At 36.8% G+C, this 72,089-nt stretch overlaps 2 protein-coding genes and 2 long non-coding RNA genes across 5 annotated transcripts; 3 read left to right on the forward strand and 1 right to left on the reverse strand.

Annotated features, from left to right (window-relative positions):
- Positions 1 to 16,046: 16,046 nt before the first annotated feature.
- Positions 16,047 to 16,573, forward strand: LOC121990013. Its single transcript, XR_006114404.1, has 3 exons — positions 16,047 to 16,078; positions 16,256 to 16,403; positions 16,493 to 16,573. It is a non-coding gene; the product is annotated as an uncharacterized LOC121990013 (long non-coding RNA).
- Positions 16,574 to 35,961: 19,388 nt separating this feature from the next.
- Positions 35,962 to 40,917, reverse strand: LOC121992261 (probable monogalactosyldiacylglycerol synthase 1, chloroplastic). The gene is made up of 8 exons (XM_042546500.1): positions 40,323 to 40,917; positions 40,054 to 40,226; positions 38,659 to 38,820; positions 38,395 to 38,536; positions 37,984 to 38,208; positions 37,750 to 37,812; positions 37,590 to 37,664; positions 35,962 to 36,373 (listed from the first exon to the last, which is right to left on the reverse strand). Exons 1-8 carry the CDS (start codon positions 40,800 to 40,802, stop codon positions 36,137 to 36,139), a joined length of 1,557 nt encoding a protein of 518 aa, XP_042402434.1. The 5' UTR covers positions 40,803 to 40,917; the 3' UTR covers positions 35,962 to 36,136.
- A 542-nt stretch (positions 40,918 to 41,459) lies between these two features.
- Positions 41,460 to 43,055, forward strand: LOC121992262 (tetraspanin-8-like). Of its 2 annotated transcripts, none has more exons than XM_042546503.1 (2): positions 41,460 to 42,292; positions 42,541 to 43,055. In XM_042546503.1, the coding sequence occupies exons 1-2, from the start codon at positions 41,754 to 41,756 to the stop codon at positions 42,773 to 42,775; spliced, it is 774 nt and encodes a 257-aa protein (XP_042402437.1). In that variant the 5' UTR covers positions 41,460 to 41,753; the 3' UTR covers positions 42,776 to 43,055. The 2 variants fall into 2 exon arrangements, with proteins under 2 accessions (XP_042402437.1, XP_042402436.1); XM_042546502.1 differs by having other exon boundaries at positions 41,460 to 42,257.
- A 13,911-nt stretch (positions 43,056 to 56,966) lies between these two features.
- Positions 56,967 to 57,883, forward strand: LOC121990014. The gene is made up of 3 exons (XR_006114405.1): positions 56,967 to 56,997; positions 57,670 to 57,786; positions 57,852 to 57,883. It is a non-coding gene; the product is annotated as an uncharacterized LOC121990014 (long non-coding RNA).
- Positions 57,884 to 72,089: the final 14,206 nt, after the last annotated feature.

Here is a 72,089-nt window from a genome sequence, read left to right on the forward strand (position 1 = left end):
AAGAAGTGTGATTGGCGACGTCGTGGACGGTTGCAGGTTTTGCAGAGATCCGTTACAGAGCAGAGAGGCATATGAAGGTGGAGAGGAGAGGCTCTCGTAACAAGGATTTTGTGTGCTCTTGCTGTGAAAAACTGTGGAGAAAAACTCTCTGGAAGATTGAAGCAGTGTGCTTGTTCTTCGCTGATTGTGGCTGTGAGCTTCCTTTGATCATTTCATTTGAGCCACTACTGTAAGTCTTGTGCTTAATTTCTTACTGCTGTTAAAGACTTTGTGGAGAGGTTACTCCACCGAGGAGAATCCTTAGCCGATAGCTTCCGGGTGTGATCTACCGAAAGATCAAGAGGATTCGTCCACCTTACGGACACGCCGAGGAGTAGGGGCAAGTTATCCCCGAACCTCGTAAATCTCTGAGTTAGTGTGCTGTGCTTTCTTGTTTTAGTTTTCTATTTCCGCTGTGCTAACAAAGTTCTTGAAGAAATTTGTGTTTAGTGTTTTTCAAAGAGGCTATTCACCCCCCTCTAGCCATCTAAGGTCCCAACAAGTGGTATCAGAGCCTGGTGCTCTTCATTTCGGCTTAACAACCCGAAGAGCAAAACAATGGCCATGAAGGAGGGATTTAGCACCAACCGTCCACCTTACTTCGAAGGAGCAGATTTTCAATATTGGAAGGGCCGCATGGAGTACTACCTCAAAACCGACATAGCCATGTGGTTCTCAGTCAAGGAAGGTTTCACACCACCAAAGGATGAAGAAGGTAAGGAACTCGAGTCGTCAAAGTGGTCTACCGAACAACTCCGCAAAGCACAAGCCGATGCCAAGGCTATGGTCACCTTGCAATGTGGAATCGCCAAGGATCAACTCGTCAAGGTAGGTCCGTTCTCAAGTGCAAGAGACCTATGGAACAAACTCATCGAGCTCCAAGAGGGAACTCGAGATTCTCGGATTGCCAAGAGGGACCTATTCTTGAATCAGCTCCAAAATCTAACCATGAAGGACAATGAAACGGTGAGTGAACTTCATGGGAGATTCAAGGAGATCATCAATGGTCTCCACTCCGTGGATGAACGGGTAGAAAACCGTGACCTAGTAAGGTACGCTCTTAAATCTTTTCCTAGGAATGCCTTGTGGTCATCCATGGTAGATGCCTACAAGGTATCCAAGGATCTTTCCATTGTTAAACTAGATGAATTTTTCTGTGAAATGGAACTTCATGAGCTTGCTAACAAAGGTCAAAAAGAGAAGGGTATTGCTTTATTTGCAGGACCAAAGAGCAAGGATGGAAGAAGGAAGAAGGAAAAGGAGATTTCCTCATCCACCTCTTCTTCTGAATCTGATGATGAAAGTGGGTCATCGTCAAGTGAGATGGCGAACTTCGTAAGAAGGATTATGAGAAGAAGCCGAAGATACAAAGGAAAAGGTAAAACTAATGATCAAAATTTTGATAAATCTAATATTACATGTTATGAGTGTAGCAAGAAAGGACACATTCGGAGCGAGTGTCCGAAACTAAAGAGGAAGGAGGAACGAGCCAAAAGGAAGGAGGAAAGAGCCAAGAAGAAGAAGGCTCTCAAGGCCACTTGGGATGAGTCCTCATCAAGCTCATCGGAGGAAGAAGAGAAGATGGAAAAGAGCACTCGGCAATTGGCACTCATGGCAAGGGAAGAGTCAGAATCCGAGAGTGATGACTCAAGCGCTTCAACCACGGCTTCATCATCTTCGGATGATGAAGAGGTAACCTCTTCTCATATAGAAAAGTGTTATAAAACTATCACTCACTTATCTACATTGCTTAAAAAGTCAAAAACAGAAAATAAATTGTTGAAAGAAGAAGTAAAACCTTAAGGACCCTTAGGGAAGATGAGGTCGATGACCTACATCTAGAAGTCCTTGAGGATGAGAACAAGGCCTTAAAGGGTGAGGTTGAGAAACTCAAGAAAATGCTTGAGAAATTCTCAACTAGCTCTAAGACTCTAGACATGATTCTAAATGCCCAAAGGGCGGTTTACAACAAAGCCGGGTTAGGGTATCAACCCAAGGAGTCGAGTTTCATTTCTCTAATGTCTAGAACTCAAAATAGTAGATCACATGTTTCTAGAGTTCATGGAACTAGGAAAGGTATGACCAAGGCATGGGTTCCTAGGTCTTTCGTTGTAGAAGCATTAGGTCCCAAGATTTGGGTACCTAAAACCTCTATTTTTCGTGTATTGTAGGCATTGGTCGAGGGGGAGCATCTATCAACTTGGTTTGTTGATAGTGGATGCTCCAAGCACATGACTGGGAACAAATCACTGTTTACTACCATTCAAAACAAAAGTAGAGGTAATGTGTCTTTTGGTAATAATGGTAGCCTTAAGGTTGTAGGAATTGGAGACATTCAAATATCCGAATGTCTTCATATCAAGAATGTCCTTCTAGTCAAGGGGATGACTTTTAATCTCCTAAGTGTCAGTCAATTGTGTGATACGGTTACACAATTGAATTTCATTCAAGTCAATGTTTGGTTAAACACATTGACACACTTGACACGGTACTAGTAGGCACAAGGGTTGACAATATTTATCAAGTATCATTTAAAAGTGCTACTAATGCTTTGATTAAGTGTTTTATGTCGAAAGAAGAAGAGTCTTGGTTATGGCATAGAAGATTGGCACATGTAAACATGAAGAACATCTGGAAGTTGGCCAACCAAGGATTAGTGCGAGGCTTACCAAGCATCAAGTTCCACAAGACCAAACTATGTGATGCATGTCAAAAGGGTAAGCAAACAAAAGTTGTCCATAAAGGTAAAAGCAATGTAAGTACATCTACTGCTTTAGATTTATTGCACATGGACCTTTTTGATTGCAGTAGTGTAATATCATTGAATGGAAGTAGATATTGTTTGGTAATCGTTGATGATTTTACTAGATACACATGGACTTTCTTCTTGAAACATAAAGACCAAACTATAGATATTTTTATTTCCTTTTGTAGAAGAACTGAAAATGAAAAATCGACAACAATTAAAACCATTAGAAGTGATCATGGTGGGGAATTTCAAAATCATAGGTTTTTAGAGTTTTGTCAAGAAAAGGGATATAGGCATGAGTTCTCTACTCCAAGGACCCCACAGCAAAATGGGGTTGTGGAGAGAAAGAACCGAGTCTTACAAGAGGCTGCACGAAGCATGCTTCATGAGTACTCCCTACCGAGCTACTTATGGGCTGAAGCTGTGAATACAGCTTGCTATGTGCAAAACCGAATTCTGATACATAGGTTTTTAGGAAAGACTCCCCATGAACTTTGGTTTGGGAAACCGCCTACAATTAAACATCTTAGGGTGTTTGGTTGTAAGGTGTTCATTTTAAATACCAAGGACCATCTTGGAAAATTTTCGGCCAAGGCTGATGAGGGGATACTGGTTGGGTACTCGCTCACCAGCAAAGCCTATCGAGTCTACAACAATAGGACTAAATTGATTGAAGAGTCCTCTGATGTAGCTTTTGAAGAAATCCCTAACTCAAATGATCAATCAAGGGCTATAGGAGAAATTCAATTTGAACTTAGAAATCTAAGTTTGAATGATCAAAATGAAGAACGAGTCGAAGTTGACTCTGATGTTGATGAGCAAAGGCAACAAAGAACTCAATCTGATCCTTTGCCAGATATTGAGTCCTTGCCTGTGCCTAGTGAGACCACTCATGAGGCACCATCAACACCAAGACAATCTAGGATAGCCTCTAGTCATCCCCAAGACCAAATTGTGGGAGACATTCAACAAGGGGTTAGGACTAGGTCATTCTTCAGAAATGAGTCTAATGAAGTCGCTTTGATTTCAGAGATTGAACCAAAATTAATTGATGAGGCATTGCACGATCCTGATTGGATCATAGCTATGCAAGACGAGTTAGGTCAATTTGAAAGAAGCCAAGTGTGGGACTTGGTTCCTAGACCTAAGAAGACCACCATTATTGGAACTAAATGGGTCTTCAAAAATAAGTTAAACCAAAAGGGAGAGGTAGTAAGAAACAAGGCAAGACTAGTAGCCAAGGGCTATAGTCAAGTTGAAGGCCTCGATTATGATGAGACCTATGCTCCCGCGGCACGATTGGAGTCCATTCGTTCAATGCTAGCTTTTGCTGCACATAGAGGTTTCAAGCTCTATCAAATGGACGTTAAATCGGCCTTCTTAAATGGTTTCATTAAAGAAGAAGTCTACGTTGAACAACCACCGGGGTTTGTGAATACCGAAGCTCCAAACCACGTGTTCAAGCTCAAGAAAGCTCTTTATGGGCTAAAACAAGCACCTCGAGCTTGGTACGAAAGGTTGTCGACTTATCTATTAGAAAAGGGTTTTGTAAGGGGTCAAATAGACCCAACACTATTTCTTCGTCGAGATGGTGAAAATATTTTTGTAGCCCAAGTATATGTCGATGACATAATTTGTGGCTCAAATAACAAGGGCTATTTAAATGAATTTATCACTCACATGGAAAGTGAGTTTGAAATGAGTCTTGTGGGAGAATTGACATTCTTCCTTGGACTAGAAATCAAACAAACTAGAGATGGCATTTATGTCCATCAAGCAAAATACACTCAAGAGATGCTTAAGAAATTCAAAATGAGTGATTCTAAGGAAGTATCCACTCCTATGGCGACGAGCACTCGTCTTGACAATGATGAGAGTGAAAAATCAGTTGATCTAACGCAATATAGAAGCATGATCGGTAGTCTTCTATATCTCACAGCTAGTCGACCGGACATACTCTTTGCTGTGGGCATGTGCGCTAGGTATCAAGTCTGTGCCAAGGAATCTCACTTAATTGCAGTTAAGAGAATTCTGAGATACCTTAAAGGCACAATTAGAGTAGGTCTTTGGTACCCTCGTACTGAATCATTTGACTTGATAGGTTATACCGACTCCGATTATGCTGGGTGCAAATTGGATCGGAAAAGTACGAGTGGGGGTTGCCAATTTTTAGGTTCATGTTTAGTTAGTTGGTCAAGTCGGAAGCAACATTGTGTTGCTCTCTCCACGACCGAGGCTGAATATATTGCCATGGGAGAGAGTGTATCACAGTTGTTGTGGATGATACACACCCTAGAGGATTATGGACTTTCTTATAAGGGTGTACAAGTGCTATGTGACAACATTAGCACGATCAACCTAACTAAAAATCCAGTCCATCATTCTAGGACCAAGCACATTGAAGTGCGTCATCACTTCATTAGAGATCACGTAGCTAGGGGTGACATTGTGCTCACATATGTGGAGTCAAAGTCAAACCTAGCCGATATCTTCACAAAACCCCTTCCGGAGAATGAATTTAGTCATTTAAGGAGGGAGTTGGGAATGTGTTTGGCTCCTTAGGTCATTAGAACTTCACCATGATCAATGAGGACTATTAAAATGACAAGAGTAATTGGGAAACTGATTTGGGCAATTTGGGGACATCTCACACAAACGATAAGGTTTAACAAATTGTTTTTGTTTGCTAGAAATGGGGTGAGATGCTAGGAACAACCAATTTATTCAAAATGTACTATGCATCCCTTGAATAAGTAGGTTGGAGAGACATAAATTGAGTATGGGGAAGGTCATTACATAATTCATGTGTATTTGACTCCTAGATCTTACTCATATATTCCAACCAAGGAATCTTGGTTGGACTTTTGTCTAGAAATTATCTAATCATGATTGATATGTTGATTGATACTTTGGATTGGTATCTTTAATGATAAGATGAGTTGATAATGTAAGAATAGTAATTTAGGATATATTTTGACAAATTTGAAACTAAACATGACAGGGTTGGATATTTCAGGTTTTGAAACTCTGAAATGTCTGAAACTAACTTGTAACTTAATAAAAAAAACTAGAATGTTAGGACTTTCAGAGCTTGCAATTAGGAAATGTTCTTGTTCGTAGATGTTTAGGTTCTGTATTCTGAATTTGAGAAGTTCTGAATTTTCAGAATTCTCGAGAGAAACGACTGCGAAATCAGTTGCTCGAATTCAGATATCAGAAATCTAAATTATCAGACACTGATCGGTCTCACGACCGATCAGGAGACTCTCTGATCGGTCCAGGGACCGATCAGGAGGATCTCACGCGACGATTCACCTCTCTGTTCGATCTCTGATCGGTCCAAGGACCGATCAGCTCTCTATGGTTCGCAGGAAGGCCCCTGATCGATCCGAGCACCGATCAGAGGGTTTCCTGATCGGTCAAGGGGACCGATCAGACCCTTCTTGTGTGCGTTAAAATCGATCCTGATCGGACAGCCGTCCGATCAGATTACACTGTGCGCTACCCCTCATTAAATCCTCCTGATCTCCTCTCTTCCCGATCTACTTCTTTCTCACAACCCTAGCCGACCGACGCCCCGACGCCCCCTTCTTCCTCCCGTATTCTCGACCCATCGTCTTCTAAAAGCCGAAGGTCAAAATGGCACCGAGGTAATCTCTCGATCTCTACTTGTCTTTGGCAGTTCACGTTATCATGTTTCTTACGGTGACTGTGGTTTGTGTTTGGTGGTTTGCCCATGGCCGGTGCTCTCTCTTTGTTTCTCATTGTCCAAATGGTTAGGAAGAAACCCACTAGTGGTGAGGGTACCTCTAAGGAACCAACCGAGAAATCTAAATCCAAGTCCAAAGCTCCTGCTACCTCCCGACCTCAACCAGCTAGTTCGGGGAGATTCCCCAACCAACAATTTGAAAAATCATTTAAGGAGAGGACTTTCAAATTACTCCCTTGTCGATCTGTTGATAAGAAGTTCATGCAGGAATCTTGTCCCTCTATTTTAGAAACCATTGCCTACTACAAGCTCGATTCTTTGGTTTTTCTAGAAAGGGACATCAACTTTGATCTAGTATCTGAATTCTATAACAACCTTCATCAGACTCCTGATGGTAGTCATAGAACAAGAGTGGCTAAGCAAAACATTGATCTCGACATAATTGCCTTCTTTGGGTATTTAGGTTGTCGTTTGTGTTCGGGGACGGTGTTCTCCATCTATCCTGTTTTGCCTGAACCCGTACCTCATCCTCTTAATGTCTCTTCTGACTCAATCTATGAGTACTTCTTTGGTCATCCGAGACTGGATGGTTTAGATGAGTTAGATGACGACTTTCCTACATTTGCAGCCCTTAGACTCTCTGCTCCTGACTACATTCTTTTCAAAATTGTCACACAATGTCTTCTACCTATCACCTCTAAACCGTTGGCAGAAATTCGACCATATCACTGTCTGATGCTTTATGGGTTACGTCGACGTCTAGATTTTGATATTATGTCGAGTGTCTATATGTCTATCATTTCCCATAGCGAACCGAGCGGCGACAACATCTATATGCCTTTTGGGCATATAATTATTGATTGGCTCGAGTCCATGGGTATTGACGTCTCTAGGGGGAGGATAGTGAAGATGGTCAGGCAGGATTGTCGACTTGGGAAACGTGCGTTTTCCAAGTCCGGAATCCTAAGTCAGGATGGGCCGGTTAGGTGGAAGGATGGGAGGGCACTGGGTGAGCTACCACTTCCACGACAGGTTGCTCGTCCTCCTGCTGCTGCTGCATATGGCGAGGAGGATCCAGATCTGCGCTGGCAGATCGCTGAGCTGGAGAGCCGGTTTGACCGCCACGAGGAGATGGTGGCTGCAGAGTTCGATGGCCTGCGCCTCCAGATTGATCAGCGCTTCGATACTCTACAGAGACAGCAGTTGGCGACACATCAGGCATTTCTAGGATGGATGGCCGGCCATCCACCTCCTCAGCACTCCGCGGGCGAGCTACCCTCAGGCAGCAGCATGCCTCTTCAGGATTCCACTCTTCCAGCTGATGCTGCGGATGATCCTCTTGATGAGGATGTTGGCTGACATTCTCTATGTTTTGATTGTTTTGTTGATACTATGTCTTTGATACATTTATCTGAACTAGATGTTAGCTGTGTTTCTTATATTCATGCTATTTATGATGCTTCACTATTCATGATACACTTATGATGTTTCATATGCCATTGTTTTTCATATACCATGTTTTTTTTGTGAGGCGTTATTGGTTAAAAGGGGGGTGCTTGTCAGTCTTATTCATTATTTTACACCTTTTCGGTGTTTGACAAAGGGGGAGAAAATAATTAAGTTTAGAGACGATTTGACCTCTTTGAATCAATAAAGAAAAAAAGAGAAAGTAACTGAGTTATATCCATCTTAGGGGGAGATCTTAATTTCCCTGAAATTATGGATATGAGAATTTTTCTGATCTAAACTTAAATTGTGTTGTCAAACAACAAAAAGGGGAGATTGTTGATACAATCTGACCTGGATGTTGTTTTGATGTTGACACCGATTTAAGTTTGAATCAGATATTAAATTAACTCAGACTAATTACTAATCAAGGTTGACTTGGTTAACCTGATTGACTGATTGGGAAAAGTCCAAGCGAGGAGCTTGGCACGGGAAAGTCCTGGAGTGAGGCGTGACTGGGAAAGTCCTAACGGGATGTTAGGCATTTGGAAAGTCGTGAGTGAAACCAGGCAATTGGGAAGTCAAGTGTGGAAGCTTGGCATGTATGGTCGGAGAGGGTTCGGTAGCACGCTCTCGGCGTCAGGGGTGAGGGCAGCAAGCTTGGAAGCTTGACTCGAGACTCACAGATTTGGATCGATCTGCAGACCGATCCGGTGCAATGGCGGTGATCGGTGCGCCGATCGGTTCTGATCGATGCGGGGACCGATCAGCAACACTCGATAACATCAGTGTATCTTGTCGATCGGGGACCGATCGGATAACACTCGAGCACATCAGTGTATCTTGTCGATCGGGGACCGATCAGATGATCTCGATCGCAGTGGATACCGATCGGTCTTACGGACCGATCCAGTGAGTCTGATCGGTCCCTAGACCGATCAGCTACCAGATTTGCGTGAAGGGGTGGATCGGTCTTGGGACCGATCAGACCTGAGGTCCCCAGACCGATCAGTGATGATAAATAGAAGCGTGGATCGGTCTGCTGACCGATCCACAGTATGGCTTGTTTTGCATGCGCTTTCTCTTATTGTTTCTGATTCGCAATTGCTTTTACCTATTTCGTTTCTAACCATCTGCTGCAAGTTTTCTCGAAGTTTCAGGTTACAGATTACGATGTTGGGTGAATTCAAATTAAGGATCATTAGTAGAAGGCAACAAAAGGCTTTTGCTGTGTCTCGTTGCGGACAAACCAGTTTTGGTAGCAACGTCTCGTTTGCGATCTGCTGGCAGCCGTTTGGTCGAAATCAGCTTGACTTGTGCTGATAGGTTCAAGCTCAGAGGTACCAGTGGAAACGAGGATGCCATTGGTGGGAGCTGAGACAATCAGACAAGGAAGAAGTGTGATTGGCGACGTCGTGGACGGTTGCAGGGATTTGCTGCAGGTTTGGCAGAGATCCGTTACAGAGCAGAGAGGCATATGAAGGTGGAGAGGAGAGGCTCTCGTGACAAGGATTTTGTGTGCTCTTGCTGTGAAAAACTGTGGAGAAAAACTCTCTGGAAGATTGAAGCAGTGTGCTTGTTCTTCGCTGATTGTGGCTGTGAGCTTCCTTTGATCATTTCATTTGAGCCACTACTGTAAGTCTTGTGCTTAATTTCTTACTGCTGTTAAAGACTTTGTGGAGAGGTTACTCCACCGAGAAGGAGAATCCTTTAGCCGGATAGCTTCCGGGGTGTGATCTACCGAAAGATCAAGAGGATTCGTCCACCTTACGGACACGCCGAGGAGTAGGGGCAAGTTATCCCCGAACCTCGTAAATCTCTGAGTTAGTGTGCTGTGCTTTCTTGTTTTAGTTTTCTATTTCCGCTGTGCTAACAAAGTTCTTGAAGAAATTTGTGTTTAGTGTTTTTCAAAGAGGCTATTCACCCCCCTCTAGCCATCTAAGGTCCCAACAGTGTCATGGTAACATTTGAGTGTTTTTTATAGTTGTCAAACTTAATTATCAGCTGACAAAGCTTACTGAGACTTACTCCACTGTACTTCTCCCTAAGGGTTGCCTAGACAGCATGAGCTAATAGTAATGGTTTATACTCAAATATCAAGTCATCTACCATTGAAGTAATCAATACCCCCTTATCAATGGAGTCTTTTTTTCTACCATGCCTTATAGGCAACAAGATCACGTCTATGCTGTGATGTCGAACCATCAGCAAGTTTATCCATAAATTGATTTACAACCTCTAGAACTTCTTGCTCCTCAAGAACATATTATATCTTGAGGTGTCAAATTTTATAGTTATCCCCATATAATTTCTCTCTCTTATTGAGTTCAGCTATGATGTTCTTAGTTGCCATAATCTACAATCAATAAATACATTATTTATTATTTCAGTATAATTCATATGTATGTAATTAATTATTGACTCAGTGTAAATTAGAATTAGTTTATAAAATCAAATGGTAATTATATTTTCACTCATCATTTGTATGTTTCAATCCAATCAACATTGATTAGTTATATACACATATCCCATCAAATGAACTAATCATGCAAAGAACGTATCATTAAATAAACTAATCATTCTGTTAAAACTGTTAACGCATAATATTCTTTTTTTTTCAAGTTTGTTAACGCATAACATGACTTTTTATTAAAATATCACTGTTTGTACATAATAACAATCTCTATTACATGATTTTATTAATATGAGCTTAATGTTATCCACACATAGTGATAGTGATAACAACTGAACTCTATTTTGTTAGATAAGCCAATACCAATCCCATTAGAAAAAAATACTAGTGTAGTGAGTAATAATATCCCATTCATCCCAGACTCGATGAAGGCATGATCAACCTCAATATTATCCATCAGATCCATATTCAGATCCATTTCTGGATCTTTCACACACTCTTTCAGATCCTCCTCTGATTCTTTAGGATCTTCCTCCTCAGATTCTTTGGGATCCATTTTTAGATACTCCTCAGATTTTGCGAGATCCATTTCTAGATCCTTCTCACATTCTAAGGGACCCATTTCTTTGCAATCTAGATCCTCTTCTGATTCTTCAAAATCCCATGCTAAATGAAGTAAATTCTTGCACATCTCTGAATATGAGATGCACCCTTCAGAATGGTCTATTAGTTTGTGTCTTATATCTCTAAGATGTTCCGTCAATAATTGAACCAGAGCCCATCTTCTATGTTTGTCCAGGACTGGAAACTCTTTTCGTTCGAGATTCCATAATATCTGATTGGGCCAACTAATAAGCTATCCAACTCCATGAATAGGGTCATAATCAAGCTCCTTGATCTCCTCCTAAAGCTTATGTTGTTGTACATTGTGACTAGTCATTGTGTATATTGTTCGTGGTATCTGGAATTGAAAATAATATGTTAGTACAAAACTGACAAACTAGTAACAAAACCGGTCAAATTCAATTCTCACACATACATGGAGCAATATACATAATCCATAAACAAATAAGAAAAACATATTTTCTTTATTTAAGGAGTTCGAGTTGACTGACACATTGGATCGATCGATAAGGAAACTGAATCCTAAGTCTCTTGTCTTCATTAGAACTAATCTAATTGGGATATTCAGTTATTTTTATTTAATATAAGCTCATTTAATTAAATCATCCTAATTTATCTGGTTAAACCAACTAATAATTTTAACCAGATTAGGATATTTTTGGATCAACCCAATTTGATATGGTCTAGTCCAAATGAACAAAATCAGTTCAGATTGGACTGATATGCGTAGATTATATATACTTTTATGCATGTTTTATGCATCTACTTATATTTATTAGCATAATTTATGTTTATTGCACCATATTTCATTATAATATCATACTTTCATTATATTCTATTCGGAGATCTACTCTTTGCTTGTTTTATTGACAGGACACTATTTGTTTTTATTATCATGCTTTGGTCGTGCCAATGTTCTAGAGACAAGGAAGGCCACAGCCGTGTGACCCACACGGTCATGCTCCCCCATCATAGGCAAATCAAGCCATGCCCGTGTGAGGCACACAACTATGCCATTATCCCCTTGGGTCAGGCAGCACACGGCCATGCCAACTTTCCAGAGGCGAAGAAAGTCACGGTCATGTAAACCTACATGGTCGTGTGTCTTTGGCAGAGAAGAAGAAGGCCACAACCGTGTAAGTCACACGACCATGTGAATCAACCCGAGAGGAAGCCGTGTAGATTCAACACGGTCGTGTGACGAAGAACACAGGTCGTGCCACGCCAAAACAGAGCTGTGCTGAATTCTGGGCAGATTGCAGACAGATCGTAATTCGACCATAATTTTGCGCTCCGTTGGAGTTTCGGGATGTTCTTTATACCAAAACGTAGCTGACTTCAAGATCTACAACTTTTCTTCAGATCCAACAGAGTGATAGTGCTTCAATCCCGTGCTAAATGGCATGGCCGTGCCTCCCAATTGTGGGTTCAATTGGACCTCCGCCCAGACTGCAGACCAAACTTTGAACCGCCATAACTTTCGGTTCGGTTGGAGCCATGGCTCGATCCAAATATCAGATTGAAGATAATCGCAAGAGATACAACTTTAGTTCAGGGTGAATCACAATAAAACCTTGTTTAATGGGTGAAAAATCTAGTTTACTGGACCCCTGTAATCCTAGTTTTCCTGGGCAGTTTGGAGGAGGTATAAAAGGGTCAAGATCCTCATTCTTTGACTCATCTTGGGTTTGAGACTTCGTCCCTCTCCTTGGGGAAGGGTTCTCCCCTTAGGAAGAAACCCTAGAGCTTCATTCTCCTCCATTCCTTCACGATCCATCCATCTCCGGAGCAAGGAGGCATCCCCACGACATCGGAAATATTGGCAAGCATCTCTTCTTCCCCTTCTTCTCACATCTAGGGTTGAGTATATCTCCAGATTTAGGATGTAGGAAGCATTTTTGATGTGATGGAGATGTAAAACTATGTAGATTTGTCATGTTTCTATTCAATGACTTGTTGACGCCTTGTTCATGTTTGATGATGTGTGTGTATGAATGCTTATATATATCTTTTACATATTTTATCAAATGGTTGTATAGAATTGTTAATCCCATAGGGAGAATATCTTAGATCATATGATCGAGGGGTGTCGTGATAGGGCTACCCCGCTAATGGACATCTAAGGTATCACCTTGAAAGGAGAAGCAAATCTCCACAAGGAAGTAGGGGATCAAACATAATCACTATTTCTATCTCTATGTTATTATGTGTTAGTGTGTTTCTATGTTGTATGGCAGAGGGGTGTTGTGATAGGGCTACCCCGCTAATGGACTTCATAGGAATCATTTCTATTTAGTAGCATAGGACATGGAGTAGGAGATCATGCTGGCTTATCCACTGTAGGGGAGAGTCGGTAATGCATCTAACTTCCTACAAGAGCATGAACATAGAGGATAGAAACTAAGCAATCTATGTAACATCACCTAGCATTACAAGAGAACCAAAATCCTAGAATCTATCATCCTCCATCCTCTAGCTCAATTCCTTTTAAGATCCATTCTCTCTCTTTTCTCTTCTCTTTCTCTTTAGAGTTTGTTAACAACTTTAGATTGTCTAGATAATCACTACAAGAAAAACCCTCATAGACATCGGTGGAACAACATCGGTTTTGAGCAAAACCCGATGTCTTTGAGTATTTTACACTGATTTTTCCAAAAATCGGTGTCTATGAGCGCAGATTTTCACTCATAGACATCGATTTTTTAGGCGATGTCTATGAGCGCCTTTTTTTCATTAATAGACACCGATTTTAACAGCGGTTTTTAAAACCCGGTGTTAATGAACCAAAATAAAATAATTTAATTTTTCCACCAATACTTAGCCAAAATTTGCAACACTTCACTCCTCCCTCTAAACCTAAACCTAGAGCGCCGTCCACCGTATACACTTCACTCTTCCCTCCAACACTTCACTCTTCACTCAGCCTCACCTCCCTCTTCTCCTCTCCAAGCTCTCTGCGGAGACAGATCTGAGAGTTCCCGAGATCCAGTCGTTGTCGGATCTTCCTGTCGATGAGGTAAACTTCCTTCCTCGACCCGGGATCTAGGCGATTTCTTCGCCGCAATGTACCTCTCTTGCGTTTTCCGTCGAGATCCAAGGACCTACGATTCTAGATCTGCTATTTTTATCTTCAGATTCTTGCTTAAAGTTACTATGTTTGAGTTTTTTTTTTTCATTATCTTGTTGGTCCAATGGTGCCTCAGATCGAGCTGCCTTTCCGATCTTGTTGTTCCATCTGGTAATTTCTGTTTTCTACTTCCAGATATGTACGATTTCTCTGCTGCATTTAGTTTAATTTCTCCTCGGATCCATCTTGTATTAGCTTTACAGGTTGTGACCTATTGTTTTCACATGCGGAAGGAAGGACTTGCTTTTTCCATTTAGGGTTTACTACTTATTTCGTCTTGGTGTTTATTAAATTATTACTTGGTTATAATGTTGAAAAAGCTTAAAATTAGAGTTTTTTTTTACTTTCTAGATTCAATTGTTTGGGCATTGATTTTCATTTGTTTCTGAAGTAGCTTTTGTTGCGTTTATTATCTAGAAGATTTCTCTGTTGAAGGGAGAAAAAGGGATTCTAAGGGTTGAATGACACGTTGCTTTGTTTTTGACTCTGACTTCTTCAGTCATCTTGTGAATTGTGAAGGAAGTTGGTGTTGGATCTTAGGCCTGAGTTGTAAGAAGAAAGAGCATAGAAGAAACAGTTCCAAATGGGGCCTTTTTCATTCTCCAAGAAATTATCCTCATTGTCTACATTGGCTTTACAGGCCGTGTTTCTGTTTTGCGTCTCTAGTAATGCATTTTATCTCCCTGGTAGTTATATGCACACCTACATACCTGGTGAGAGCATATATGCCAAAGTTAATTCCCTCACCTCCATTGAGACTGAGCTCCCATATAGCTAACATTTTAAAAATAAACCAGTCTAAAATGTTAAGAGTTTAACTAAATTTTCTCATAAAGATAAAGCAACATAGTAGCAGGTTTCAACATATAAATCATATGCAATGGTGTTAGCTGACTTGGAAAGGAAGAGCAAGAAGAGCAGGAGAACAAAAGAGGAAGAAGAAGAGAAGAGGGGGGTTTTATATTACCTAAGGCCTTGGATTCCTTCAGTTTGTCAGCCGTTATAGACTGCCGAAGCTTATCTCCAGTCCCTAACAAGTTCATCAATTGCTACTGGAGCCTACCTTCTATTTGGTGCTGGCGTTTCTGTTCTGTCGTCTCTATGCTGCTAGCATAGATGAATCATAATTTTGATTTAGAGCATAAATTACAAGTTTGCACTGGACCATATTTGGATATTTAAAAAATGAGGTGACTGTATTAAGAAGCTTAAACATTATTTGCTAGTCTGTTATGGTAAATAAAGAGCCTTAATTGCTGTGTTCTATGAATAGATACTGATTATTAGATTCACGGGTGCCAAGCTGTTCTAAAAATAATTGACCATCAGTTGCTGTTATTCATTTATTTGATTCTGCCAGGTCAACTTCCATGCAAGGAAAATTGCTTAAGCACAATTTAGAACCAGAAATAGTTCATGCTCTAAAAGATCTAAAAAGAAAGCTTTTAGAGAAAGAGTCGATTTGACCATCTCTTTCTATTTGGTTCAATCAATGGAGTTGTACACTCAATTTGGGTAATTACTTCAGCACAATTTTGCCTTTATTGTTGTAGGAGCTATAACTTTGAGCATAATCTTTGCTATCAGGGCAAGCCCTTCAGAGTTTGTCATCCCTCTAGATAAGTATGTCAAAGCAGTATATCAGACCCGTGTTTCCATCGGCATGTGTTTTAGAATGTTATTTGAAACTGAGGAGTCTAGTGTGCGCAGGTTGGTACTGTAGCCTTTCTCATTCCTGAGTTGCATTTTTCTTTTTGCTGTTGGAACATCCATTAGCTATCTGATGTGAAATTGAGTATTGCTTTCCCCTATTTATATTAAAAGCATCTATATTAGTTTGTCACAGGCTTTTTAATGCACAGTAGCTTCTAATTGCCTTGTCCTTTTATTATTAGATATATGGGCACTGTCACAAGGATAAGTGATCTAGATCCTATTTGATGGCCAAATTCATATTGGCGCTCTGTGAAGGTATATATACTAAAGTTTTCTGACTTTCCTCTTCAGCAAACCTGCCATGTGATAACCGTTTTCTGACTTTTATAGTAACATGTAAAAGTGTTGCAATCCATTAATGTTTCTTGAATGCCACCGCTAAGTTCTTAATTTGCCACTTCCTCTTGAAACTTAATCTGGCTTTTCTTGTAGGTTGGCTGGGATGAGTCAACTTCTGGAGAGAGGCAGCCAAGAGTCTCTCTTTGGGAGATTGAGCCTTTAACAACGTTTCCAATGTATCCATCTTCCTTTCCACTTAGGCTCAAGCGCCCTTGGCCTTCTGACTTGCCCTCACTACATGGTACTTATCATGTTTGCTTGCTGAATCTTAACTAAATAGGTATGAACTCCTTGCTACTGCCATCTCACTTCTGTCACCTATATGTTTAGGTGGGAGAGATGATCTTATGTGGCTTCGAGATGGAGACAGAGCAATCCAGTCTTTGAATTTCCAGGGATTCTGTAATTAGACGTTTACTGAGTGTTATTTTAAAAGCTGGAAATGTGAGTGGCTGAAGGGGAAGAGAACACTAGGGAAGATTTAGTTAAATCTCTACACAAAGCAAGAAGGATAACGGTGGCACCAGTAAGAAGAATATTTGTGTACTATCTATTACCTTTTGATGTTGTAAGAAAAATAGTTATGTGTAATTTGTGGATACTGACTTGATGTGCACAATTAGGGCTGTAAACAAGCCGAGCCGAGCCGAGCCGAGCTTTGGGGTGTTCAAGCTTGTTTGATAAGATAATCGAGCCAAGCCGAGCCGAGCTTAAAATGAACCAAGCTTTTGAAATGAGTGTTCAAGCTTGGCTTGGTTTATTTTTTATGAGCTTGAGCTTGTTTGAAGCTTGGCTTGAGCTTGGTTCGTTTAGATGTTATCAAGCTCTCAATTCAAGCTTGGCTTGAGCTTGGTTTGAGCTTGGTTCGTTTAGATGTTATCAAGCTCTCAATTCAAGCTTGGCTTGAGCTTGGTTCGAGCTTGGCTTGAGCTTGGTTTGAGCTTGGTTCATTTAGATGTTATCAAGCTCTCAATTCAAGCTTGTTTGATTGTTTGAAACTTTTAATTGTTTGATTGGTCATTAAGCTTGATAATTTAAATTTAGTTATTTTATTTTATTTTATTATTTATTTAGCATATTGGAAAGAATTTTATTAATAAATATTGTTCGTGAACATTGTTCGCGAATGTTGTTCACGAACATTATTCACGAATGTTAACGAGCTGAACACATATGTGTTCAAGCTTGTTTGTTTAGCATAACGAGCTGTTCAAGCTTGTTTGTTTAATTAATATAATGTATATTGAACGAACATAAACAAGCTCTTACCAAGCCGAACACCAAGCTTGTTCACGAACGCTTGGTTCATTTACAGCCCTATGCACAATATTATTATCTTTTTATGTTGTAAGAAGAATATTTATGTGTTGGTTATATGGATATTGACTTGGTGTGTTTAGATACATCGGTGCATTTTTATTTGTGATTTTCTTAGTGAATTAATAATATTAACTTAATTTTATGATTTGCTTGGTGATAATATTGGTTTTCCACTATTTCGGAAATCGAATTTGTGTCGTTAAACAATACTAATATTACATCGGTTTTCCACCGCTGCAAAACCGGTGTCATTACTAATATTACATCGGTTGTATACCGCTGTCAAAACTGGTGTTATTAACATATAATATTACATCGGTTTTACACCCGATGTCGTTAAGTGATACTACATCGGTTATAACCCGATGTCTAAAATGGCACACTTTTTACATCGCCTTCATAGACATCGGTCGAAAATGTAATAGACATTGGTGGAAAACCGATGTCTATGAGGGTTTTTGTTGTAGTGAATTCGCCGTGCGAAGTTAACTAGTTCTTAATCAACAGTCCCTATGGATTCGATATCTTTTTATTACTGATGACATAATCGTACACTTGCGGTGCATAACATGGATCATTAGATAGTGATGTAAATCCAAACCCAAGCATAATTAATTAAAAATAAATAAAACACAAGATCTAATTTCCAATTAATTTTATCAAAAAAACTTTCTATTTCTTTTTTTTCCCTCATGACAAAGCTTCTCACGTAGAGATGGCAATGGGGCGGGGCAGGGCGGGGGCAGGTTTGTCATCCCCATCCCCGCCCCGTCTTCATTTTTTCGGATTCGGGGATTCCTAGAATCCGAACCCACGGGGATCAAATCCCCATCCCCGCCCCATCCCCAAATTTAATTTATATTATTATTATTATTATTTTATTATTATTAATGATAATATTAATATTAATATCAATATTAATAATAATATTATTATTATTAATATTTTCAAAAAATTTAATACTTTTTAAAAAATCTTATTATTATTATTTATTAATAATAATAATATTCGGGGCGGGTTCGGGGATGGGGATAGTATTCCCATACCCACCTCAAACCCTCCCCATCTCCGAAAAAATCGAAGATCTCCATCCTCATTTCAGATTTTCCCCGCGAGAAAAATTGTCATCCCTATTCTCACACTTTCTTGATTTTGTTTTCACATGTGAGACCGTGCTCACATTTTTATTTTTTTATTTGATTTATAAAAATCAAACATTTTCTTAAATTACTGAACTTTGTCAAAATGGACTGTAGCATGCCTCTCCTCACCGACAGCGATGAACACGCTAGTCACCGTTTGTCGGCCTTTCAACGTAGTAACGGGCCCTCGCTGGCCACGGACACCGGTTTCCAACCCCCTTCTTTGGTGCTTGAGTTAGTCCTGGCGATGGCACAACTAATGGCGATGGAGAAAACATGACTCAGTCGCTTCTTCCCAGCGCGACTACGTGGTAGAGGTTGCGATGTGATTGTCGATCGCTTGAGGGATTTCTCCTCCCTAGAGCAATGGCTCTAATACCATTGTTGCTTATAAGAAACAATTTTGTACAAAAACAAACTAAACTCATAGTACTCGACACAGAGAAAGAGAAGATGCTTTCTTGAAGAAGATCACCAGGAAGAAGTCATTGTGTCCCGACAACAATCACCACTAAGAAGAAGCTACTGTCCCGAATAAGATCACTACGTAGGAACCTTCACCTATATACACAAACCATTGTTGGTGCTGGAAGCATCCGATGATCGAACCTGGGGTTTGATTATAGCATAGGGTCCAAAGTTAAGTTTTCTTGTGATCTAACAAGTTTAAATGAGCTTACAGGAAAGTCCTAAGTGTTCTTAGGCAAAAGTCCTAATGGATTCTAGGCAGGTGGAAAACCCTAGTGGGTGGTAACCCTAGGTCCTAGGGGGTGGTAACCCTAAGTGATGGAAAGTCCTAGCTGCAGTTAGGCAGGTGGAAAACCCTAGGGAGTGGTAACCCTAGGTTCTAGGGGGTGGTAAACTTAGGCTATGGAAAACTCTAGGGGGTGGTAACCCTAGGCTATGGAAAACCCTAGAGGGTGGTAACCCTAGGTCTTAGGGGATGGTAACACTAGGCAGAAAGTCCAGTCAGTCTAGAGGACCAATCTGGCAACAGGTAACTTCTCCTAAGAGGAGCAGGTGAGGGTGTGTTCCTCGAAGAGGGAATAGTAGGCATTGGTTCGACCTAGGGTTTCTGGGAAATTCGAAGTCAGAATCGGATAGTCCGGTGACTATCAAATACTTATATTTATCTTATTTTATTGTGCTAACTTTGTTTTATAGGGTATACTTTACTTGTGGACTAATATGCCTTGCAGGAAGGGAGTTGCACAATAGAAGCCTCGGATGAACAGTACCCGAGGCGCCCTCCATGGAGCTTGGAGGTGCCTCGGGTGCATTAGTCGAAGACTCTACGCAGCAGGGCAGAAGGCGCCCTCCAAAGCTGCTGGAGGCACCTTGGACACTGGATGGAGGGTGCCCTCCATGGATCTTGGAGGTGTCTTCGGGTGGATAAACAGCGCAGGCAGCGGGAGTTATCAACACCGATCGATAGGGGATAAGAATCCCTGCTGGAGGCGCCTTCCATGGAGGTTGAAGGCGCCTTCAGCAGGCTATTTAAGCCAGTCTTGAGCAGATGCACAGCAAGAACACAAAATCGCGATCCTTCTTCTGTGCACTGCTCTAAAGACGATCCGAAGAAGTCGTAGCACTGCTCCGACAACCTGAAGCCCAGAATTTCTCACTCTTAGTTGTTGGTATACTTTTTCTGCACTTAAATTATTTATCTATTGTAATTTGTAAAGATTTTACGATTGATTAGTGATTACCCATCGAAAGCACTCTCATGTGTGAGTCTTAGAGTAGGAGTCACCACAAGCTTCGAACCAAGTAAAATCTTGGTGTTTGTTTTGATTTTTGTTTATTCCGTTGCATGTTTACTTGATTATTTCTTAACAAATGAATTAGTTACAAACGTTATTCCCCCCCCCCCCCCCCCCCCCCTCTAGTGCTTTTCGATCCTACAACCACATCCCACTCCATGGTAATGGACAAACCAAGATATGTTCTTCACCTCTTGCACCCCTCTTCTGATCACTTGGACATACATATATATAAAAGAAGATCAAGACTCTTCCTCTTCGTATAACATGTGCTCCAATTGCATTTAAAGGAGGAAGAGGAACGGGCACCCTCTCCTCTTCTCAACATGTGCATTCAAGTGCCACGTCTAACAGCCGGGAGGCTTAGGAGCTGGGAGGCCAAGGAGCTAGGAGGCTTAGGAGCCAAGAGGCCTGACATCAACTCGACTTCCCCTCTATTGGAACCACCATCTCAGTAAAAGTCTCCAACTTCTTTTATCCATGTGATGTCCACTAATTACCCTCGGGATCATAAGGCCAGAAAGACAAGGAGCCGGGTGGTATGGGAGTCAGGAGGCTCGGGAGCTGAGCGGCCTGGGAGCTAGGAGTCCTAGGAGCCAGGAGGTTTGGGAGCTTGGAGGCTAAGGAGCTGGAGTCAAGAAGCCAGGAGGGTCAGGAAACAGGAGGCCAAGGGCAGCCAAGGAGCCAGGAGGCCAAGAATCCTAGGAGCCAGGAGGCCTAGGAACTAGGAGGTTGGGTGTAGACTCGACTTCCCCTCGGTTGGAACCACCATCTCAGTGAAGGTCTCCAACTTCTCTTATCCACATGCACAACAAGAAAAACTCTCATTAACAACGATTTTTCACTGTTATCGTAGGCCCAGAAAATGATTGTTAAAAGATGTGTTGTTAAAAGGAGCATTCAAAGACAACAATTAAAAATCATTAACTTTTGATCAATGAAAATGGTTTGACAATGGTTTTTCATCGTTGTCTTTTAGTGTGATCGACAACAGTTTAATAATGATTTTAAACTGTTGTCTTTAAGTGTTTTAGACAATAGTTTCACAACATGTTTAAACCGATGTCTTTAGATGGAATAGACAACAGTTTGACAACAAAAATAAAACTATTTTGTTTTCAATTGAAAGATAATAGTTTGATAACCGTTTAAAACTATTGTCTTTGATTATGTTTTGCAGCATTTTAAAACATTGTTTTATTTAAATAATATATTTACAAAACCATTGTCTTATATTTAAAAGATAAATTGTTTAAATAATTAAAAAACATTCGGCTAACACACTTTTAACTATATATCAATCAAACCTTGTATAAAATCAATCCAAGCATCATCAAACTATCATCAAAGTATCATTAATCAAGAACATACATGCATCAATTACAATGAATGTGTCATCAATAGACTCATAATCTACCAACAATTAAATCACAATTAAATCAAAAAAATATGTAGTCATATTCCATATATTTCCGAGCTAAGTTTATAAAACTAAATATTATCCACAAGAGATAGAGAATCACACATATGAATTCTAAAATATCTTACATTACATTGTTCGATTAAATTTCTCCACTTGTGCATCTTCTCAAAAAAGCATTTTACTTCCATTTTCATCCCTTCCTTACACCTAACCAAATTTGCCTCACAGCGTTTAGAGAGAATAAATAGGTTAAGACCAAATAGCAAGACAAGCAAGATGCAAACAAGGAATAAAAGTAAACACTATTTTTATTTATTCACTAAGTCATTTAAATTAGCGAATTAGGCCATGAAACACACACACACACACACAAAAAGGCTTCCACTAGACCTAGACCTTTGAACCTGTAAAACTCAGGTGAGTCCCCAAGAAAGACAAGGACTCCTGGAGAGATAACCAAAGAGATGAGTCTCCATATAGTAAGACACCTTCAAGGTTAGGAAAAAATATACCAAAAAGTTTCCTATATCTCATCTAAGTTCCCGTGCAAAATAGGAGGTGAGCCAATCGTGTCCAGCTGGGGAAGTAAGAGGACAAGAAATCCAAGACATAACTAGCTAGAGTGCAGGTTGGGCTCAATCAAGACTCAAGCCTGCCAATCATCCTCCATCTCCTCGTGATATACCCGAGATTTGTACTGAAGGCCACAAAAATGAGAGAAAAAAATGTACATGCACTCAAAAGCAGATAACACAATACACAATATATATGTTTATATCTAGCATGAAAAAAATGAAGGCTAAACCAGCCCATAAATAAAAATAAAATTGATTCAAATTCAGTATAAATATTATTATTTTCAAATTCAATTTCATTCTCCCAAAGGAAAAAAACTATAAATTTATAGCTTATTATCACTTTCAAATGTAATAAGATGAACTCATGTATATACTTATTTATAAATATGTTCTTGTATGTATTGAACTACCTCATAGCGTATTTCATCAATTTCTTCTTAAGAATACTCCATTTTTGTAAATTATTAGCACACATAATTTATATGATCTTAAAGAATAAAATATAATTAATTAGAAAAAAATGATAACTAAATAACTTATAAGCTTTTGAGATAAAAAATAAAATATTATTTTCAATCACAGTGTACCCCCCCCTGACTGTTATAACTTCTTCAGTAATTTATCTCATAAATCTCATCACGTAATAATAATCTTATTTCACATCTGTCTACCTAGGAGCCTACGTTAAAGGAAATTCATATTGTTAATGACCAATATATACATTAAAATATTTGATTGAAATAGAAGTACACATACCTTGATTACTTCCCATTGTACATGTTTTCTTCCTTTCCTTCCTTTATTCTAATTAAACAATCTTAACGGCCTTCATATATGCATTCAACATAGTTGATATTGTAGGATCGAACGAATGCGATAGAAAGGAGGGGGGGTGAATATCGTGCTTTTAAAAACTTTTTTTTTTTAACATTTTAAAGACAATCAGAATACACAACAGAAAGTAAATGACTCGTTTGGTTACTTGGTTCGGAACCTAGGTCGACTACTACTCCAAGACTCGCGATCCTTGATCGCACCGTTGGACAATTCACTGAAACTCTTTTTTCTAAAAACCTCGGAAAGAAGCAGTGCATACAAGAAAATGAATAAGATAGTAACAACCTACTATCTTACTTGAGTTAAGTACAAGGCAAGCAATAAAATAAAAGTATACCGATAGTATGTTAAAGTTGAAACTCAATCAGCACTTGAATGAAGTAGTTGCTTGCGAGTTGTAGTAGCAGTAACACGAGCAACTTTCACAGAGATGAACTTCGAACCCACCAGAATGCATTGCACAGCCTCGAACCTCAAGCTTTCTTTTATAAGAATCATCGATGTTCGGTCGATCGAATCAGCTCCCTTTCATCTTTGCTGAGATATGATGCTGATTCGATCTTCGGCATTTAATGACCATTAAGGGTTTGGCCGACCGATCCTTCTTTTCGATTAACCGAACAGAATCCTTCCCTATTCGTCGAGATTTGCAGAGATTCGTACTTACTGCGTCTTTAATGTGATGATAGTTCGGTCAACCTATCCATGTGTTCGGTCAACCGATCAGCAGGCTTTCCTTCTTTGTTTCTGCTCGATCTGAACTGTGTTGAGTCATTAGGGTTCGGTCGACCAATCCTCTGGTTTGGTCAACCGATCAAGCTTTGATCGAACCCTGTTCTGTTTTGGTCTGAACTGATATCTGCTCTGAGTTGGCCTTGTTCAGTCGACCGATCATCTAGTTCGATCGACCGATCATCTGGTTACATCGACCGATCATGCCGAACCTGCAAAATAGTGTTAGACAATAATCCTGCAAAATAGATATTAGCACAATAATAATATATCTAATGCATGAGTAGTAATAATAAACAGTTCAACTGTCTTGATCTCAACTTGGAAACATTCCCGGTTTCTTCAGTTGGATCAACGGCCTTAGGTTGTTCCTTTCAAGAACACGACCTCATTGTAACTCCTCCAATTGCTTACCTCAACCTACCTGTCAAACGTGGATCCTCCATATCTATTTGGACTTTGTCTACTCAGTGTTTGATCACCTGATCCACTGAGACTTTTCCTACAATACTACATTAGCCAACAACAATAATAGTAATACAGAATATTATGTTAAATATAAACTTAGATTTATCGAGATCCGTTGGTCCGGTTGACCGCACGCGGTCAACCGGAAACCATCCGATCAACCTTGCTTGGAGTTCACTCCTCCAAGACTTCTCACTACCTAAGGTTATCTCCCCTTAGGATTTTCATCATCTGGCTTCTCTCACCAGAACTTAAGGTTACCACCCCTTAAGGTTTTCTCCACTTGGCTTCACTCATCAGGACTCAGTATTCGGCTACCCAGGGATCATGTCCTCCAGACCTATCGAATCCACCTGGCTTCCACGATATACCGAGATTTTCCTTGCCTCAGTATTCGACTACCCAAGGAGCAGGTCCTCTAGCCTATCGAATCCACCTAGCTTCCACGATATATCGAGATTTTCATTGCCTAGCCTGCAACTAGGACTTCCCTTGCCTAATCGCAGTTAGGACTAGTCACTCGGTTGACTTTCCACCCTTGCCTAGCCACGACTAGGACTTCCCATGATCAAGCTCAATTAAACATACTTAAACATATTTGTCGGACATTAAAACCTTGGAGGTTGATTGCACCAACAGATATATGAGTGTTTTATGACTAAATTAAATGCATAATAGAAAGCATATCTGAACTCACATTTCCACAACATATTTCCAATCCTCATCGCAAATGTGATGACTTAGGGAATCCAACAAGTAAACAATCTCCTTATGAGGTTGAATGGCAATGAGATTCCAATAGAAACTACACACAAACACATAATTAGTGCATACAATTCACTAAAAAAAAGTAATTGAAAATGATATGAAGGATGTTAATTACCCGTTGCAACTTAGCACCAAAATCAGTTGATTAACTAATGCACCACTCATCCTATCCGCTAAAAAACTCGCCCTTTGGTTCAACCGTTCAATTTTACCTATTTTGTCCTATGTGGTATTTTGAAAGTTTGAGAAGCTATGAGGATTTACAAATCTTAATTTATCAATCTTGTTTTCTTTCACCAACTTTTTATAAAGATGCCTACCATTTGAAACAAAAGAAAATCAGAACTATATTAAATACTAAATACTAAACTAATAAAGTATGTGCTTCTTATATACTAAATTAATAAAAGAACAAATAAAATTTAAGGTAATTCGAAGACTTACCATATTTAAACAACCCCAAATTTCTTGAAATTGACTCCAAGTGATACAAAGGACTTACGTCCTCAAAGTACAAGTTCAGTTCATAATCATCTTGAAATATCTCATGATCTAAAAAAATTAACAATTTCCTTCCATTCTCAAGTGCATGCTTACAATAACAATACAGCATGTGCAACAATCTTGACACACTTGATGACAAAGTCTAGTTGTTTTCTACACTCACTACAACAAAAATGCTCAAAGACAACATATTTTATTTGTTGTCTTTGTGAAGGATCAGAATAGCGAAGGGGGTGAATATTGTTCATTACAAATCATTTATTTTATTGTAAAAGTGAATCAAAGTAAACAGAAGAATAAGATAGTAAAAATAAAACACAAGAAACACAATTGGTTACTTGGTTCGGAGCCTATGTCGACTCCTACTCTAAGTCCCATGATCCTTGATTGCACCTTTGGGTAATCCACTAAAATTTTCCTCCTTTTGAAATTTTTGAAGAAGAGGTAATTCATACTATGAAGTTTACAAGGAGTTATGCAAGCTAAAAGTAAATGTACCAAACATTAAGATATAAGATGAAGATCGTTATAGCTATTTGGTGTCGTAGCTTGCACATAGAGTTGAAGCGTAGAGCAGTAGCAGCACAAACAGAGAGAAAGAATATTAGAAAGTTGTTTAGAAGTTATTTTGGCTCGAAGCTTGAGATGTACTTTTATAAGCACTGTTCGGTCGACCGAAAAAGACTTCAGTCAACCAATTTCCCTATTGGTCGACTAATCAACCAGTTTTCCTTCTTCACCGAGATCTGATCTTCGTGTCATTAATGTCATTTAATGTTCGGTCAACTGATCACCTTGATTGGTCGATCGATCCTTGTGTTTTCCAACTTTGTCGAGATCGATCGAATCTGCCACTATGTTTACCAATTTATATTTGGTCGACCGATCCTTGGGTTTGGTCGACCAATCCACCTAACTTTAAAATTTTCTTTGCGTGATTTGAACCCTACCACATCAGCTATGTTCGGTCGACTGATCCCTTCGAATTCTTCAAAACAGAGTTAGCTCCACGGTATAAAAAGTATCCCTGCAATACAAAGTTAGCATAGTAGTATAATGCTGGATGAGTAAGAATAGACACTAAGATTTGTCTTGATCTCAACTTGGAAACCTCCTAATTTCATCAGTTGGATCAGCGACCTAGGTTTTATCCCTTCACGGGATATGACCTCCCTGTTGCTCCACTTCAGTTTCTTACCTCAACCTACCTTCTTAATATCGGATCGACTTGTCAGGGCTTCCTCTCGATATCGAGTTCTCCAGACCTATCGAGTCTCGCTGCCATGTGTCAGGTTCTCTTGACCCACATGGACTTCCTGGTTAGTTTCTGTAAGTACACCGATAACACCGGTAAAGTTTTGATGTAATCAACTGGTTAAGTTAGGTATTGTTGCATTTGATCTTGGTGTCTAAGTGTGCAAGAACTTAGGAACACAAGAAGTCGAGCAAAAGACACAACTAGGGAGAAGGGTGGCATGGGAAGTGAGTCGATAGACTCAGTGCATCCGAGGGGCGAGAAGCTATGGAAGAGTACATCAACGGATGAGAAGGGTGCGCTCTATGCCTCCGAGGGATGAGATGCCAGAAAAGAAGACTGCTCGAGGAGAGAAGGCATAAGATGAGTTCGGGTGAGCCCAATTTTGGATGCCCGATCAATCAACCAAGTGCCAAAGTCCTAGCGCTAGGATCGATTTGGTGCAGATGAGGCACCTCCTCGTAGCCCCTAAAAAAACTCAAAGACAATGATTTTACATGAATCGTTGTCTTTGATTAAAAAACTCTCAAAGACAAGGATTTTTTTTATAAACCATTATAACATATTTTCTTGTAGCGACGAGTAGTTTTCTTCATTTGATGCTTCTAATAATTGTAATTATAAACTTTTTAGATAGATGCAATACTAAATAATTTCACAGATATTTACTTTGAAATATTAGCTTAGATGTACCTTGTGTAGTAGCATTAGCAAGTGTTTTGGCTAAGCTACATGTATTCCAATAGCATCACCAATACATTCATTGGGAATCAGAACTGGCAAACATGTTGATTTTTACATTGCTTCATCGATGGATGCACGCATACAATTCTTGGGTAATAGAACACCATAGAGAAAGTTATTAACTCCATTGACCTCAATAGCTATTCCATATGTAGCAATGCATGTGCTAGAATCCAAGTCAAAATAACTGATTCACCCTAAAAGATAAATAGTTGTGTCATTAAATTGTATTAACTCTTTATTTTAGTAATATATATAATCATGATGACTTATATACCTATAATGCAAATTCTTTATCCATAACTTGCATTTCAACATCATTGAACTCTTCATAATTGGGGAAAGTCTTGTCAATTTTTGTAGGTTCTGAGTGGCTAGCAAGAGGAGGTGAATTGCTAAAGACTTTCTTTTGCTTTGTTGTTTAGAAAAGACAACACAGGTTAGTTGAACAAAAGTTAATCAAAATAAACATAAAAAGAATAGTAAAAGACAAACATGATTTTGTAGTGTCCAAAACCAAAGTGTTTTAATTAAGAGGATTTATTTGATTAATTTAGATTTAATTGAATAATTTAAATAAATAGATTTAGTTAGATTAAATTAATTAAGTTAGTTCACATTAATTATAACTGTTGGATTTAAATATGTATAAAGTTTATTTTAAATCAAAATAGGTATATATCAAATTTACAAGGCCTAGTAAGAATATTAAATTTATATAGTCCATGTGTAAAATTTATATAACTCATGGACATAAATTTATAGAAAATTTATTACATATGAATTTTATGTAGAAAATTATATATATATATATATATATATATATATATATATATAGTTTTGATCTCCTGCGCGACGTGCACAGTGCGCGACTGTGCGCGTCGCGCAGAGATCAATTAATAACTTTTTTTAAAATTTTTTAAATATTTTAAATTAAAAAAATTAACATTTCCTTATATAAATTTTTAATACATTAATATATCCCCTCAACATATTACAATACTCAATAAATACTTAAATTAATTTTATTTTAATTTTTTTTTAACCAAACACTATAATCTAATTGGGAAGCCTGAACTCTAGAGGTAAAATCTAAAAAAAATAGCTTTAATACTATAACCCAAAGCCTGAACCCTAGAAGTAAAATCTAAAAAAAAAAAAATAGCTTTGATACTATAACCCAAAACCTGAACACTGGAGGTAAAATCTAAAAAAAAATAGCTTTGATACTATAACCCAAAGCCTGAACCCTAAATAGCTTTGATACTATAACCCAAAGCCTAAACCTTAGAGGTAAAATCTAAAAAAAAAATAGCTTTAATACTATAACCCAAAGCATGAACCTAAAAATAAAATCTTAAAAAAATTTAATTATTTTTTTAATTCAAAATTTAAAAAAAAAACAAAACACAGACATCAAATTAAAAAAAATATTTCTTTATATAAGTAGCTAATACGTTACGATATCCCCTTAACATATTACAATACTCCGTAAATACTTAAATTTATTTCATTTTTAATTTTTTTTTTTAACTAAATACTATAGTCCAATTGGAAAATCTAAACCCTAGAGGTAAAATCTTTAAAAAAAATTAACTAAAAAATTATATCTGAATTAGGATGTCTGAACCCTACCAATAAAATCGTAAAAAATATATTTTATTTATTTTTTTAATCAAAATTAAAAAAATAATGATACACTGCGCGACGCGCACAGTCACGCACTGTGCGCGTCGTGCAGTGTATATATATATATATATATATATATATATATATATATATATATATATATATATATATATGAATCCGAATTTAATAAATAAAGGTTATTCAAGGCTTGGTAGGTGTAAAATTTAAATACGAATAGTATATATATATATATATATATATATATATATATATATATATATATATCTTACTATTTTATTAAAAATCTCCCCCATTTACTAACTAACTTTGGTGAAGCCTAAAATAAATTTACATTACTGTCCTTTTTTCTATTCACACTACAAATAATTCCAAAGTTTATTAGTAATTCCACAAGCGAAACAATCAGTGATCTAGAGTTCGAGACTCAACTCTGACGTATTATTATGAATTTTTCTCATCATTAATTTTCTCTGATGGTTTTATATAAAAAAATAAAGTTCTCTTTAGTCCCACATCTTAGAATTGATAACACTATAATCAAAGAAGCTTCTATAAATATTTTAAGCCGATAATGTTAAAAAATATACTTTTCTTAATTTCTTTTACTAAGATAAGTATAATATTAAATTAAAATAATTTTTTTCATAGGAAAAACCATTATAGTAGTTTATTGTTGGGGCCCAAATAATTTATATATTATTATATTACATACGCAACGCGTGTGCGATCACACTAGTATATATATATATATATATATATATATATATATATATATGAGGATATGGTAATCCGAATTTTCCATAGGAAAATTGATAAGAAAAAAAGGGAAATTAATGTGTATAAAAAAATTTAGAATCTTTTAAATGTATAAAAAAATTTACACACATATATGGTATGTAATAAATTGAGATATGAATATATGTAGATTTGAATTTATTTCCCATAGGAGGTTGATATGAAGATGAATATGTATAGAAATTTAGTTTATTATGAGATCATTCAAATGTATTTTTGGAATGTACTTGGCACCACCAATATATATATACATCCTTAGAAAGAAAAGTGGAGCTAGAATATTGTTTTGCAACTTTTCCCCAACCCCTAGCTCTCATCATCGCCAGCCTAGCTTCAACCATCGCCGGACCTAGCCATAAGGAGAGGTGAAGAAGAAGAGGTTTAGTAGCAAAAAGGAGTTGAAGGTATGTTCTTCCCATCTTATGAATTTATTGGTTCTTATAAATTATGGATGTTAGGTTCCTTGGTAGCTGTATTAAACATGGGTTTGTTTAGTTACCATTATATTCCTCCTTCTTCCTTATCATGATAATATTAGATGTCATGTGTGGATTCAGTTTTTAGGCTTAAGATGCTATGATTATAACCATGCTTAGGATTACTTTATAGTATATGCTAGATTCGGTTGTTGGTTTATGACACATGAAATAAAAACTTCATGGATAATATGGGTTTCCGATTATAAGTTTCAATATGATGTGAAACCAATTATGTTTGACGACCATAGATGTTATTTGATAAATCGGATTGTGTCTAAGAAGTTATGAAATTAAGCACATTCTAAACCTTGCATTAGGCATCAATTTGGGTATGGGAATAATATGTTATGTGCAAAAGTATGTTCCACGTATCAACCTTTTATTATGCCATTTATTTTTATTATTCTGGAGTTTGCTTGCTCGATTTTCCTTTGATTTCTCTTGTGCATGATTGACAGTGAAAATAATTTGGGTATCTTTTACTTTATTTTCCCTGCTTGTTCGGATTCCACCTGTAGCCGGAAATTTCTTAATCTTCCTGAATGTTGTTTCATTCATGATATAAAATTTAGATCAATTATATCTAGCATGTAGTAAAGATGCGGATTTCCGAAAATTTATTAGCCTTCCCGAATGCTGTTTCATTCCTGATATAAAATTTAGATCAATTATATTTAGCATGTAGTAAAGTTGTGGATTACATTTTATTGGATCGAAAAAAATTTAAATATTTTCATAATGGCATGATATTGTCCACTTTAGGCCTAAGCCCTGATGGCTTTGCTCTTTGGCTCTCCCCAAAAAGTCTCATTCCAATGGAGATATCTTTTCTCTTATAAACCCATGATCTTTTCCATGTGTTTTCAATGTGGAAATATGTTTACAACCTTGCAACTCCAACAATCTCCCCAAACAAAGGACCACAGGCTTCTCACGTCCAATCCTCGACCCACCAGGTCTTGCTGCCCCTCAGTCCACCCGACTTACTAGGACTTCCTTGCCTAGCTGCAACTAGGACTTCCTGCTTGGTGTCTGGTCCTCTTGATCAGAACATAGGAGTCTCGCTTTCTTTGTTCGAGGTCAATATTGTACCCACATGGCTCAATCAGATCATAGCTTTTGTGCACAGTCGGTAGTTAAACCTTCTGACAGTCCAGGCTTTGATACCAATTGTTGGATCGAAAAGAATTTAGATATCTCCACAATGGCATGATATTCCCCACTTTAAGCCTAAGCCCTCATGACTTTGATCTGGTGCTCTCCCCAAAAGGCCTCATTCCAATAGAGATATCTTTTCTCTTATAAACTCATGATCTTTACCATGTGTTTTCAATTTAAGAATATGTTTGCAACCTTGCAACGCCAACACATTTGACTCCAACACTAGGGAGGCAACACCCGTTTATTCTTATTCGTAGATTTAGACTTTTATTTCATGCAAGCTTGAGCCTAGGTGGCTCGAGCTCGGCACGACTCCCTACTCTCAGCTGAGTGAACCAAGTAAAATATTTTTTATCCAACTTGGATACACTTAGACTGAATATCTCTAACATATTATCATCTCACCGTATCCTAATACTAGACAGTTGAACCAAGTAAAATATTTTTTATCCAACTTGGATACACTTAGACTGAATATCTCTAACATATTATCATCTCACCGTATCCTAATACTAGATTATTAAGTGTTAAAAAATATTTTTCTTATCTAGCCATTCTACTTTAAGTTTAAAAAACTTAAACTAGTATATATAACATGACATTTATATGTATTATTGAATACAAGTATCCATGTATAAAAAAAATATGTTAGAGTCAAGCAAGTCAATGAAATAATAATTATTGATTTTTAATAATATATCAAATTCTTGATTTGATATATTTCATGTGGACCCACAAATATGTCAATCACTTTAACCCATTTTGATTTTTATTAATTTTATTATTTCATTGGGTATAATTTTATTAATAGTTCCATAATTATAAGGTATTTTATGATAATTAGTTTTAAAATCTAATTTTTTATTTATTTTTTTTAATTTAGATTTGCCTTGTTAAAATTTCTAGATTTATTTTCTTGAATTTTGATATTTAATTTTGAATTTTTTAAATTTTTTAAATTTAATTTTGAATTAGTCATTGTTCCATAATTACAAGTACTTTATTATAATTAGTTTTATGAATTTTGAAATTTATATTTGAATTCTTTTTTCATTTAATTTGAATAAATATTTTTAATATTTAATCTTTTATTTTTTAAAGTTTTAAGTATAATTTTTAAGATTTAATTTTGAATTTTTAACATTAGGATTTATCTTATTTAAAATTTTATCTTTTTAATTTTAAAAATTTAATTTCTAATTAAAATTAAATTTTATCTTTATAGAATTTGATAAATTATTTTTTTATTTTTTATTTTATGATTTGAATTTTTATTTTTAAATTTTTTTAATTTAATTTAGGATTAAGATTTGAATTTTTTTTAGTCAAATTTGTATTTATAGACTTATCTTTTGAATTTGTCTTTTTAAGATTTGTAATTTTATTTTATGAATTTTTTAAATTTTTAATATTTGACTTTATCAAATTAGTTTTTAAATTATCTTGATTTATTAGTTTATTATTTAAAGTTGATATGTTTAATTAATTAGTTTATCTTAATTACTTAGATTTGAATTATTTAAATTTGAATTAACTTTATTATTTATTAAACTCAGATTAATTAAATTAGACTGGTTCAAATTATAATTATTTTTATTATTAGTCAATTTAAAATTAGTTAAATTAATCAACTTAGATTTATCTTAGAATAAAGAAAAGATGATTAATTTTATCTAGATCTTTGGTTATTTTCTTGATGAAGTTTATTATTAATTAATTCTAAATTATTTAAATTAAAATTATTTTTATTAATTAAATTATTATTTAATTTTGAATTATTAAAATTAATTAGTTGTGAAACCTTCAAGTTAGATTTATACTAACTAAAAAAAAGAGAGAGATGTATATTTACTTAGTCAAATACGTTTTCTAAACAAAAATTACTACTAACATGCATCTCAAAAAGGCTATTTTCGTAATTCAAAATTTACCAACCCTGAAATGCTTCCCCTAATTCTGTTATTTTTTTTCTTCGTCTTCGATTATTATAATGACCAGATTTTTTGCACTTGAAGCACATGATCTACTCTTTGTTACTCCAGATTTTTAACATCGGTTCCTCCTTTACTCTCGATTGTTTCATCTGATTCTTATGAATATAACACTTATTTTTATAGTATATTCTTCCTACACTTGAAACAAATAATATGTAATTTGGAATTTAAAATAGTCATTAAACCTTTTCAATTTTTCTCTCTCAATCTTCGGCCTTTTTGTTTCCTTGGTAGTTAATCCAATCAAGAGCCCTCCAAGCTCTAATACCAATTATAAGACCGATAGGATCAATAGAAGGGGTGAATATCGATCCTCTTTTTGTTCTTGTTTGTTTGTTCTTGCTAAAGATTTAGTCGCAACGTAATACAAAATATAACTCAAAGTCAAAATAGAAGACACGAGGATTTACTTAGTTTCTAACCTCTCGGGATTAGTACATCCAAGGTCTATGTATAGGAGGTGTCCGTCTACTAGCGTATCTCCTTTCTGAAATTTTTTCAGAAGCAGAGAAACCTTTTACAAGATTTAATCAAGCACAAAGAATATGATATGATCACAGCTTGTAAATAGAAATACAAATAAACTCAAGTGTCATCGGCTAGAAGCCCTAAGTGCCTCGCACTCCTCTTGGTGCTTCCCTGATTGCACAAGCAATATGTTGGTGCCTTTTCTTCAAGCAAAGAGATGAAGAGTCGTAGTAGATTGATGTTCCAAGCTCTATTCCCAAGGTTACTTTTATAGGGTCCGATTGGTGTACTGATAAGCTTGATCGGTCGATTGATCCTTGGTCAAACATGATCCAAAAGATCGAACCCTTTGTGATCTAGATTGAGCCTCGCGATCTCGTCTTTATCAGGTTTATCGATCGACCGGAAAACTTTTTCGGTCTATCAAATCATGTCACGTCATCTATTCGAGTTCAGACTTGAACCCGATCAACTGAACCTAATTGGTCTACCGATCCTTGAGATCAATCGACCGAACTGGTTTGGGTTTGGTTCAACCCGAATCAACTCCGGTTCACTCCAGATTGGGTCCAGCTGGGTTTGATTGTGTTTGTTTGCTCTGTTTTGCTTCCAACTTCAAGTTCCTGCAAAACAGTCATGCAAAACACAAGTAAATACTCAAGCCCAATCTGTAGTCTACCTGACCACTAGGCTTATCTCTTGTTTGGAGTTCACTCTTCCAAGATTTTATCACTCAAAGTTCACTCCCTTATAAGTCTACCTGACCTACTAGGTTTCTTGCTTGGAGTTCCTCCAAGACTTTACTGCCTAAGTTTTACTCCTTAGGATCAAGCCTAACTACTAGGCTTCTTGCTTGGAGTTTTCTCAAGACTTCTCACTATCTAAAGTTCACTCTCTTAAGATTTTTTATGTTGCCAAATATTCGGTTACCTTGACCTGCTTAGATTTGGCACTTGCCAAATATCCAATCATCCTTAACTAGCTTGATTTTTTCTTGCCTAACATCTAGTTCTCTCTTAACCTGCTAGAACTTTCTCTTACCAAATATCTCGTCATCCTTAATCTGTTTAGATTTTTTCCTTGCTAGTCAACCTTTGACCTAACTAGACTCAGCTCACTTCCAAACATCAAATCCTGTTTAAATCAACCCTTAGTCAAACTTGGCCCGATATAAATATATTATAAAATATTAAAATTCTAGAAATTGATTATACCAACAATAGTGATAACATCAGATATAGTCTATTTAGTTCATAAGTCAATTCATCCAAGAGCCTAGAATATTTCATTGGGATGACTATTTAGTTCATATATTAAGTCAATTCATCCAAGAGCTAGAATACTTCATTGGGATGTCCTTGACCGGTCAAGGACTATTAATTCCTTCTAATAATAGTTTAGCTTTGAAAGCGATGTAGATTGGGGAAACTGTCATGCCAGAAGAAGATCAGTTATAGGATATTACATTTTATTTTCTTGGGAGATTCTCTCGTATCATGGAAATTTAAGAAACAAACTACATCACTAGTGGAGGTTGAATATCGAGCCATGGTTAACACATGTTTAGAGCTAATTTGGTTTCAATCATTTCCTACTTCAAATCCTGTTTTAATTTAAGTTCAATTTTGGCAGCTTCAACTGTTTTACTGGCCTAAAGAACGAGAGATAATGATTGTGGAGAAGCCATTGCTAGAATCGTGAATCACATCACTATGGGGTTGATACTGAACAGCGAAAATGGACATAGCAAACAAGAGGATCAATCTTTACAAGGAAAAAAAATTGTGGATAAATAGAAAAATTCACCATGGGAAAAACATTGCCTCAAGTTCGCTCTGGATACATAATGTTGATTCCAAAGATTGGTGAAGGGTTGGTTGAATGACTGAAGTGTCAAGCTGCACAAGAGTACTGAGGTTGAAGGCTTCGTTCTCTGACCAGCTCGTGGAGATCATGAACAATCTTGACAACCGCATCTGGACGTGCTAGTTTTAGAGCATTCTCAGACATGGCCCTGAGTTCGTCAGACTTCGCGCCAAACCAGTCAGCAACTATTTTCGCAATCTCCTTTGGAGCTTTTGAGAACTTTCCACATCCATTCTCCACCACATAAGGAACGTTACCAACTTCCTGTGATGAAACATAACATAGATTTAGTTGCTGATGTTACAAATTACGAACCTTGGCTAGAGGCAAAGATAAAGATGTCAGAGAAACAACATTCTGCTCTAAGAATATTAGGATAGAGTAAACCCAGTTTCTGTGCTAACTAAGATGCAAAATGATTTTGGTAATTTAACAATCAGCCACCCTTGTTTTCGATATCCATTCAAGCATATCATAATTTCTAGATTTTACCCAAGAGTGCGTTTTTTTACTTTAAAATAAGGTGGTGTAACTACCATCAGTGTAAAATGAGAAATTTATTTTCACTTCATTTATTTCGCTGTTGGTTACTTGAGGTAGAAAAGAGGCATTCCATATCAATTCTTGAGGGTTCTCCGAGAACCAAATTATTTTCTAGTTTTGTTACAAATAGAAAGTAAGATAATACAAATGATCAACCTACTTGATTGTGAGTATAGCCACTTAGGTATTTAATGCATTGTTCTATCTAAAGCATTCACTCTTCGATGGATTTCTAATGTTACAGTTAATGTAAGTTTGGTGAAATCCATGGCTTTTGAGATGATGAGGATTGGGTCAAGTGCATAAGCAGCAGTCATCAATTCAAGTTCGAATTACTCAGGGCATTTTCATGATAGACAACTTTGATATGTCAATTGGATCACAACTCAATTACACTCGATTAAGCGTCTGTTTTGAGTACTCATAATGGTGTGGTGAAGTGGCTGGCCATTCTAAGTCATGAGTCATCATACAATTGAGTTGCAAGTGTATTTTTAATGTGTTGACAGTTCAGTTAGAGACCATGGCACAGCATGGGTTGGACACCTGGACTTGGGCTGGAACAACATGAAGGTTATAGGGTTTGAACCTGATCTCGATTGAGTCATTTTGCATGCCAATCTGGTTGGCTTAGGGTCATTACGTAGGACACAAGGACAGGAGTAGTTTGGAACACACGCAGTCAGTGTCAATGTGTTTATGAGTGACCATATGAGAATTGCAAGAGGAGGTTTATGGTGCCTTTTAACTTGGCTGCACAGAGGGAGACATCATTTGTTCCCAGTACATCACACATGCAAGAGAGAAAGTTTAGAGGCAGTTCTTGTGTTTGTAGAAAAAGGCAGGTCAGCTTTATCCATCAATATAGTCATTTAGAATAATAATAAGACCACGAATCATGTCTTAAAAAGAACCAAAAGAAGGCAAGTCAGCTTACCTGTCCAGCAATATAACCATTCAGAATAATAGGAAGCCCACGAATCATGGCTTCTGCAATAGTACCTGGTCCAGCCTATAAAAAGACAGAACAGTTTATATATTTGCTCCTCGACAGTTAACACCATAAATTCATACAAGTAATTCAAAGAAAATTTTACTTTGGTAATTATGCAGTCACAAGCACCCATTGATTCTTCCATCTTCGTGACAAAACCTTTTACCTGAAATTTAAGAAAATGCATGCAAGATATGAGTGACTTATATTGGACAGGATACAATTGATGATTGAACTTTGGATTGATTCAAATAAACCCAACATGAATAATCAAAAACAGATCAGAAGAATCAAATAGTAAAACCAACGGTTCATCATATACTAGTAAAGTACGTACCTGGACCGGAACTTTCCAATCAATCGACTGTAATTTGTTGACTAACTTCTTGTTTCTGCCACAGATAACAAGAATCTGACCTACAGGTCCTCCAAGATTCTCATCGTACAATATATCACCAAGTGCCCTAGCGGTGGCCTCAATAGGACCCATTCCTTCTCCTCCTCCCATCAGTAATACAGCAGGCAAATTTTCATCCATCCCTAGCTCCCTTCTTAATTCAACCTGTTTAAAAGAGAGAAGGACGTTTAACTAAATCAGACAGTTAATTCAAGAGCATGAAGAGAGGAGTCTTCATTTGTGGAATCTGCTAATTTGGAAACAAATTACCTTTGGTCAACTAAATCATACAATTAAATTAAGAACTTGAAGAGTTTTAGTCACGCTTAGTGGAATCTGGAAACAATGTACCTTTGGCCGTACAGGCTTAACAAAGGAAGGGCGTACAGGAAGGCCATAGACCTTGATCTGTGAAGGTTGTAGTCGAGCTTTTATTGCTCTCTTTGCCACTTCAGAAGAAGGGCAATAACATCTTGTTACAAGCCTATGGAACCTAAATAATTTACAACACATTCAATGTCAAAGTAATACGATCAATAAAAAATCAAATCTGAAAACATAGTGCATATAAAGCCAAGTTAACTGACAATGCCAAGTAATGCAACAAAAGCCTACCATGTTGGATGACATGTGCTCAGATCTGTCACAACTGTAGTGAAAATAATTTTGTTCAGTAGACCTTTGGCCTTCAGAATTCGAAGAGGAACGTGTTGCATTAGAGGATGTACACTAATTATAATATCAGGTTGATACTTCATCAAGCCTTTTGCAACTTCTCTGAGCACACAAGCCAAAAAGAACAAATTATAGCAATCAAATAGGTAAGGCAGCTCCAGATATCGGGTAATTGCTAGTGTTAAAATAACTGAACCAAACAGTTTACATAAATAAAAATTAAAATTGAAACAAACAGATCAAGATCAGTATTAAAACAAGAATACATTAAAAGCGCACCTGATTTTAACTACAAAGAAATTATCACAAGCAATTTGTTTCCAAGTGATGTTGTCGTTCACATAGGAAAGAAAACTTGCAACATCATCATTTACATATAAAGTCAGCTTTTGAACAGGCAGTATACTCCAAGTGATGTGCTCAGATCTTAACTACAAATTCAATAATTAATATTTTTATCTAGTCTTTGGATTACTAGGATTATATATCCATATTCAGCTTTGGAAAAAATAACATTAACCTATTAAAAAAGATCATAGTGGAGCTCAAGTTTTATCCTAATGAAAGTTTAGTAGTGCTACAGGCTATACTTTTAAGGTTCAACTTTAGATTTAATTGTGACTCATACAAAAAGCCAACCTACACATTATGTTGCAACTAACAATATTCTGTTGGTATAATAAAATAAACTGATTCATTGTCTAAACTTCTTTTTTCTTTTTCTGTTATTACTTATTTTAAAATACAACTTATTTTATTTATTCTTTCACTATTTTCAGCACACACAAACATTATCCTCTTTTTTGCACCATCACTGACGAAGGCACACAGTTCTTCCTAGTGTTTAGTGACTCTGGCTTTTGATTGTGCCAAATAATAGAGATAAACAGACTAAAAAATGTCTCTGAGAAGATCTTAACTACAAATATAAGTTGATGATTCACTCTGATCCAACATTTCTCACTGAATTAAAGGGTATATCCATTTTCAATAGTCAAAAACCGCATCAAACTATTTATTCTCAGGTTTGTGTGAAACAATCAGAGAGGAGGTCAATAAGTAGAATATTTTCACTTCTCTCTGCAATATGGATAAGAACTCATGTTAGCCAACACAAAGAAAGAGATTGAGGATAAGATAATATTGGAATTCATCGTTTTAAGCCAAAGTGAAAGATAAACTTACAGCTAAACTATTTAAGGAACATTGATACTAATTCATAACAATAACCAATTTTCCCAACACACACGTCTAGAAGTTATCCAACACTATTTTAATGTTGAAAAAGAATAAAAACAAGGTGTAGGAAAGATAAAAACAAGGAAACATTCTAACCGAGCAATAAATGTTGAAGTTGCCGCAAAATGTGGTTGGTGCACCAAGCGAGGTGCGGTACCATAGTACGTCATTTTCCACAAAGCACCATGCTTTACCAAAAAATTGTAACTTCTCGGTAATTGATTAAATGGCCAGGGCGTATGCTCCGTCCACAAGTCAGTCACAAAGACCTACACTAGCACAAGATTTTGATCAATAGAGCAAGGGGAAAAAGCTACTTTCTGGACCACTTGGAGACAAGACCACTAATTAAATTTCTAATTCACCTGGTACTCATCGCCGAATTCCTGGTTGAAGGCAGCCCTGATGGCCTCCGCCGACGCACGATGCCCACCACCAGTATCACTCATCAAAATCAAAACCTTCTTCGGCCTCTCATACTCCGCCACGCCGTTAATGGGGGCGCCGTTGTCCTCGGCAATGAGAGGGCTCTCATCCTCCAGACGGATCTCGTCGTTCGAGAGGCCGGCGGAGGCAAAACCGATGGGGGCACGGGGCTCGCTGTGGAAACGCACGAACCGGTTGAAGTGGCTCCAGAGGCGATGGAGCTCGGAGGAACCGGGGGAAAGTGAGGCAAAGGCGGCAGGCCGGCTGCAGCTTCTAGTATGCGAGGGAAAGGAACAACGTCGAGGAAAAGCAGAGAGGGAGGAAGGAGAAGGAGAGGTGAAGAAGGGGATCCGAGCGACGAGGGAGTCGAAGGGGAGGAGGAAAAGAAGGTCTTCTTTGGCGACGGAAGAGGGAGTCATGGTGGGGGATTTTAATTGGAGGGAAGAAGGAAGCCAAACCAAATAGCCGTTGGAGGAATCCGGCGGAGGTGAGCGGAGGTGGAAGAAGATGAGCCGCAAAAAAATAAGAGTTACGGGGTGTTATACATGATGCCGAAGATAAACAGACGCACGAGGATAGCGTGGAGTAGGCCCGCATAGAAAAAAGACCGGCTCGGTTCAAGGCTTCAAGCCATGGACGATCCATTCAAAGGAATAATAATCATAACCCAATATTAATATTTTTTATCGCTATCAAATATACAAAATAATAATATTTCATTTGGACGGTGGAGATGCGGGGGTGGTCGGTGTGAAAAATTGGTCAATTCCAACGATCCGATTTCTGACTCCGAATTGAACCGGTAGACCACCGGCCAAGTTATATCTGGACCTTGGAACACGCGTTTTGCGTGTTCTTGGCTGAAACAGAATTGGGCACTGGGCCCTTGCGCGTTGGGCATCCTCCCATGAATGGGCTTGGCCCCGAGCAGAAGCGAGGCCTACACTAAGCTGGATAAAAGTATTTAATAATGTTGATAATTCACGTGGAATTAATCATAAAAGAAAATTATTTATTTAAAAAAAAAAAACCTGATACAATTATCCAAATTTGTCGATCTGGAAACAACCGCGGCCGTTGCGCAGAAAATGTCCCGATCTCTGCGCGAAGAAGACAACGTGGGAAGGGCACGTCTGTTTCTCGTCATTCCTCCTGCTTGCTGTCGCCGAGAGAGAAGGAAGAGAGCAAACACCATGCAATAACCGTGCCGAATCAGAGCCGAGGACGAATCCGCTCCGTTATAAATCATCTCTCCGTTTGTGCGTCGATCCTCAAGCACGTTGAGGAGCAGTTTTTGGTTGCTTTCTTCTTCTTTTGCGGTTCCGCTGCTTCGCGTGCGAGAAGGGAGGAGTACTGGAACAGAGAGGAAGATGTTTCGATTGAGCAATAATCTCATCGGGGTGCTCAACTTCGTCACCTTCCTGCTCTCGCTGCCCATCCTGGGCGGCGGGATATGGTTAGCCACCCGCGGCGGCGTGACCGACTGCGAAAAGTTCTTGCAGACCCCTCTGATTTTGATCGGCGTCTTCTTCATGCTCGTCTCCCTCGCCGGCCTTGTCGGCGCCTGCTGCCGCAACTCTCTCCTTCTCTCGATTTACCTATCCGTCATGTTCATCCTCATCGTCGTCCTCACCGTCTTCACAGTCTTCGCCTTCGTCGTCACCAACAAGGGCGCCGGCGAGGTCACCTCTAACCGGGGGTATAAGGAGTACCGCCTCGGCGATTACTCCCACTGGCTGCAGAAGCGGGTGGAGAACTCGAAGAACTGGGCTAGGATCCGCGCTTGCCTGTCCGAAGCTAAGGTCTGCCAGAGCCTGCGAGAGAGTAACCAGACCTTCAACCAGTTTATTAGTGACAATCTTTCGCCCATCGAGGTACCATCCACCCCAAATGCCATTTCTATGTCAATGTGAGCAGCCATTTTTATCTGTGATTTGGAATTTTATTTTTTTATTTGGTCTAATCGATCTGGTAACTGAAAAGCAAATCTCTTTAACCTTTGCTCTGTGAAATAGACGCCGAATTCAGATTTCTTCCTTTCCAGCATCTGAATCTGATCAAGTGCATATATAATATTGCTGCAACTTATGCTTTGGAGCAATTACTGATCTCCTGTTCAATCTTAGCGACAGCTAATCGTGAGATCCTTTTTGGCAGTCCGGATGCTGCAAACCCCCCTCTGAATGCAACTTCGATTACCAAAACGCAACTCTCTGGACTGCACCAGCGACGGACACCAATTCAAGCAACCCCGACTGCAGTACCTGGAGCAACAACCAGTCGATTCTCTGCTACGACTGCCGATCTTGCAAAGCCGGCGTCATCGCCAACGCAAAGGACAAGTGGAAGAAGATTGCCATCCTCAACATCATCATCCTTATCTTCCTCATAATTGTCTACTCTGTTGGCTGCTGTGCATTCCGAAACAACAGACGGGACAACGACGGCCCAGTCGAGTGGAAAGGAGGATATGCCTAAATCCTACTAAGATTTCCACTGCTGCTGCCGGCCTGCTGTTTGCTTTCTGCTCTCCTAGCTTCATTTTTCAGCTGCTGCTGGTTTTTCTCTGTATATTTAGGCTTCTGGCTCTTACAACTACAAGATGACTTCATATTACTACTGTCTTTGCTCTTTAGGTAGTGTATCTTACATTGCCTATACTGAGATCTTTGATGTTCCTTGCGTGCGGTTGTTGATTGCGCTTGATGTTCCATTGAGTCAGTTTATATAGAGTATTATAGACTTGTCAAATACTTCAAACACTTTTGATTAAAAATATTTAAATGGACACTAAAGATCTCATATCTATATAATATTGTTATGTTTCCCTAAGTTTGTTCATATTCATTTTCTTTTGAATCCTCTAGGGTCCTTGAGTAATTTAGACCAAAAGTGTCTGAACTATATATGATTGTCAACCCCTTTTAACCCAAAGTATTTGATAATCACAGAGACCTTAAGTTTATTTTTTTTTATAGATTTCTAGTCTCTTATGACCATCAAAGACTTTTACAAAAAAAATGATGAATGTCTAAAAAATCTTAGGTGACGTTTGGTTTAGGGGTTTGGGAATGAGAGAATGGATTCATTTCCAAACTTTGTGTTTAGTTGATGGGAATGAAATCAAGATTTTAGAATAAAATCCAAAAACTTGGAGGTATGGATGAAACTCACTCTCCCTTGGGTTTCCATGGAATGAAAATGAGAATTAAGTTTTAGACGAAAATATTCTTAATATATTTATTCAATTTTTATTTCATTTCACTCTCTTTCTCTCTCATCCTACTTTCTCTCTCCTCATTTTATATCACACTTTCTCTTTCCTCATTCTCTATTATTTTCTTTTTGTATTCTCTCGCATCACACAATCTCTCTCCTCATTTTCTCTCTCTTCATTCTTTTCTCATTTTTCTTATCGTAGTTTTCTCTCCTTAATCTCTTTTACCATACTCTCTCTCCATATTTTCTCTCTCTTTGTTATCTTCCATCACACTCGCTCTCCTCATTTTCTCTCATCACACTTTTTCTCTCTTCATTTTTTTCATCACATATTCTCTCTCATCACACTTTCTCACGATACTCTCTCTCCTCAATCTCTCATTTTCCCTCATCACATTTTCTCTCTCTTCATTTTTTTCTCATCACTCTTTCTCTCTCAGCACACTTTCTCTCTCATCATACTTTTTCTTTTCTCAATCTCTCTCCCCATTTTCTCTCATTACACTTTATCTCTTTTTATTTTTTCCCATCACATTTTCTCTCTCATCATACTTTCTCTCTCATTATTCTCTCTCATCATATGTTTCTCTCGCATTCAACTTCTCTCCCATCTAATTTTTTCTCTAAGAGTAAAAAAGAAAATTTAGGTTCATTCCGATTGAAAATATTCAATTAACCAAATATTATTTTTAAGAATGATACCCAAGCTCATACTCATTCTCATTCTACAATACTATGATATTCATTCTCATTCCGATTCCTAAGAGAAAACCAAACACTACCTTAAATTCATGTCAAACAAGTATCATTATATTTTTTTAAGTTATCTTGAGTTAATTCATTTATATATTTCCTAATTTTGAGCTTTATAGGGACGTCAAACATTTTTTTCTAAGGTCCTTAATGGCTACTAGTCAAAATGACCTAAATTAGTTGAGTGGCTCAAATTCATATTAAATACACCATTATACTCCTATAGTTCGTTTGAATCTATCCATGTTCATTCTTACATATATTCTGAATCATTTAGAGTCATCAAAAACTTTTAGCTAAGAGTGCTTAATTGTTCTAGAGGTTTTAGATTCATGCTGAATTGACATGGATGTACTCTCGGAATTTTCTTGAGGTTGTCCATATTTTTTATTATTATCTTAAGTTTTGTACAGACGTCAAACCCTACCTGTCAAAAATATTTAACTAAACAAATTTGATTGGAATCATGTTCAACCAACTAAAGGAACTTTTACTTAGGTATTATACAATGTGTCGATTGATAAAATATCAAATATTTCTTCTAAACATAATAAAATGACAATAAATATGCTTACTATATACCTGAAATAATGTAACACAAAGGAAACAACTCCAAGTACAAAATATATATTGATAAAAGTTGGAGAAATGACACGTACGTAGATTGCTGTGTTGTTGACTACGTAAAGACTTTCAATTAGAGAAATAGGGATTTCTTCTTTCTCTCTAGACATACCAAAGATAGCAGACAGGATGTCAACGTCAAAAACCAGGGAAGAGGTTTCTGACATAGGCTCTCCGACGCTCAATCCAGTATGTTGGCCGAGCAGGAAAAGGGAGAGATAAATAATAAATGCATATGCATAAGTAAGACTATCGCAAAGTATGTACCTGGCTAACGAATAGGACCCCTCCTGTATATACTACCTTTTATAACCTTCGCAATCATAAAATGACATAGAATGCCAAGTGTCAGAGATTGTCAGGTAAGGAAAGACGTACAGCCTGGGAGATGTACCATCACTGTCCAAAGAATCTTCTGTTACTCATATGTGCACCCCTTTTATAACTTATGTCATTAATGAGGCGGTTGAAGGAATACACCATTAATGAGGTGATTAAAGAAATATGATGTCATAATATATTGGCTGATAGAAACTGTAAAGTCACCTTCGAAGAAGGTTTCAATGAATATAAAGCTAAGTCCCCTAGGTCTGGTCAGTTCTATGACCGATGGGCCATATACCAGAATACTTGCCTATGAGAAATGGAAAACTGAGTCCTGGGAAATCCCACCGGTACTTTAAGATGATTGCCCAGATGATCGAAGACTTGCCTTTGAAGTGAGAACCTGAGATCTAGAAGTTTGGCCGAGTTTATAAGGAGAGTTGCTTTACACTTTTAGCTTCTGTACATATAAGAGACGGACATGCTAAACTATATAAATCTGACCAGAGTTATTACCAACCGGCTATATGAAGGAGGACTAACATGTGAGAAAAGCTATAGGGTTGACCGATAGTGGGGTCGACCAGTCATATACTGAAAGACTTGTACTGAGTGGGAAGTTAGATCCCCTTACTCTGGTCGGACATATGACCGACCGACTTTGTGGTAAGTCTGACATCCCTTGAACTCGATCAGCTATCGAATGATCGAATATATAATAGATATCTTAATACTAGAATAGAGCACTAAGTCTTTGAGGTTCGACCGACTCCTAGGTTGGTCGTCCTCATACTAAAGGTCATAGCACTGGGCGAAAAGCAAAGTCTTGTTGAGAGTGACACGCTGGTTGCCACCTCCCCTTGATTTTGGCTGCCACGTCACCTTGACTTTGACTGCCATGTCATACCTAGGTCTGCTAGCAATATCTTGTATTACTATCCTTCCCGTCAAGTCTAGTCGAAGGAGGCTTATAGCCGACTGACTAGACCTAAGTCTTATTTTTATCTGATCGTCCAACTTACTTCGACCGAAGGGACCTGCTCCTGCTCACCCGTTAATGCTATACTTAATTATATTTCTTGAAAAATGCATGTCAGATGTTAGACATGTCCAGTAGTGCACCATTGATATGCGGGAAGACATTTTTCAATGTAATGATTTGGCTATCATATCTATCATAAATGCTCATTTATGGGTATGTTCCACGTGTCCCACTAACACATTCTTTAAAGTCACCGCTGACGCACACCTCCCCGTACAGTCCAACAACGCTTGTCCTTCTACAAATCAATGGTCCTTCGTGAACATGCTCTCTTGATCAAATGGTTGTGGTTGAACCATATCTCATGGCTTATGTTTAAAAACCCTAAACGATGTAGAAACAAATCACTTGTACTTTGTTTTATTCAACCCACTCTCCTGCGATTTCCATCGACGGACTTTCCACTCTTACGATCTGAACCAGTAAGTCCTTCTTCTGGTTCTTCCTTAGTTTCCTTACCTTTCCCCATGGCTCAAAAATCCTTTGCTCCCTGAAATACTTTTACTTGCTTGGATTTTGATAATGCTGATTAAAATTTAATCCATCTACAATACAAAATCCCTAAAAATCATCATATTTGTATTCTAACTGCCCAATATCATCCCCATCATCCTCCTCCTGGCCATATTACATTCTTCAAAAATCAACTACAAGCAAGTTTGCATTTTCCAATCCCCCGTTTTTTATGTGAGATAAGCCACAACTTCAGCATTCCTCTTCAACAATTAACTCTGAATGTCTTTCGTATTATGTGAGGGATGTTTATCTTGTTTCGCCTATATAACATTCCTCCAACTCCTTGCAACTTTCATTTGTTCTTATACCCCAAGAAATCAGGTCTGAACATTTTTCTATTTCAGTCTCGCCCTAAAATAGTATTCCTTAAGGACCTATCTTCTTCAAATAAGGGATGAAAATCATGTTTCTTTTTTATTGAATTGCCTGAGCCTGCTTCCTAGTCGACCGAATGGTGGTCCTCCCTCCCCCCTCTTCCCGACCTTGGGAACTTTAAGCTCAATCCGTCCTTCATCTCCCACTTGAAGAAGTTGAGCGGCATGTAATTCAAAGTCCCTAAGTTGTTGCGCGAGTGCCTACTTTACTTGTTCGGATAAAGCCCTATCCAAGCACTGCTTCGTTGTAGTTTTGGTAAGCCTTAACAACTTGATCATTATATTATCACTAACTAAGGTATTTCTTATTTTATGCAGTGAATGCCCTTTTTGAGGTTTTGACTTCTGAACGTATTCAAATGGAGGATAACGAGATGATTCGATGGGAGCTAATGCTTTTAGCTGAGCGAGCTCAATCACCGATCGTCCCTTCAGGTGAGGCATTCAACAACAGGGTGGTCAATCCCAATGAGATGACCATGTCAGAAGAAGAGTCATCAGCCCACCCTTTTCTAGTCTCCTTAGATTCTCCTTTCGAGGGAAGTGTTAGGATGTATACTAAAAGCCTAACTTTTTGTATGAACATTTATATTTTGAAATAAGAATCACATTGGTCAAATGTCTGCATTTATGTTAAATGCAGTTGTCCATTTAATTTATATTGTAGATAACATGGTGTGAGGTGTCACACAGAAGATCATGTTATTAATTCCTTATAAATTATAAATAATAGTTTACAACCAAGATGGAATGGGACAAACCATTGGAGTGATTGTAGTGTAATTTGGAATTAGTTTATCTTAACTATAAAATTACACTAGTACACTATGTGTGTATTGAGCAGGACCATTTGAGGTTGTTTCTTTTTATACTGACTACATAAAAGAACAAAACCTCAATTATTATGGATGTGCGTACTCTTAATCATGATATAATAACAAGCACGTATACTTAATATTTATTTCTTTAATTTATCAATGGGTGAGATTTAGTTCGTTAAATCAATAGACCCAATAAGTTGGGAAATGATATTATTTATATGGTGTGTTGTTGATTATAGAATGAAATTGTGTCTTAGTGATCTAGGTTGATGATGCCGCCTTGAGGAGCTCATAAGGATTGTCATGTAAACCCTGCAAGTGGACTTAGTCTGACATGACAATAAGGTTGAGTGGTACTACTCTTGGAGCTAAATATTAATTAAGTGAGTTGTCAGTAACTCATTTAATTAGTGGGCATTCGATATCTTAAACATAGGGAGACTAATGCACTCATGATAAGAAGGAGCCCATATTGTAATATGGGATTGGTGTGGTAGTGCAATAATAACTCTTTAGTGGTATGAGTTATTATTGATAAACTTGAGTTGGGTGTTCGGGGCGAACACAGGAAGCTCAAGCTCATCGGGAGACCAAAACTAATTCCTCCTCTCAGTCCCTATTATAGCCTCTTATATGAAGCCTTATATCCACCTTAAGCCCACTTCTTACCCAAGTAATGGGCCGGCCAAGCCTTGCTTGTAAGTGGCCGGCCAAGCATTATTTGGAGCCAAGAGGTAGCCGGCCCAAGCATATCTTGGTGTCCAAGATGTGGCCGACCACATAGGAATAGAAAAGGAAGTTTTAATCTTTCCTTTATAGCCATCTATAAAAGGATTTAAAAGAAAGATTTTAATCATAAAACTTTTCTTTTTTAGATCGATCATAAAAGGAAATAAAAGGGAGTTTTTATTTTGTTAAAAACTTTCCTTTTATGATGCTTTCCACATGATTTTAAAAGAGAGTTTTAAATCTTTCCTTTTATAACTTTCTACAAAGGATTAAAAGAGATATTTGTAATCTTTTCTTATTTGTAGTTATCTATAATGTTTAAAAGAAAGATTTTACTTTTAAACTTTCTTTTTTTGTAACCATGATATAAAAGGAGTTTTATTTTAAATCTTTTCTTTTATAGACATCCACAAAAGGATTTAAAAGAGAAGATTTTAATTTTATAAAACATGTCTTTTATAGCTAACCACAAAAGGGATTTTAAAAGAGAGATTTTAATTTTTATTTAAAATCTTTCCTTGTTTGATGCATAAGTGGTGGTCGGCCATGTAAGGGAATAAAAGGAAGTTTTAATTTTTTGTTTTAAAACTTTCCTTTTTTGGATTCACCAAGGATTATAAAAGAGAGGGAGAGGGTGCCTCATTGAGAACAACCTAAGCCTTGCATCCTCTCTATTGTGGCCGAAACTCCTCTCTTCTTTTTCCATGGTGGCCGGCCCTCTTCCTTCTCTCTTCGCCTTTTGTTTTGGAGGCCGGCGACATCAAGCTTTGGTTTTCTCTTGGTGGTCGGTTGCTTGAAGGAGAAGAAGAAGAGAAGGAAGCTCTCTTGTCTAGCATCCCTTGGAGGTTAGTTGGTGGCCGAAACTTGGAAGCAAAGGAAGAGACTTGGATGGATTTCATCTTGGTAGATCGTCGCTCATACGACGTCCAAGAGAATGAGAGGAATACAACAGAAGATCAAGAGGTCTATAAGCTACTAAGAAAAGTATAACTAGTTATTTGTTTCCGCATCATAACTAGTTCATTTGCTTTGTATAGATCTTGAAAAGCAAACACAAGAGGTTATCGATTTTAGGCTGTCGTTATTATTATCGATTTTGTGTTTCAATTTCATATTTCAATATTGTGCTTCTATTGAGGTCTCTGTAGTTAAACCTAGTTTACTGCAAGAAGTTAAATATTCGTTTTCTTTGAAAGGCTTTGTCTAGGAAGTAGTGGATGATCTCATACCCAAGAAGGCCTAGTGTCTCGTCATGTTTAACCTGGAAGTCGATCTTTGAAATAGATATTTAATTAACTTCTGTAATATGATTTAACTTATGAAGAACACATTGGTTACACTTGGAGTAAAAATGTTAAGTATCGTTTCCAATCTAAGTTTAACTTCTGAAGGAAAATTTGGATTAATAATATTAAGCATCGTTTGCAATCCGAATTTAACTTCAGTAGAGCACATGGGTAGCTAGGATAGTTCTATGCTTGTACAAAATTTTATACATGGAAACTAGAACGATATTCCGAGTAGCAACCAACAGGAAGGTCCAAGGGAGCGAAGGCACTGTTGAAGAGGAGGCATAAGAGGCACCGACTTACTCCCTCTACACAAGTTCCTGAGGGGCGAGTGTCTCCCCTCAAGATGTCTTCAACCCACTTAATGCCATTCTAGGAAACCTTGGCAGCCTCTTTCGAGTGGACTTGGTCCTCTTGTCCATATCACAATCCGGTCCCAAAGGGAGTTACATCCCACCCAGGTGGCTCTCCAATGGCTTCTTCCCCAGCCACTTTGTCCATTATCCTCTGAGATTTTGAAGCCATAGGTTCCTCCAGTGAGCCAAAGAGGCTCTATTAATTTTCTGCGGTTTATGATCTCCTGTCTGTTTAGACAATAGCCTTTCCATCAACTCCACGATCGATCTACAATCATGTATTATTGAAGGGCCAGCTGGTCTAGGCTTGGGAGATAGCAAGAAACTGGTCAGATAAATATACGTCAGTGGAGATGACAGACAGCTATTCACATGACCTAACCATGGTAAGTTTCAATTTCCCAATTCTCTTTCACTCTAAACATTGCTAATGTTATTTGTTTCATAACAATGGGCGATCGGGATGAACGTGGATCAGAAGTTAGCTAATCTGGCTCGAGGAAATGAGGCTTTGAAGCAGCACCTGTCTGTAGAGATATCTAATTCAGAGTTTATGGCCTCTACCTTCACCCGTAGGGATTCTAACTTTGCTTTTTGGGCATCCAAGTTTTGTTATTGTTTGGATATAAGCTGGGTTTTAGCAGCCAGCTCGGATTCTTTAATAGCAATCTCCACGACATGGGTAGCCTTTGATTCATCTAGATGAATGGAGACACGCTGGATTTTTGTAATTTTCTTATCTAGCTCGGCTAACTATTTTTACTAGGCGGGCTATTTTTGAGTGAAACCTATCTTTTGAAGTTTTCAGGGTAGCCTCCACCTTCTGCACCCGCTTTTCCCCAACATTTACTAATGATTGAGCCTCCTAGAGTTGGCTCTCCAAGTCGTTCAGCCGGTCAAGTTATGCTTGATTCTCTTGGGGCGAGTGGACGGGAGCATAAATGGAGCATCCCCTACGTCCATATAGTATAGATTGCTTAACTATGAAGCCTTTATGGACCGTTCGGATTTAAGTCTATTCGGAATTAAAACCAACTAGACTCTAAGGTTCGACCGATTTTTGGGCCAATCGAATACGTGGTGGGGAATACATTTGTAAAAATAAAAGAGACGAAGCCTTTAAAACCTGACTTGAATTAGGTACGACCAGACTTTAGATGACCTAAGCAAAAACACAAAACGAAAGTTCACCTCGATGAGTGTATCAGCCCTTCAGAATAATAATTTACTTGTCACATCTGTCATAATATGCATCTCCTATTGGTGACAGTGTCTAACAACTTCATTCCTCTGATGCACGACCATGATAATTAGCCTGCCTTTTTTACCACCTCGATCCAACAGTCCTTATTAAAAGGGGATTTGAAAGGTTTCCTCTGAAATCTCTTTAAAAATCCTAAGGTCTTTATCTTCCTGTGCTCTTTTTCTTCCTTAGTGTTAATAGGCCTTCTGCTTTGCAAACTCCAGTAAACTCTCTACTTCTTCATTCACCTTCCCTTGATATTACTTCTTGATTGTATTTTCTTTCATTTCTTAATTTCATTTTTTTTTTTACATTTATTCCATTTCTTCACTCTTGCTTACGTTACTTTGACTTTCCAGGGTTCATCTAAGTAAGTTATGTGCGCGATATAAAGTTCATGGTGCAAAACTTTTTTGATTCATTCTATTGTTTCTGCTCATATGAAATGGATATAATCTTTTCCTAATTTTTGAATATAAATGAAGTTATTTTTAGGTTATTCATAATATGAATTAAAGTCCGGTTACTTTCTTTCATCTAGAACGAGGCGTAAAAATCTTCCTTCACTTGAATGGAATATGGAATCGTGTCATAGTCGTATAACTAAACATTAGTTTCTTATTCTTATCATTTAATTAGCATCTTGTATTTCATAGAAATTGGGGATAATATAGTCCTTACGCAGGGGCCAACCTATCCAACTTTTAGGCATCAAAATACGTTTAAGGCATGGATGATTATAATAAAGGATTCCCAACATATCATAAGATTCACGTTCTTGAAAATCAGCACTTCTCCAAATCGAGAAAACAGACGGGATTCCTATGGGGTGGACATCAATGACTTATATTTCACCTATGGGGTTCCTACTCATATGTACATAATCATATCGACTGAGCAGGAGTGCCCCCATCTTCCCCCCAAAGGTTATGTAACCATCTTCAAAGAGCAAATATTGGCAGGACTATGCTTTCCCATTCCACCTTTTTATGCTGAGGTGAGCCAATATTTTCATATTCTCCTTTAGCAACTAGTCCCCAATTACATTTGCCTCTTGTGTGGGGTTTCTATCGTTTTTAGTTTATTTGGCACTACAACAAAAATGTTAAATAGCAACACCACAAAGACAACGGTTTTAGATGAAACTATTGTAAATTTGGTAAAAGACAATGGTTTTATCTAAAATCGTTGTCTTTGAGCTCCCATAAAATACAAAAAACAACAGTTTTGTGAAAATCATTGTCGTTGAGCAATTTTTTTTAAAATCAACAATGCATTTTACAACGGTTATCTAAAACCGTTGTCTTTAAGCGCTTTTTTAGGGGCTATGACAACGGTTTTGATAAACCGTTGTCTTTGACTTTATTTGTTTCGTCATTTCCCCTCGCAGTTTTACTTTCCCTCTCTCCGCAAATCTTTTCGGTGCCTTGTTTTCCCCTTCGCGCTCCCAAACCTAGCTAAGTAATTTTTCTTTCCCTTTCCTCATACAATCTCTTCACTCCATCCTGCTGGATCTTCCTCCACAACGAAGCGAGCACCTCCCATGGCTCGCTTTCTTGTTCCCGTCGGAATCGAATGGTTGCATCTGACCAAACAAACCACATCCATCGCAAGGTCAAGGTATAGGTTTTTTTCCCTCTCTCTTGAAGCAAAAGTCCATTTACGACTAACACCACCCTCTACCTAGAGGAATCTTCCCTTCTCCTCATGTAATGCTTGCTCCTTTCTTCGATCTTGTGGCCCTTCTCTCTGCGAGAGCATATTTGAGGAATCTTCCCTAGCGTCTCCTATGCCTTTCCAGCCGCGACCTCCTCCCTCGCCGCCGGCCGCAACCCTCGGTCTATCTCTTTCCTCTACGTCGCCCAAGTCACCTCCTCATTCCTTGTATACGATTTTTGTCGCTGCTTTCTGTTCTCGCTCTGGATTGTAGCTTGAGGATCTCCTGCCCCCTTTTGGAGTATATTTATTTTGCTACACAATCCTCGTTCGCGCGGCATAATTGCAACTCCCTCTAGATATTTTTTTTTGCGGTTATGTTAAAATCGTGGTTTTGCGCGCTTGCTTGGCTGTGTGCTGCTTCCTAGTGAATGGAAGTTGAGTTACCCAAAAATAAGAGCAAGTTACATATTCTGAGCTAATTTTTGAAATGGAATGCATTTTCCACAGAATTTTGCAAAATTTTTTCCATTATCCTTCCAAGATTTAACAAGGGATCTAAGCAATTTGACCTTTTTTTTTGGTATATTTATCGAACTTACTTCTTTTCCTGCCATTATGCTACTATAAGGATTTGGAAGACACTTAGAAATGATAAATAATCTAAGTTCACCTATATATATATATATATATATATATATATATTTGTGCCGCAGAAGTTTATTTCTTGTTTAAATTCTTAATGCACTTTAATTGTTTGGACACTTTTACCTAATTCCAAATACTGATTATTGTACCATGCCTTTCAGGATTTTGCCCGCAGTCGTATGGTTAAATATCATAATTTTGATGTCTCTTGCTTTGCAAAGAAAGCATGCTCAGGTGTTAGTCTTAGTAGGTGAGGTTACTTGTTGAAAATATCCAATCGTTCTGTTGTAAGAAATTGAGCATTTATTACACTCTACCTGCAAAATTTTTTAGGATGAGCTGTTTGTTGGATGAGTCTCCTTGATTACCATGTTTTGGCTATCTTGTTGGCTACATTTGATTCTCGATATCTAGGATGAAGAATTGAAGATTTACTATGCGATGTGTTTCCATTGAGTTTTGAGCTTATCTCGGGCTTTAAATCACGAACATCGTGAGATAGGTTCGATTCAATGCGCTGCTTTATGCTAATCCAAAGGCTTAGGGAAAATCTAATTGTGTGAGCAATTGTATTGGCTGGAAGGATAATCAAACAATGATATTTTTCTACAAATCTTGATTCGCAAGAACCTTGTCATTTTGTAACTACAAATGTTGTAACTTTGTGAGCTCAAGTTCATCGAATTTGTTATTGTTCTATTATGTGCAATCAAAACGGTCCTTATTTATCAATCATGTTTTAATCACTTTCTACATGCCAGGTAGCGTGTGTTCTAATGTTCAAGCTTCAGTGAGATGATTTCCCAGTTTTTATCTAATCTCAAATTCTAGCAAAGTATCAACTAATATATGCAGAACCATGGTGCTTTTGTAGGTTTTTAGGATAATGAGGGACATTGGTTGGATCCCCATTAAAGCAAACAGAGAACAAGCATATATCCACCTCAATAATAGAATACCTAATCATTTGAAGTTTGACCTGAATTGTCTTCTTGTAACTCATGGAAGACTTTTGTCACAGGTGTTCTGTTAGAAGAGGTAATCAGAACATGGGAGATGGGAGCATGTGGTAATCAGAACACGCTTGTGCTTATTCTAATTTTCTAGAATAATCCTTCTTTATACTTTACGGCCAATGTATTAATCCTTAAGGAATTTAATGTTGTTTTTCTTCTGCTGAAACAGGAATAAGATGCTCTGATGCTATCTGATTTTGCACTTGAGAATCAATTACACAGCTAGGTAAGAGTTAAGTCATGCTCTGTATCAGGTATGAAAACTCTTAGACAAGTGCATGTTTTGTTGACCAGCTGCTTTATGCATCAGAATATGTTATTTTTTTTCCTTTTGCGCATGTAGTTATAACATATTTTTATCTTTAATTTGGTCATTTACTTTTCTCAATAAAGTTTGTTGTATGGATTAAAGCTTGAGGATATAGAAGTTTTGTCCAACTTAAACATAACGTCATAGATTTTGCCAACACATTAAAATGAGTCCAACTCAAGTACAACTACATAAACAACTTCCCTTTAAGTTTCTGAAAAATGATTGTACCATAACTAGAGATGATACTATAGGAAGGTTCAAGTCTATCTAAGTACTCACTAGAATCCATGACCTTGCTTGCCTTTCATGTAGTCATGTTGGCTTCTAGGAGATGATACCATAACTAGAGATATTAGCATCCAAGTCGTTACAAAGAAAATAACCTACAATCCAAACCTCTAAGAACAAAGAATCTGATGCTGATGATTCCTCCTTGGCATGTAGGCTGCAGAGAATTACCCTTATTTTCCTGGCCAGGAGCCTTCCGTCCCGGGGGACGCTGATTTCTTTCTCAAGGTACTTGGATTTTTTTTCGATAGGAGTTTCAAATAATCTCTGGGGTTAAGGAAGTCGGTTTGAAGCAATAAGAGGCGAAGAATTTAGCTGCCCTAAGTTGGAGTTCTGTTTTAGGTTAGTACGACGGGTTGTGTGCCTGACATTTGACGTATGAATCTATGGTCTTTCACCAACTATGTGGACATTTGAGATTTGGTCTTTTAGAATTTTATTGCTAGAAATCAGTCATTCCTGTATTGTTCCAAACTCAAACAATCTAACTGTCTCATATTATCTATTTATCCTTGTGCACATTATTGGAATTATTGATCCAGTGTCATGGTTGATAAATTGGCGGTATAATAGCATTTTATGCATTATTAAAAGGAACTGTATTTTGTTGATACTTGTTTGATACTTTGCCTAATAGTAGTGTATTGTTGTTATCTTCACATTCCAATTTTTTCACAGTTAGATTTGCTATATATTCAGTAAAAGAACTATTTGTAATACTTGTTTAGGACCCCCAGCCTACCAGTAATCGGGAGTTTACTGATACATTACTTTTTTTTGTTCGAGAATGATTGTATATCACATTGTGGAGCAATTTATTGAATATACTCTTCATCTTTGCTAAGAATAAAGTGATAGAAGGAAGAACTACCATTTCTTACAATACCATCTGGTGGTCAGACTCCAAGTTGTCTTGTTGCAATCAATCATATGTGATTTGTTGTAACTTATTTAATGCTCTTAAATGAAAAAAAAATCCCTGACATATTTGCCTTTTCTTCCAGTGCATGTCAGAGGCAGGAGTTGATGGTGCCCTTATTGTGCAACCAATAAACCATATGTTTGATCATTCTTTAGTAACTAGGTTGTATTTCTTTTTTTTTTTTTTTGCTTTATATGCAACACAAACAAACTAGTATTCTACTTTGTACATTCATTTGATGAAGTGTAGTTATGTAAACGTTAGGTTAAGATTTTTGGATCAGGAAAAAAGTTGATTTTCTTTTGTATTTTAATGCAATAGTGTTTTGAGGCATCATCCATCCAAATTTGTTGGTTGCATTACGGAGGAGGAGAAGAAGGTGACTACCGTCGAGGAAAATGGGGAGGATTGGGATTGGGAGAGGTGGAAGCAATATTTTACGGAGATTGAAGAACACAAGAAACTTGTTTCCGTCTTAAAGGTAAAATCTTCTAGTCTTCGATTGATGTTTTCAGATTGGTGGTGGAGTTGGGTCGGTTAATAATTATTTATAAAGAAAACTATTTTACTTTTATGTTCAATTACATGGTTATTTCATTGTCAGTCGTCTTATGCATCCGCTTGTGATTAATCAATTAAGGGAATCAGCCATTTGAGTGGAATATTGTAAAGAGCGAGGGAATCAGATAAGAAATGTTTGGGTTTAGAAGTATAAAATAACTTAAACAGTGTAAAAAAAACCCTCAAAGAGTCCTTGTGACGAGTTGAAATGATATCAGCTGATTCTAACAGTTATACTGATCCATAAAATTGGTATAGTTAGCACAATTTGGTTTATGCCAATGTTAGTTCAGATCTTATTATAGGGTTGTAAAGGTTATATGAAAATGATTCACATGGTATAGGCCATCAACTGGCTGGTAAAATTAGTCTTGTTCAAAGTTTTGGACCATGGTCACTCTGGCTTGTTATGCCTAAAGAGAGTAGCACAAACAACACCACTAAATTAGAAGTTGAAGCTTAACTGAATATACCAAACTTGATTTCCTCTTGTTAGAGTCAAGTTTATTATGTTCTAGTGTACAATTTTGTTCATACCACTGTGGCTTTAGTTTTGCTGATAGTTTCATGCTATGTGATGGCCTTATTTCAGTCACAATTGAATGAGGCTATTTTAAGAGAGGATTATGGAGAAGCTGCAAAGCTGAAGTTGGCCATAACTGGTGCTACAAAAAAGGATATTGTTGGAGCAGCATTGACTATTATGAATGTATGAAACTTGTCTTATGCACTTATTGTATTTAATTTATATTCTAAGCACTCTTGTTGCCACAGAGAGCTATAGAGGAAGAGTGATACAGCGATGTAGCTTTCATTCGTGATCATGTTGGGGCAAGACTGGTCAGTTTATTGGAATTAACTTGTTGCCAATTCTTACATCATCTTCATTAAGCTTGCTTGCCCCAATTTTTTGGTTTCAGCTACATAAAGCTATTCACTCCATTGAGCTTTATTCATTTTGCTATATGCAAGACTATAACAGTGGCTGCCAATTCTTATATACTGATTGAAAAAGAATCAGCAAGTGAGAAAAAAGAGTTCAATGAAATCCTACAAGTTGAAGATTGTGATGGGACTTGTTCATTAGTTGGCTATTGTTCATTAGTTATAAATGGACATTATTTGTTTATTTATATTGAGATAAATTTTATTTAAACATGAGACATGTTTCTTCTTTTGTGATTGTAATTCTTGTATAAGTAACATTTTGAATGATATTGATGTGAGGAATATTCTTTCTTTTGTGATTATGATTCTTTATTATATATTTATATTGAAATATAATATATTGGTATTAAAAGATAATAATTTAAAAGACAACGGTTTAAAACAGTTGTTGTTGTCTATCACCCTCAAAGACAACGGTTAAAAATCGTTGTCGTAGCCCCAAAAATGATTGTAACGGGCAATGTTATTAAAAAAAATACTCTAAATAACAACGGTTTTAAATCGTTGTCTTTTCATTCAAAGACAACGGTTTTAAACCGTTGCAAAACTGTTATCTTTTCAGTCAAAGACAACGGTTTAAAACTGTTGTCGTAGCCCCCCACTTTTAACAACACTGCCAATTACAACGGTTTTAAAGGCTTACGACAACGGTTTTTAACCGTTGTCTTTTAATGTTTTTGTTATAGTGTGGGATTTCTTTATCCCCTCGCTTGTTCCACTACTTTTTCTATCCTTAACATGTAATCGAGAGTGTATTTTGTTTTCACGCTCGTCCGAAGACTGCTCTATTCGATAAAATTCCTCCTCAAAGCGAGTGGAGATACAAATACTTCTGTATCAGACTTCCCACTTCCATATCTTGGCCAATAGCTTGGCAACAACGTCTTCCTTCTTCCCCAACCTTGGGTAATCTTATCACGAGCTTGTCTTTGTGCAAGGCCATAGAGAAACTGAACGGATTGAAATTTGATATTTCTGGACTGCTTTAGGAGGGGCTATTATATATCAATGGGTGGAGTCTTGTCAAAATTGAGCTAGACTCCTCTAGTAAGAAATATTTTCCTTCTCCCTTTGTTTTTATGAAAACACCCTGACCTCATGGTTTTAACTTTATTTCTACAGCGGAAACCATTTCCAAAGCTTTTCTTTTTCAAGAATGCTTGATAAAGAAAGACACGCTAAACCAACTGAGCTAAGAACTTTTGAGAAGCGTGAGGCTGAGTAGGCATGTTGGTTTGTCGGCCGCCCCTATTAACAGTGGCCTCTCCTGAGTCTACTGATTAGGATACACCACTTGTCTTTAGGTGTAAATGGCGCTGATTAGATGCTCTTATTTTGTTCGAACGACCATTGGATGTAGGGGTGAGCATTCGGTTAATTCGGTTAATTTGATATTAATTTTTTATAAATTCTGTTTATTATTATTTTAAACAAATTTAGTTAATTCGGTGTTAACTGAAATAACTAATTCAGTTTTAGTAAAACTTTGATTTGATTCGGTTAGCCAACACTAAATCGGTTTTAGGTTAATTCAGTTAATTTATGGACCGAATTAACCGAATGCTCACCCCTAATTGGACGAGCAGGCTATTATTGATACGACCCAAGCTCCTTCTGCTCGAGGAAAATACCTGATCATAGTGGAGAGTCCTCCGATCGGGCTCATCATTTTAAGGTTGGCTGGTCCTTCTAGGCCTTCTGCATCTGCTCGGCCTTCTCAGCCGACCGAGCCAACGCATAAGCTATCATTGCAATGCTTGGCGCCCCCAATGACTCATCAATTTAACCTCAAATTTGGCTTACCATCCTAATAGGAGATGGTCTCAACTCAGCCATCTTACAAGGTAGTGAAGCTGAAAGACCCATTAGAATGCCTGGACAACTGCAAGAAGGCGACTGAACGATTCCACAACTTCTGAGCGAGCTGATGAATATGCTCTAAATGCACCTGCAGTAAGCACTTAATTTCGATTCCCTTCATTAAATAGAACCTCCACTGTTCTTTTTTGATTTATGTCGTCAGGCTGAATTTAAGCCACTTAGCGCACTACAACAAAAACAATCAAAGACAACGGATAAAATCCGTTGTCTTAGCCCTTTAAAAACTATTATAATTGGAATTATTATAATTGACAGTGTTATTAAAAGTATACTCAATGACAACAATGTTAAACTGTCGCCTTTGATACCAAAGACAACGATTTCACAACGGTGTAAAATCATTGTCCTTTGATGCTTTTAACAATAGTTAAATACTATTATCTTTCTTAAAGATCTCAATGTTAGTTGATGAATCGACACTAGTTTAAAATCATTGTCTTTAATTACTTTTTACAATAGTCTAAAAATCGTTGTCTATCTTGATTAAAAATTACTTTGACAACGGTTAAAAAATATTATCTTTGAATTTTTCTTTCACACAATATTTCAAAATCATTGTCTTATATCATTTTTTTCAATAGTTAAAAATTGTTAATTTTATTTTTCACACAATATTTCAAAACCATGGTCTTTAATCACTTTTTCCAATGGTTACAAACAGTTGTCTATTTACAAAATATATATATACATAAAAAATAATCAATCCAAAAAAAAATATTTATAATATATATACATCCCGTTCAATTCAGAAACATTTATTTACTACAATATGGCTCAACCACATCTATCGTCAGAATCAAACTATAGCTGATGGGAATATGGGAAGTTTGGCAATATTCATAGCAAGTTCAGCAAAGCCATTAAACAGATGAGTCACCAATCTAAGAAACATGGCGCCAAAGAAGATGACTCCATCCTCCACTTAATCATGATGCATCTTGGTCCTAAGGAAGACTCATTGCAATGGCTCCGAGAATTATAAGCTGCAAAATTATCAATTGTTATATCAAGATATCGAATTAGTTGAATTTTTTGCTTTCACTCACCTGGACTACTTTGAAGATATATACAAACGAGTTGCGCTTTATCAGCAGCCATTCCCTTGAAATCCAAGCTTCTAGCAACTCCATCTTGCTGATCTCATACTTTGAAGTGGTCAGTGCAGCGGGATGATTCCCTCCCCTATCAAATTCGACATCGAGCTCTTCCCCTAGCTTTCAGCTAATGTGGAATGATCAGAAGGCTTCCCCTTAAAATGTACCTTTAGTAGAGTAAAAGTAATCCTAAAATCAAAGTCAACATTCAATACAAGTGCATTGATGAAAAAAACAGGTTCAGTGCCAAATCAAATCTTGGAATTATTATAACAAAACTGACATATTGAAAAAAAAACATTTGCACTAGTAGAATACATGGCTTAAATTGCAAAGGTAAAAATTGATGAAAAATCATATAAAATTAGCAAATTAATATTTGTGACTATGCACATAATGGTAAATGAGGAGAAGAAACCCGGGTAGGCATCAAAAGAGCAGGCGAAAATCTGATGGAATGTGACTGCCATAGACAACAGCACTAACGTCAAAGCCATTGCCAATTTTTCCTTGAGCTAAACAATGAGCACCGTGGGCAAAAATGTGTACTAAATCAAGATATGAATTAAAGATTTTGTCGTCTAACTGGCTTCTGCTTGAAAATGGAGGAATAACAACTCTAAGGTAATGAAGGAGTGCTGCAACGACTGATGTGGTCATTGTCGGTGATGAGCCAAGTCTTGTTTTTGTAACCTCAGTCCTCAGGCTTGCATTCCTGTCCAAGAAGTGTTCCATTAGAAGCCACTCGGTTAAATGTTATTGAAGAAAAAGGAGGAAGTGAAGCCAATGCATCTCGAGTCAAAGGTAAGCCATGCCCATGCGCTTCAATCTAAAGATAATATTTGCAGATAATTTATCCATATATAACTTTAACTATGTAAACTTACATTTATGATCAAAATACAATAGAAGATAAACCAAAGATGTGAACATAAAATGATTAATTAAAAAAATAAATGCAAGTATGATAACATAAAAAAGTGTGAAAAAAATAAATTAAGCTATAAAAAACTGGATCCATCAAGTGCTAAGGGCAAATAATCTAGGAGAAAACAATTTCTCCAAAACAGAAAGATGGGAGTCACCTGATTTTTGTAAGAATAGAAATCATTGCTTCCTAAGATTATAATATCAAGACCTACATGGAGAAGTGTAAAAATTAGAGAAAAAATCTAATAAAGTACAAATTATATCTCTAAAAATAAATTTAAAAACATACCTTGTAGAAGCAATATGTTGTTGTGTCCAGCAACTATTGAGAATCAACTATCTTTTGTATAACTATAAACTACAGAATCAACTAACTCTACAATCATGACAAAGCAATATGTTGTTGTGTCCAGCAATAATTTTGCGATGTTTATACCAAAATTGGTAAGGCTGCATCAAATCTCACTGGCCTTGTGATTGCACAAATAGATGTACATAAAACAAAAACAGTGAAAGACAACAGATAATAATCAGTCTTTAGGCCTGATATGATTCATATCATGCCCAATGTGAAGGTTTATAATATGCATTTTCATCAACAATGGCAACAAAGGGTAGGCTTATCTAGCTATTAGAAGGATGTGTAATGGAGACAAATGCAATTTTTGAGAGAGTTTAAATTCATAGTTGAAGTTATATAACCTAGTTTTCATATGCATGAAAAAATATTAGTGACCAATCACTGAGAATAAACATTAATAAGTATGTTTAGCATGAAAATTTTAGGTATAAGCTAAATTTAGCTTGATATGGTTATATGACTACAGAGCTAGCTAAAACTGCGCTCTCATATTGTATGCAAATTATATAAAGATCAAATACCTTACAAGTGACAAATTATGTGTCATCATTTAGAATCAATTGTGCAACAGCATACAAAAGATCAAACAAATACCTATACTACCAATATGGTTCCACAGTTCAACTCACTCAAAATAGAATCAATGAGCGAAACTAGCTTGTTTTAAAAAAGTCATAAAATGATTTTACCAATTAGTAAAGTATTAGCAAACAAGGGATATCATAGTTACTCAATTTTGAAAAAGGTTGCAACATTTGAAATGAGCAAAAGGCTAGCAAACTTCTCAATGGATTTTGATAGAAGAGAATCAAAACTAACATAAGGCAACTGGAAGTACAGTGTGGCATATTGTTTTTCACCCATCTATTTTATCTACAATTTCGACTGGTGGGAATTAAGTTCACACCAGATTTAAATGAAAAAAAATCTTTGCTTAAAACTAATGTAGAAGGAGAAAATGCTTATTTACAACCTAATGCTTGAGTTTATGCTTCCAATTTGCTACCTTATTGTGATGCAATGTGAGACTGGCCTAATGGCATATTATGATCTGCCATCAACTGGTACTGCTAGAGACTAATATAGGCAGCATTCAATACCTGCTTCATTCACAATGCTCAATTACTCGACTAAAAATAATAGATAAGATGCCTTAAACTTCGGCAACAAATTCATACTTGCTGCCAATTTAAATGGATGATAGCAACCAAAAGAACTGGATATGCAAACACTAGCACATGAAAAAGAAGAATGAAAATGGCATTTGGCCTTGTGATGCAGCACATCTACATTTGCCAGATGTTGGGTCAAAGATGGAAGTCTTTGCACAGAAAAGACATCGAGGAACAAAAGCACAATTTCTTGTCATTGCCTATGCTTGAAGGCAGACAATGCTTCTAAGTACGACATTGTATCAGGATAACAACCTTGAAAAAAAAAGATTAGGGTGAATGCTTTACCAAAACCTAGTGTATACGTTGTTTTTTTAATACAGTGAAGGAATTGTCACTATTTATATAAACTTAGACCTTTTACAATCAAATACTTGATCATGTTCATTGTATGCTCTTTGGAAAGAGGATACAGAACAAAAGTAGTAGAAGGAACATCAGTGAATGATAGCACACCAACTATCTTCCTTTGGAAAAGGGAACTCTTAGCAATCGAACATAGGTTTATCATACTCACAGATAAAAGCTCACAATTTACTAAAATATAGTTCTAAATTACATACTATGGAAAAGCAGGGAAACAAAATCAACAATTTAAGAAAAACGAGGTGACAAATTAGCCAAACTAGAAAACTGTCTCGACTCTTTGTGCATGTTGATAAAGGTGAAATTATCTCCTAAAGTTTCAGTGGCCAAAATAAGCAGTTTGATGAAAAAACTTATTTTCAGTCATTAATTACAAACTGACAGTTTCTTACGATGAAAGAAAAAAGACAATCAACACAGCAGGACTTGAGAAATTCGACCACTACATAAGCGCAAGGGCATCAGCCTCGCCTGGATTGTACTGTTGGTAGAACTTCTCGACCTCTGCAAACCAAAAGGGGCCATCAAAAACCACCAAACAGAAAGAAGAACGAGAAATAGAGCAGGAAAGGAGTAGTGTGATACCATAACAATGAGCAGAAGAGCAATGGTCGCTTTCCTAGCCCAGTAGTAGTATTGACTTTGTAGATGAGTTTCAAAATCACAGAAGGGGATAGAGGGAAAGGAAATGAAAGGAAGAAGAAGAAGAAAGAGCAGACAAATGCTTCCTTTCCTTTCTATTTCTTTCTTAATCCTTTTTTTTCTTTTTATTTTTTATGACATGCCTAAGAATGGGGATCGCATCAGTTGCATACCTTAAGTTGGACTAGCCATATAGGCATCTGGGCACTACAAGAAAAAAGTTGATAGACAACACTTTAAAAACATTATCTATGTGGCTGAAAAAGCGTTCTTAAAAGCACTATTGTCAAAAGTCTGCTCAAAGACAACGCTTTAAAAGAATTATCGTTTATAGCCAAGACAATGCTTTTGCAACGCTTTAAAAATGTTGTCATTTTTTGCAAAGATAATGCATAAAAAGTATTGTCTTTTTTAAAGACAACGCATAAAAAACATTGTCTTTTTTAGCAAAGACAACATTTTCACAATCCATAAAAAAACATTATCTTTTTTAGCAAAAGACAAGCGGCTTTAAACTATTGTCTTTTAATACCAAAGATAAATAAAAGATAAATGAAAATGAATCTACTCCAATCAATGACATATTATTAAATAAACAACCAAGATAAATATATAAATTATCATCCTTACACTTCTATAACAAACATAATTACTTGCATACGAAGAAATTTTAATTAAGAGATACTCAAAACTACTCCTATCGACTACATCTTATTGCATGAACTTAAAGAATCTTGATAAATGCTACTTAGCCTCTTGACTTAAATGTTCTTTACTCATTGACTTTAACCATCTTCTCGCTTAAATCCCAAAGCCTTCTTAATAGTTTTTCTTTGAAGTACTTCCTGTTAGTGCAGGGCATACCAGAATCAAATCTGAGTTTTGATGTTGTCAAAGGTTCAAGTTAATTCTTGTTGTGATCTAACAAGTTAACTAAGTATACAGGCTATTTACTAAACCAGAAAAGTCCTAGTTGTGAATAGGTAGGAAAGACTTAACAGATCGTGAAACCTAAACAGAAAGTTCAAGTGAGTAGAGAGGACCTGACACTTGGCAGAGAGATCAAGAGGTTTAGAGGACCAAAGATCAAGAAAAAGTCCTGACGAGTCGATCCGAGATTAAGTGAAAAGTCGAAACAAGTTTGGAGGACCAATATTTGGAAGGTAGATTGAGGTGAGCAACTGGAGGAGCGATAATGAGTTCGTGTTCCGGAAAGGAACAAACTCTAGGTCACTGATCCAATTGAAGAAACCGAGAAAGTTTTCAAGTTGAGATTACGACAGTTCTACTATCTAATACTACTCATGCATCATATATATATTTTACTGTGCTAACCTTTGTTTTGTAGGAATATTCTATTTAACTCTGTGTTGCAAGTTCGGCCTGATCGATCGACAGAATATAGAGAACAGTCGACCGAACCAGGCTGACTCAGAACAGAAATCAAACCAGAGCAGAACAAAGTAAAGTCTGGTCAAAGCCTGATCGATCGATCGAACCAGAGATCAATCGATTGAACAATGATAACATGGCATAGAGCAGACTCGACTCAAAGCAAAGAAGGAAGTCAGGTTGATTGGTCGATCGAACGTGGCTATTGGTCGACCGAACGATCGCTACATTAATGAAGCATTAAGTGTGAATCTCGGTGAACAGGGAAATTCACTATTTGGTCAATCGAACAAGGTGATCGGTCGACCAAACCATTAAATGCCATCAATGCCCAAAGATCGGATCTCAGCAAAGAAGGAAGGGAGCGGGTTCAGTCAACTGAACCTGAGAATCAGTCGACTGATCGTTGATGATTCTTATAAAAAAGAGCTCGAGGTCTGAGGCAAATAACACGAATCAAGTCAACAAGTTTTCTGTCCACATCAGTGCAAATGTTCTGTTCATTCTGCTATTCTGCAACACATCTTCAAGCAAGCTATTGCTCCGAAAAGACACTGACGATTTTCATTTACATACTTTTTTGTTATATTTTATTTTAGTTTGCACTGTATTTAATTTCATATAAGATAGTAGGCTGTTACTATCTTATACTCTCATTTGTATAAATTGCTTCTTTTCGAAGGTTTCAGAAAAAAGAGTTTTAGTGGATTGCCCAACGATGTGGTCAAGGATCGCGGGCCTTGGAGTAGGAGTCGACCTAGGCTCCGAACCAAGTAATCGAAACGTGTTTTTTTTACTTTTTGCTACACTACTCATGTTTTAAACGTTCCAAAAGAAAGAGTTTTTAAAGAGCAATATTCACCCCCCCCCTCTATCGCTTTCTATCAATCTTTAAATTGGTATCAAAGCCTGGTAGCTCTGAAATTACTTAATCATTTTTCAAGCAACTTTAAAAACTCTCTTTTTCTTTAAAAGTCTTTTCTTTAATTCTTAAGAATATTTTCCTTTATCCCGCACTACTAATCCCAAAGCGAGGGTCTTGTAAATTTTCTTCTTCTTTTTTATTCCTTAATAGCAAAGATGTCGAACTCCTACCAAGAAGGGTACAACACCGTCCACCCTCTATTGTTCAAAGGGGAGAACTTCAGCTATTGGAAGAACAGAATAGAGTGTTACCTCAAGTCCGACATCGAGCACTGGTTCACCATGCTCAAAGGATACACTCCCCCGATGGTAGATGGAAAACCGGTAGAACCAGAAGACTGGACCCTTCCAATGATCAAGAAGGCGCAACTAAACTACAAAGCAATCAATACCATTCAGTGATGCCTAACGATGGAAGAACTAAATAGAGTTGGGCCCTACGAAAATGCAAAAAAAACTCTGGGACCACTTGGTAAAGTTGCACGAAGGAACCGACGAATCTAAGGTAAACAAAAGGAATTTGTTATTAAATAATTTGTTTAATATTAAAATGCTTCTCGGAGAGACGGTCATGCAACTACACACTCGATTGAAAGACATTCTCAACAACCTACATCTAATTGAACACAACCTGGAGAATCGTGACACGATAAGATATGCACTAAATGCCTTCTCGAGAAACTCCTTGTGGGCATCAATAGTAGATGCAAACAAAGTTTCAAAGGATCTTCCATTCTTAAGTTAGATGAACTTTTTTGTAAATTAAAATTACATGAACAGTCTAACTTGAGTCAAGTCAAAAAAGGTATTGTTTTATATGCAGGATCAAGCAAAGAAACCAAGATCAGGGCCAAGAAGGAACCAAAAAGTTAGTCTGATTCAAACTCAACCAATGAAGAGGAGCTGGTCAACATGGTTCAAAAATTACTAACAAGAAATAAATTCAAAAGGATCACCAAGAAGACACTAGTCAACCAGATACAAAACAAATCAGAAATGATTTGTTATGGAGGTAACAAGAAGGGGCATCTCAAAAAGGAATGCCTTAACTGGAAGAAGGAAACCCCAAAATCAACAAGAAGAAAGAATGCCCTCAAAGCGACGTGGGACGAGTCATCCTCTAAAGAGTCTGATGCGGAAGAAACGAAGCAGTCGAGTCATCTTGCCCTTATGGCAAGAAATGAAGATTCCGAGTTCGAGGAAGAGTACGAGCCCGAGATCGACACCGAATCTGAGAGAAGCCACGAATCCATATCCGTCTCTGAAGGTCTTGATATGGTAACCTTTTATTCCAAGTCGAATTTACTTAAAGTAGTTAAATGTCTATTTAAAAAATTAACAAAAACCAAAAAACAAAATAGCTTACTACTTAAGGAAATTGACCACCTTAAGGAGCAAGTTAACTTGAGTAACTCGACTAACGAAGTTCAAGTTGGAACTTCAACTCAAGTTACAAAACTTGAGGAAGAAAATTCCAACTTGAAAGGTCAAGTTGAGCAACTCAAGAAAATATTGGAAAAGTTTGGGCTGGGATCCAAGTGTCTAAATATGGTACTTGGGTCAGAACGAGCTGTGTACAACAAATCGGGACTTGACTATAAACCAAACAAAACCAACAAACTGTATTTATCTCTAATTAGTCAAAATATTAGAAATCAAGTCCAAGCATAGATCCCTAAAAACTGTTTAACTAAATCAATCAAACCAAATCACTATTCGATCCCTAAGAGTCAAATTCATTCAGATAGACCATATCTAAGCTATGACTCAGAGGGAGCAAATAGAAAAATTGTTCAACCAACTTGATTAACCTACTTTGCATACTTAGGATTAGGTTTACTTTTTGCTTAGTTTAGAACGGTTAGTTAAAAGGTTTACCAAACCTAATAACATAGCATCGGAATGGATTGAGATGATAGTATATCAAAGAAACTTTGTCGAAGGCATGTCTAGGCTGAATCTTGTCTATTCTACCTGGTACACTAGACTTAGTGGATCTGATCGAAGTTACCTCAATCAAACATGGGCTAGTTAGACCAAAACTTAGTATTAAGTTTTTTGGGCAAGACTATTATGGAAAGTATTCAGCAAGTGGTCCACCATTGATACACAAGAAGTCCATATACCTCGCCACTAAACTGAAAACTTATCCTTAGGAAACTTGCTTGATTAACCCAAAGCTAAGTTTGAATCTAACATGAATTGAACAACCTTTTGTATAGGATTTTTAATCTAAATCGAAACAACTTTAACTTTACCTTAAAATAAAAAATCTAAACTTAATTAAAATTATTTTAAAACTTAATTAAAAATTATTTTAAAACTTAATTATAAATCATTTTAAAACGTAATTATAAATTATTTTAAAGCTTAATTAAAAATATTTTAAAACTTAATTAAAATTATTTCTAAACTTAATTAAAAATATTTCTAAACTTAATTAAAAATATATTAAAACTTAATTAAAAATTATTTTATTTCTAAACTTAATTAAAAATATTTTAAAACTTAATTAAAAATATATTAAAACTTAATTAAAAATTATTTTAAAACTTAATTAAAATTTATTTTAAAACTTAATTAAAAATTATTTTAAAACTTAATTAAAAATTATTTTTAAAAAAATAATTAAAAATATTTTTAAAAATTAATTAAAATATTTTAAAACTTAATTAAAATTATTTTAAAACTTAATTAAAATTATTTTAAAAATTAATAAAAAATTAATTAAAATTATTTTAAAAATTAATTAAAAATATTTTTAAAATTAATTAAAATTATTTTAAAAATTAATTAAAAATATTTTTAAAATTAATTAAAAATATTTTTAAAAATTAATTAAAAATTTAACAATAACCATTAATGTAGAAATGTGGTACACAAGAACATTAATTTTTAAATTAGTTGACTATTCTTGTTCAGATTATGCCGGTTGCAAGTTAGATAAAAAGAGTACTAGTAGAGGATGTCAACTACTAGGTTCGCCTTTAATTAGCTGGTTTCATAGAAAGTAACATTTTGTTGCCTTTTCTACTACTGGGGCCGAATATATAGCAATGGGTGAATGTGTAGCTCAATTGATATGGATGCCCCACACTTTAAAGGATTTTAATTTGGATTATAAAAATGTAAAAACATTTATTGATAATATAAGTTCTATAAATCTAATAAAAAAACCAGTACATCACTCTAGAACTAAACATATAGAAGTAAAACATCACTTCGTTAGGGATTATGTCACTAAACGAAATATCGAACTTAATTATATTGACTCTAAATCTAGCCTAGCTGATATATTTACTAAATCTTTACCTGAAACTGAATTTAGTAACTTAAGAAGACAATTAGGTATATATTTTATAGAATAGGTCTTTTTCTTTATTATATATTTTTGAAAATTATTACTTAGTAGCTTTTCAAAATTCCCCTTCCAAAATTTGTTTTCAAAATAAATTTTAAAATATTTTATCTTTTTGGAGTAGCATAGGTCTTCCTGTAGAAATGCATATTCCTATAGTTTTAGCAGCCAACATCTCACAAGCATAATAAGATACCTTGCTTGTGTATTTTAAAAACATAAAACGATGTGAGATACTTAGGACTTAACCTAAGATTTCAGATGCTTATGTTAGTGCATCGCTATAAATCTGGGCTTTAACCAAAAAATATTGATCAATTAGGAAAATCTAGCTAGTAACAACCTAGTTAAGTATAAAGGTTGGACATTTTATTATAAGGACATTTTTTTTGTTTTTAAAATCATGCTTGGATTGTTAAGTACTTATCAATTTTAGGGGGAGCATTAATAATATTTTCTCAATTTTTTTTCAAATTATTTTCAAAAGTACCTTTTACAGATTTTTCAAAATTTTCAAACTTTATTTTTAAAAATCTTTTCAAAATTTGTTTTCTAATCTTTCTAAATTTTTAAACTTACATTTAATCTTCAACTTAAATTGTTTTCACTTTCAATCTTTTCTCTTTATTTTCAACTTAAACTTTAACTTATAAAATTTTCAAAATTAATTTTAAAACTCTTATCCTAAGAAATTTTTAACTTATTGAATTTTTAATTTTTTTTTCTTTACAAATTTTAACTTAATGTTTAACATTACCAAATATTCCCATTTTTTGGCCTTGGTAATTTCAATCTATCTTTCGAAATGGATCTTTCTAAGTTTTTAAAGATCTACTTTTCTTAGATACTTAGATTTCTTTATCAAAACCTTATTTTCAAAACCATATAGTTGTGTTTCCCCTATTATTGATGTATGTCAAAAGGGGGGGAGATAGTGAATTCAGGGAGAGTTGTTTAACTCCTGAGGAGAGTTAAGTAAAAACTGCTTATTTATTTTTGCATATATTAACTTAAATGTGAACCTTGGTTTCCAAACATCAAAATGGGAGAGATTGTTGGTGCAGGGTGCACTAGAATAGAACCTGAGTTTTGATGTTGCAAATGTTCAAGTTAAGTCTTGTTGTTATTTAACAAGTTAACCAAGTGTACAGGCTGTTTAGTCAACCGAGAAAGCTCTAGTTGCAACTAGGCAGGAAAGACTTAGCAGATCGTGGAACCTAGGCAGAAAGTCCAAGTGGGTAGAGAGGACCCAACACTTAGCAGAGAGATTGAGAGGTCTGGAGGACCAAAGATCGAGAGAAAGTCCTGGCGAGCCGATCCGAGACTAAGCGAAAAGTCCAAACAGGTCTGGAGGACTAATGTTTGGTAGGTAGGTTGAGGTAAGCAACTGGAGGAGCGACAGTGAGGTCATGTTCTGGAAATGAATAAACTCTAGGTCGCTAATCTAACTGAAGAAACTGGGAAGATTTCCAAATTAAGATCACAACAGTTCTACTGTCTAATACTACTCATGCATCATATATATATATATATATATATATATATATATATATATATATATATATATATATAATAAACTCTAGGTCGCTAATCCAACTAAAGAAACTGGGAAGATTTCCAAATTAAGATCATGACAGTTCTACTGTCTAATACTACTCATGCATCATATAAATATATATATATATATATATATTACTGTGCGAACCTTTATTTTATAGGAATATTCTGTTTAACTCTGTGTTGTAGGTTTAGACTGATCGGTCTATCGAATGTAGGGAACGGTCTACCAAACCAGGCTTACTTAGACCAAAACTCAGATTAGAGAAGAACAAAGCAAAGTCCAGTCAAAGCCTGATCGGTCGACCGAATCAGAGATCGATTGACCGAACAATGTTGACATGGCAGAGTGCAGACTCGACCCAAAGCAAAGAAGGAAGTCAGGAT

The sequence above is a fragment of the Zingiber officinale genome, chromosome 6B, assembly GCF_018446385.1.
Source record: "Zingiber officinale cultivar Zhangliang chromosome 6B, Zo_v1.1, whole genome shotgun sequence".
In the NCBI taxonomy this organism is placed as follows: domain Eukaryota; kingdom Viridiplantae; phylum Streptophyta; class Magnoliopsida; order Zingiberales; family Zingiberaceae; genus Zingiber; species Zingiber officinale.

Bases quoted from the DNA above. Each gene is read 5' to 3' on its own strand.
- LOC121992262 (XM_042546502.1), top strand. From the start codon at position 41,754: ATGTTTCGATTGAGCAATAATCTCATCGGGGTGCTCAACTTCGTCACC. The intron at 42,258-42,540 runs GTACCATCCACC...CCTTTTTGGCAG, and splicing joins ACAATCTTTCGCCCATCGAG to TCCGGATGCTGCAAACCCCC.
- LOC121992261 (XM_042546500.1), bottom strand. From the start codon at position 40,802: ATGACTCCCTCTTCCGTCGCCAAAGAAGACCTTCTTTTCCTCCTCCCC. The intron at 37,813-37,983 runs GTACGTACTTTA...CTTAAATTTCAG, and splicing joins ATTGGAAAGTTCCGGTCCAG to GTAAAAGGTTTTGTCACGAA. The intron at 37,665-37,749 runs GTAAAATTTTCT...GTCTTTTTATAG, and splicing joins GTGACTGCATAATTACCAAA to GCTGGACCAGGTACTATTGC.